General features: G+C 39.0%; 1 protein-coding gene across 1 annotated transcript; it reads left to right on the top strand.

Moving 5' to 3' along the window:
* The first annotated feature begins 23,692 nt into the window (after nt 1–23,692).
* On the top strand, nt 23,693–71,774 carry Smc2 (structural maintenance of chromosomes 2). Its single transcript, XM_048419898.3, has 25 exons — nt 23,693–23,833; nt 24,545–24,770; nt 25,382–25,531; nt 28,334–28,456; nt 29,310–29,348; nt 30,396–30,506; nt 30,683–30,727; nt 32,127–32,360; nt 32,526–32,675; nt 39,641–39,874; nt 41,029–41,188; nt 42,076–42,193; nt 43,012–43,150; nt 43,750–43,869; nt 45,259–45,463; nt 47,955–48,090; nt 49,989–50,113; nt 53,168–53,361; nt 54,173–54,316; nt 57,744–57,938; nt 59,504–59,704; nt 61,072–61,188; nt 65,637–65,797; nt 68,082–68,229; nt 70,002–71,774. The coding sequence occupies exons 2-25, from the start codon at nt 24,603–24,605 to the stop codon at nt 70,158–70,160; spliced, it is 3,576 nt and encodes a 1,191-aa protein (XP_048275855.2). The 5' UTR covers nt 23,693–23,833; nt 24,545–24,602; the 3' UTR covers nt 70,161–71,774.
* The last annotated feature ends 315 nt before the right edge of the window (nt 71,775–72,089 follow it).

The following is a 72,089-nucleotide window of genomic DNA, read 5'->3' as shown; positions in this document are numbered from 1 at the left end:
TCCTGGATGCTATAAGATAGCAGGCTAGGCAAGCCATGAGGAGCAAACCAGTAAGAAGAACTCCTCCATGGCCACTGAGTCAGCCCTGCCTCCATATTCCTGCCCTGTTTGAGTTCCTGTTCTAACTTCCATCAATCATAGACTGGGATGTGGCACTGTAAGCTGAAACAAGCCCTTTAGTCTTCAAATTGCTTTTGATCATGGTGTCTTATCTCAGAAATGGAAACCCTAACCAAGAAAGGGCAGCTCTTTCATATACTTGGTGATTGAGTAGAAATAAAATTAGCTAGCATGAACCTACATATAAGAACCAGGCTGTCAACCACATGGCATCTTATTCAGTCACAGGCCAACACAGGCTTTTGCTTTTTTGTTTTTTACAGAAGCAATTATGCTTTGAGAGTATGCAAGTGGAAGGCGTCTTAGGGTTTTACTGGGACTGGTCTTAATGTCAACTTTCTAGAAATGAATAGGAAGCCTCATGAGAAGAAGTGTCCAGATTGCCCTGATTAATGTAGAAAGACCCAATCCAGTGGTGGGCAGCACCTTGTGGTAGCACCCCAGATAAAAAAGGTACAGCAGTAGGAATACCATCTCACCTTTTGCTCACTTGCCCTTCCTCTTGCCCTGAGTTAATTTGCATGTTGTTGTTGTTGCTGCTGCTGCTGCTTCCTATGATGATAACAGAACTAGCACTTCCAAGCTTTTATCCTGATTGAGGGACCAGCATTTCTCTGAGCTTCAGTCACCGTATTGCCTTGTGGACTGAGCCATTGTCCCCACCCCCAGTGAGAGATACTATTTTGGGACTACTCCAATTTCTGAAGCACCTAGCTTCTAGAGTCTCAGCTCTCAGATGTGATTCTGCCATTACCATTTTACTATTTTAAAGCTGATCAAGTAAATTTGCATTATATATTAATAATATATCAATTATTATTAATTAATAATATTATATTTATATTAATATATATTAATCCCATTGGATCTTTTCCTCTAGGCTACCCTAATAAAGGCTTAAAGTAAATGAATAATAATAATGACAATGATAATAGTCACACTCATACATTCTTTTGGCCAAATACTAATCACAAGGGCAGCTCAGAATCAAGTAGTAAAAAGCAAACATGAATGTCTTACAGCATCAAAATTCTCATAAAGGAATGTATGGTTTTCAAGCTTATTACAAAATTAGGCAGAATATTTGGTTACAAAGACCTTAGCAATGGCTTTGTGTTTAACGCATTCTCAGTATGTACTAAATTTATATCCTTTGTGTGGTTTTGTCACCAAACCCCTGCCTGTAGCTGTTGTCTTATTGGAGTTACTATGGCTATGATGAAACACCATGACAAAAAGCAAGTTAGGGAGGAAAAGGTTTATCTAGCTTTCACTTCATCACTGTTCATCATTGGAGGAAGTCACACAGTCAAGACAGGAACTCAAGAAGGACAGGAACCTGGAGGCAGGAGCTGATGCAGAAGCCATGAAAGAATTCTGCTTAAACTGGCTTGCTCCTCCCTTGCTTGTTCAACCTGCCTTCTTATAGTACTCAGAACCACAGCCTAGCGGTGACTCCACCCACAATGGGCTGGACCCTCCAACCTCAATCACTAACTAAGAAAATGCCCTACAGGGTTATCTACAGATTGACCTTGTGGAGGCATTTCCTCAGTTGAGGCTCCCTCCTCTCTGATGAGTGAAGTTGACATAAAACTAAACAGTATAGCAGGTCTATAAGGAATACTGAATGAATATATTATAATACAAATTTTGAAATGTGTTCTGAAGACAGATTTTAAACATTCTTTGGCATTAATGCATAGCTAATTAAATACAATATTGCCAGAAAAGTATATTTAATTCTTGCCCTGTAAAATATTCATCTAAATAAATACTGATTCTAAAACCTATGGCAACTTAGTTATTTTTTTCAACTATTAAATTTCCTGATTTATATTTTCAGGCACATAAGAAGTGAGTATTTTAAGAGGAGATATCTGATCATACTCAATATGTAATTTGTACAGGACCATTATTTTTGGCAATAGATTTTCTTTAGAGTAGAAAAACAGAGTATATAAATTCTACATCGTGTGCTGGGAGAGAATCAGTGTGACTACATACTTCTCATGCTTCAAGGATTTTTACTATAATAGAAATCTATAGGAACATGACACATTCGAACTTCACTGGCTCAGCGTGTCAGCGACAGACATGGTAAGAATATATTCCCATGGGCTCCACTTGCTGAAAGAAAGCTCGTAGGCTGTGTAATAGCCAAACAAAATATCACTACTTTGTTTATAATTTTAGAAGCTATTTTTCAAAGACCTTTGAAACAATATGTACATTTTAAAAATAGGAATACTTAGGTATGTTTCAACATCAGAGCTGAAATTTGAGACGAGACAATATAATCATCTACAATAACAAAATATGCTACCTTGCCAATTAATCTCCTGCAGGTTGAGATGTTCCTATAGAATGCTGAAATCCCCCTTCAGCTAGGTGCAGCCATGCACACCTGCAAGCCCAGTGCTCTGAAGGTGAAGGCAGACAGACTGCTGTGAGAGCAAGGCCAGCTCAGTCATAAGAGTGTGTCCAGGCCAGTCTGGACCAAAGAGTTTTCACTCAAAAAAAGACAGTCTTTTAACATGTAACACTATACCCAAGTTTGCAGTAGGATGAATAAGAGCAAAGCTTGAGCTTGGGGCCTTCCATGTCATGCCTTTAAAATCACGCAGTTTCAGAAAGTTGAGGAAGATTTTAGAATTGCATAATAAAAATCATGAGCTCAGCTGTGTTTTCATTTTTATATCTTCTTTGTTCTTTTCTTATTCTTATATTTACATATAAAATATCTTATTTTTATACTTATTTAATTTAAGATATAGTTGTCCTTTCTAAAAGCCTTTATGTTTCCACAATCTTTGCTTCTTCTCAAAGGTAATCTACTTTCATTAATCAAATGCTTATCATTTATATTTATGTTTTTAATGTTTAACATCTAGGACTCCACTATGACACTTGCCCACCTAGCTCATCATCACAGTGGGCCATGGTGATACAACAGGAAGAAACCATATCTGCAATGTCCCTTTGTTTCACAGCCAAGAAGGAGTTTATCTTGTGCTAGGTTGATATAAGTAATGTGAGGGTAGACACTTCCCTGTGTCCCCATATGAAGGAAATGTCTGATTAAAGGCTGGCTATATCCAGGTAAGACTTACTCAAATGAGTTTACCGAGGTCCAGAAGTCACAGAGTAAAACTTTATCTTCTTTTGTAGCCTGGAATTATTACTGAAACCTTCTCCCCTCTCGTGTGTGTGTTTGTGTGTGTGTGTGTGTGTGTGTGTGTGAGAGAGAGAGAGAGAGAGAGAGAGAGAGGGAGAGAGACAGAGAGAGAGATAGAGACAGAGAGATAGAGAGAGAATGCACTTGGGTATCATCTATCTTGGTTTTGTTCAGATGGAGTCTTCTTTGGTTTGGTCCAGAACTCTTGGATTAAACTAAGCTCGTTGGCCATCAGCCCTAGTAATCTGCCTGTCTCTTATCTCCCCAGAAATTTGACTACAAACATATGCTAACATGGCCTGTTTGTCATGTTTTTGTTTGTTTGCCATGTGTATACTGTGCATGTGTCTATGCATGTTCAGGTGTGTATGGGTGCACATGTGGGTGCAAGTTCACCTATGTGGAATTCAGATATTGATATTAAGTGTCCTCCTCAGTCAATTCCCTGACTTGAACCCAGAACTCAACAATTTGGCTAGTTTAAGAAGGCAGCTTGATACAAGGTTTCCTTGTCTTTGTCTTCTGCATCTTAGGGTTATAGATCTCCAAATAGCACCCTGGGATCCAAACTGTGGTCCTCAGGTATACATGGAAAGCATTTTACCCATTGGTCCATCTCCTCAGCCCACACATGGTATTTTGTGGCTCAAAATCAGGTCTTCATACTTGTGCAGCGAACAGCTTACCAATTGAGTCATCTCCCAGTCCCTTGTTAAGTAGTTAGCCTTCTACCCTGAATTCTCCTAGAAAGCCTAATTATGGTGAAGATTTTTTTTTATTTTGAGGAAAAAAACACCTTTGATTTTGGCCGTTTTACAATTCAAGATCTAACTCCTCTCCCATGTCCTTCAATCTCCACAAAGTGATGGGTTTATTTGTGTCTACAACTCTGGTGCTGATCTTCCATGGTATCATATTTGTCTCATAAGTAGTATCATCATAACCTCATCACCCTCACCTGATCCATTTATTATAGATGAGGCAAATGAGAATAAAAGAATAAAAGCAATCCCTCAAAACAACTATAAAGTAGTGAAGGTTGGGACATAACTCATTCTTTTTGCTTCTTAGCAAAATGATATTTCTATCACACAATTTATCAAAAATTATTCCCTTTAGTCCTTACAGCTTTTCTCCTGAAATTTTATTGATATTGCTAAACAAATTAGGTTTTGAAATGAATTCTTATTAATGTTATATAAGTATGAACTTTAACCTCAACATTGTATAACACTACAGGCAGTATCCTAGTCAGAAACATCCTTTCAACCTATCAACTCTTACTGCACAGAATTTCTGAGAAGAAACAGAGCCCCATAAAGTTGGTTAAACATTTTTAATTTTCAGGTGAGATAATGTGGACAAATACAGTCTAAAGAGATGCTACTTACTCAGTGTCAAGAAATTTGCAGTTAAGTAGAATGAATAACAAATAGGAAATAAATACTGTAAATTTTAATATTCACACTCAAGATGTGAAAGAAAGGAATTAAAGATGCATGGCTGTACCATGTAATGTAGAGGCATGAGAATTTCACAAGAAGTCAAAATCAGGCATTTGGTTTTAAGCAAAGTTAATTTGGAGATACTGGCAAGATAGTGGAAATAATGATTAGGTAGTTGGGCACAGTAGCCTGATGTCTGGCATAGAGATTGGAGTATAGCAGGGTCTCCACTATAACAAGCATATAATGAGGGGGTGGGTAAATTAATAGAGCATACTGCAATAAATAGGCTAACAGCTAGAGGCTACTTGATGTTGCAAGGAGAGCCAGGTCATGTGTTCATCCCAGCCTCCCAGCTAGCTTAGCCCCAAATAACCACACAGAAACTGTATTAATTAAAACACTGCTTGGCCCATTAGCTCTAGCTTCTTATTGGCTCTTATTTTAATTTAACCCATTTCTATTAATCTATATATCGCCACATGGTAGTGGCTTACCAGGTAAAATTCCCATTGTCTGTCTCTGGGAGATCCATAGCATCTCTCTGACTCTTTCCTTATCCCAGCATTCCATTCTGTCTTCCCTGCCTACCTAAGTTCTGCCCTATCAACAGGCCAAGGCAGTTTCTTTATTCATTAACCAAGAAAAGCAACACACAGAGGGGACTCCCACATCAGCTTGGCTTGACCTGTAGTCTATGTATGTCAACTCATCACTATAGTTGTGTGAAGATAGGCTACATTAATATTTTTTGACTATCTACAGACAAATAGTATTAATGGAAACACTGTGATATAATGAGATGATTCTGGATTTCAAACTAGAACATGATGATTCTCTTCTTTTATAGAAGAGAATATTGTGTAATATTACTTTAACTATGTAAAGATGTGTTATATGTATTCATGTTGCATTTGTTTTACATGTAAAGATGTCTTACTTTTGTTTATGCTGCATTTGTTTAATTATTTAAAAATGAGCTGCTGTTTTACCTTGCCTGCCTAAGGCACCTGATTGGTCTAATAAAAAGCTGAATGGCCAGTAGCTAGGGAGTAGAAGGATAGGCAGAGCTGGCGGGCAGAGAATAAATAAGAGGAGGAAGCCAGGCTTAGGAGCCAGAACGAGAGAGGAGAGAATGAGGTACAAAAAAAGGGAGACACTTATCACCATAGATCCTTCATCCGATAATGGATGGCAATACAGATGGAGACCCACATTGGAGCACCGGACTGAGGCCCCCATGGTCCAAATGAGGAGCAGAAGGAGGAAAACATGAAAAAAAAAAAAACTCAGGACCGCGAGGGGTGCGATCACCCACTGATACAAGGGGACTGATCTAATGAGAGTTCACCAAGGCCAGTTGGACTGGGACTGAACGAGCACGTGATCCAACCAGATTTTCTGAAAGTGGCTGGATTCTCTGAATGTGGCTGGCCCGGAGCCTTTCTGAAAAGCCATTGACAATGACACTGGGACTTGTTTCCTCTGCATATACTGGATTTTTGGGATCCAGTCTGTTTGGATACTCACCTGCCTGGACCTGGAGGGAGGGGGGAGGAACTTGAACTTCCCACAGGGCTGAAAGCCCTGACTGCTCTTAGGGATGGAGAGGAAGGAGGAGGGGAGGGGGAGTGGGAGGGTGTCGGGAGGAGGGGCGGAAATGGAAACTTTCATAATTTAATAAACTTTGAAAAAAAAAAAAGGGAGACACACAGGGCCAGCCAACAAGGCAGCCTCCAGCCCGTCAGACACAGAGGAAGCAGGAACATAGGACATACAAATGAAAGAAAGATAAAAAATCCTAAGACAAAATACAGATGAAGAGACTCAGGTTAGATTAAGTTATATGAGCTAGTGAGATGAGCTAGTGACATAAACATAAAATAAAACCGAGCATTCATACCTAATAATAAGTCTCCATATCATGATGTGGAGGTTGGCAGTCTGATAAAGCCTACTAAAGAATATAGCTTCAATTGATGTGAGTCATGAGTCACATGGGCAGACAGCCTTCTCCTGCCTGCATACTGAAGAACTAACTCAGCTAATAGCTACTATTTTTTAACGACGTATTTATTTAACTTTTAAAACGTGTATGACTGTTTTGCCTACATGTACATATGTGTACCACCATGCCTGTCAAGTTCAGAAGAGGGTGTTGGAGTCCCTGGTACTGAAGTTAGAGATGGTTGTGAAGCACCTTTGTGGGTGCTGGTAATCAAATCCTGATCGGCTACAAGAGCAACAAGGGTTACTAGCCACTATGCATCTCTAGCCCCTATTGTCACATTTCTTAAGGTCATGCTCCTTCCACTAGATCACATTCCATGACTGATTTATGAAAGAATATAAATCCTGGCGTCTTAGCTTTGTCAACTTGGCACATGCTAGAGTCATATGACAAGAAAGCCCCAAATATGGAATTGCCTGGATCAGACTGACCTGTAAGCATGTTTCTCCAAGACTGTCTTGATTGTTAATTGATATAGGATAACCCACCCACTGTAGGCAGCACCATTCCCTAGGCACACGTTACATAAGGAGACTAATCAACATGAGTATGAGTCACCAAGGTTTGTTCCTCCATGGTTTCTGTTGCCAGTTCCAGCTTGAGTCCTTGCCCTAACCTCTCACATTGGTGGACTGTTACCTGGAAGTATAAGCCAAATAGACTTTTTCCTCTCCTAAATTGCTTTTAGTCAGAGGGTTTTTATCACATCAGAAATCAAACTAGATGGCCACCCACCAATGAGCGACACCCACAGGCTTGTGGTGTTTGTAATTATTTTTTAATTTAAAGTTTTACTTATTGTTAAAAAAAAAAGAAATCAAACTAGAGCAAGCACCTAGAACTAGTTCAGTATGGTGCTGTAGAGAACACTGTAGAGTTTATCCTGTTGGAGTTTCCTGTCATTAGGACTTCTTGCAGCCCAGCTTTTCCTTGTGCTCAGTACTGCTACTCTTTCTCTCTTCACAGATGCTGATGTCAAAGGCAGTCTTTAATAAACAGTGCATGGGCCAAAACATATCCTGGTACCTGCTCTCTAGAGTACCCAACTCACAACAACCCATGTTATTTTCAGCTCCACTGTTTACCACATAAATATATTTGTGGTTGGTTGAAAACCCAGTAACCAAGATTTTGATACTATTGCTAAATGGTAGAGTCTCCAGCGCAACCTGCAAAATTAACTGACTTAAGGTTGCTTCAATGAACGTAGGATCATAGTAGGAAAAGCATGAGTGTGATGCATGACTTTGAGACTAGGACATGTGGCTTCTGTTATTTGCTCTCGGGACATTCATTCTGAAAGCCTTTTGATGCCATGTGAGAAATTTAACTTCCAAGTAGCAGTCATGGAAGCATAGCAAGTAATGAGACCTTAAGGAAACCCACATCTGAAAAACTCTATCTGCTCTTAGTCCCTAAATGTTTGCATTTTCCTTGAGCAGTTATTAAATGTGTAAATAAAGTCTTTGAGGTAAACTCAATTCCTGAAGAAGGACACTTAAAAGAAACCCCACACTAGCTCAGAATTGAGTATAATAGAGGGTTATTTATTTAGGGGTAGACTCACAGATCACAATCCTCTGCTGGAACGGGGAACAGCAATCGAATCCTGCATCCGGAAAAGAGGTCTGAGGCATTCTTTACATGGGTATAAATAGTATAAGAGGTCATGCCCAAGTGGGCGGGTAACTTAAAGGCTACTGGCAGTAGGAATTTGTACAACAAATTCCAACCAATATGAAGTTGCAATTGTATAAGTGCCCATACCTAAGGAATGGCAAAGAAATTACCCAACTGGACAACCTATGTCACCAAATAAAACCCACAGTGACAGAAACGGGTTACATTTTTCTGAGATTTTGACCAAAGAGGTTCTATAGACTGTCCCCCAAACCGTACAGGCTGTTGTCAATGACAATGATGACCTTCTTTATCCTGAAAGTCAAGTCACCACTGAGGAGAAAAGTAATCAACAATTTCATTCAGCTGTGGACCCTTCGAATTACAATAGCAATTTGCCTATAAGATATACCCATTAGTGTAATAGGGGCACAAATGTTACAGAAGTATCCAAACACTTTTTAAAATTAGATTCAAGGCTTGTTCTGTGAGACATAATCCATACATGACACAATTAATGAGGCTAAGGGTCATGTCCAGGCCTTAGGGTTCTATCCCTCCTTCTGCTAATTGAACATAACAATAAAAGTGACTCCTAATGACAAATTACTGCACCCAAAAAGCACTGCGTTGTTCAACCATAAACAGAGAAGTTTTTTTTTTTTTGCAGTAAATGATAATTAACATTGAGACCCACAACTGCACAATGTGCATAAGTGAGAGACCCTGGAGCAGTCAGCACTAAATCGAGTGTCTTTATCACACTCTTCCCCTCAAGGCTCAGGGAACAAGTCAGAGGCGAGGTGAGAAGATTGTAAGAGCCAGAGGTGGTGGACAACTCCAGGGAATCAGTAATTTTCAGACAGAACAGAGCTGAGGCACATACGAACTGTGACAGCATGCACAAGACCTTCCCAAGTTCAAGCCAGACAAAATCCCAGCATGGAGAAAAGGAAGTTGGCATAAAGCCCCAGTCCTAGCCAAGAAGCTATTTGAAATTGACAGCTACTAGGGGAGAGAAAATCTGTTTTCTCTAATAGAGTGACACTGGGTTTATCAACCATACCTCAGGGTAGGCTTCATGCTTAGGAGTAGTTGGCCTAACACAAATTAGCTTTCATTTTGGTGTGTGTGTGTGTGTGTGTGTGTGTGTGTGTGTGTGCGCGCGCGCATGCTTTCTTCATTTTGTTTTATTGTATGGTTTTTGATTTGTTTCTTTTGGTTTGCTTGGTTGTTGGTTTTCTGCTGTTGTTTTTTCTTTTAATTATTTATTTTAAAAATTTCCACTTCCTCCCCCCCTTCCAATACCCTCCCACTCCCCCCACTCCCTCTCCCCCTGCCTCTCCAGTCCTAAGAGCAGTCAGAGTTTCCTGCCCTGTGGGAAGTCCAAGGTCCTCCCCGCTCCATCCAGGTCTAGGAAAGTGAGAATCCAAACAGACTAGGATCCCAAAAAGCCAGTACATGCAGTACAATCAAAACTCAGTGCCATTGTCCTTGGCTTCTCAGTCAGCCCCCATTGTCAGTCACATTCAGAGAGTCCACTTTGATCACATGCTCCATCAGTCCCAGTCCAGCTGGCCTTGGTGAGCTCTCATTAGATCAGTCCCATTGTCTCAGTGGGTGGACATAACCCTCGCGATCCTGACTTCCTTGCTCATGTTCTCCCTCCTTCTGCTCTTCATTTGGACCTTGGGAGTTCAGTCCAGTGCTCCAATGTGGGTCTCTGTCTCTATCTCCATCCATTGCCGGATGAAGATTCTATGGTGATACGCAACATATTCATCAATGTGGCTTTAGGAATAGGCCATTTCAGGATCCAGCAATTCCACTCTTAGGAATATACCCAAGAGATGCCCAATCATACTACAAATGCATTTGTTCAACTATGTTCATAACAGCACTATTTGTAATAGCCAAAACCTGGAAACAACCTAGGTGCCCCACAATAGAAGAATGGATAAAGAAGGTGTGGCACATATATACTTTAGAGTTCTACTCAGCGGTAAAAAACAATGATATCTTGAATTTCGCATGCAAATGGATGGAAATAGAAAACACTTTACTGAGTGAGATAACCCAGACCCAAAAAGAGGAATATGGTATGTACTCACTCCTAAGCGGATTCTAGCCATAAACAAAGGACATTGAGCCTATAGTTTGTGATCCTAGAGAAGCTAAATAAAAAAGTGAACCCAAAGAAAAACACATATTTATCCTCTGGGAATGGAAGTTGACAAGATCGTCAGGCAAAAGTTGGGAGCAGGGGGGTGGAGGTGGATTGGGGGACAGGGGAGATGGAGAGAGAGAAGGGAGAAGGGGAGGATTGGGGAGAGCTTGGGGGAATGGGATAATTGAGATGTAGGAAGGGTGGATATGGGAGCAGGGAAGAAGTTATCCTAACCAAAGGAGCTATTTTAGGGTTGGCTAGAGTCTTGGCTCTAGAGGGGTTCCCAGGTGTCTAAGGGGATTTCCCCAACTGGTTCCGTGGGCAGCAGAGGAAAAGGTGCCTGAATTGTTTGTTTGTTTTAAGAGAGAGAAAAGTATCAAGGTAAACGGGAGGACCAGAAGGAGTTGGGGAGGGAGAAAACCTAATCAAAATATATGGTGAAAAAAAAAAAGATTCATTAAGCCAAGGCAAACCTCCAGTGAGCAAAATAAATGAATTATTGTGTTAAGCAATTGTTTTAGGGTAGACTGTTTACAGATACAAAATAGCTGCAACAATAATTTAAAGATATTAATTCTCTCCCTCTCGATTTCTTGATCTATTATATGAGAATATTTTCTAAGCCCCCTGAACTCATCTTACATCTAGCCATATTGAGGAAATAACATTAATAGTATGTGTAAACTTGTTTTATAAGCTATAAGAGGCATTAAAGGAACAATTTATTATAATTATCACCATAAATCCTCATTAGCTAGGAGCTGATTGTACAGAATACCAAAAAAGCAAGTTGCTAACCTCAAGGAGAATGATATTAGCTCTCAATTTACAATTATTTTTCTAATCACAAAAATTTAAATAGAAATTTATTAAATGAAAAAATAGAAAATGAAAAACAAGTGAATTTAAAAACAATAAGGCAATATTTGTCTTTTTAAATCTACTCTTTTTATAGCTCAGATTAAAGGGAACTTTCAAGTATATCTGTGAGACATATAACTTTATGATCTCTAGTTATTCCCACATTTTTCTCACTGAGCAGTGCCCACTACCAATCACTCTTTATTCCCTGCCCTATATATTTTGAATACGCATATCTCCAACTAGATGTAAATGTCTCTAAACAGACAGTGTAGGGATTCTTCAAAGTCATGTTGTGAAAGTATAGCATTTTGTAAATAAAAGGTACATAATACAAATTTATAATACAAATTCAAAAATACAAACAAGATTCAATTGATATGGAAGCATCAGTGGTTATTTATTACTAATCTCCTGTTTACTTAACTAATTCAACTACCTGCTTGCCCTAATTTCGCCTCAGTTTTTCAGTTTTTAGAATTTTCTGTTTTCCAACAATCTGCCAGCACTCCAGCTCTAGTCCCCTCCCATCCGGGCACATGTGGGATTTGGATTTCTGAGCTCCATGTTATGAGCAGGTAGAGTGAATTATAAGTTCAGTAATGTGTGTCACATTGGGTGGAGCATTTAACTTCTGATTCAAAAGCCTCCCACAATTCCCGTTCCCTATGGCAGATGCACAGGATCCTTGGTGGCTAACCCATGAGCCCTGCTTCTTTAGTGTTTAACTGGAAAGGCCTTTGCTCTCCTATGATGTGAAGGAGAATGTAGCATCAAGAGAAAACACATGATTGCTATTACCCTTTAAGCTCTAATGTGCACTCATCTGCATCTCTCCCCCCATCCCTGCCCTGTGCAGCACTTCCTGAAAGAGCCTTGCTGATACACTTAGTGACCACAATTGACTGATGAGTTTGGCAAAGCTTGATAGCAGACAAATCACAGCTAAGGTAAAATTTCTCTCCATTATAATTCTTTATCAGTGGAATCTAAATTGCTTTAGCAATTCAACACAGAAGTTGGGATGCCAATTTGTTACCATAGAGACCATATAACGCTTCTAATGACTGAATCATATGCACTCCTCAGGCTTTCCAAACTTATATTGAATTATGATAAAATTGTCTCCCAAATTACATATGGTGCTGTCTTTGATAATTTCCTCAGAGTAAAGACTTGATAAGAAAATTTTATTCAGAAAGTTTTTTAGGGAAAGCTGTCCAAAACATTTGTGCCCATGTGAAGAAGATACAATTAGTCAGCAGGAGAATTTGACCTGTGGTGCAGTCAGAACAAAGGCCTTACCTGATGGAGATAGGGGCTATTCACAGGATGCTTGAGTATTGCAGTGGGGGAAGCAGGGATTTTCCATGCCTACATCAAATAGTCTTGGATATGGATCCCCACAGAGGAGCAGGTGCAAGTCCCAGCTGGACAGCATCTCTCTGTGAAGGCAGAGACTCAGTAGTCAGCTGTCAGTAGCTGATATATGTTCAATCTGAAGGAACCTGTCCCAGCAGGGTTTCTAAATGCTATACCACAATTTTTATTACATATGTAATATAAAATTATTTTTCTAGTTTATAATTTTTAAAATGTGTATATACATGTATGTATGGGCACATGTGTACACGTGGCGGTGACAAAGATTAACATTGTGCAATATTGTCTATTACCCTGTAAATTATATTATGAGAAAATGTCTCTCAGTCAACTTAGACCTTGCTGTTTCTACTAGACTGGCTGGTCAACAAGCCCCCAGAACACTCTTGACTCCATCCCCTGGCACCAAAGAAACACATACCTCGGAACCTGACCTTTCTCATGGGTCCTGGAGATCTTAGTTCAGGTGTTCACACCTGCACAGCAGACATTCGTCATCTCCCCCACACGATAAATTTCTAATAAAATGATGGGCAGTCAATCCAATACATCATTTCCTATTAAAACTACTACTTCAGTTTTTATCTACCATGATGTTTAAGTTTGACTGCTATTTCTGTCTCCAACTAGAAAAAGTATACCTCTCTTAAAGATATAGCTCACCTCTCACCTAGGAAAACCATCCCAGGAAACTTCCTGTGGACATTCTTGTGCTCTATCCTAATCCCATTTCAGATGTCTGTTTTGTATGAGGAAAGGCTCGATGGTAAAGCTGGCTGCTCCTCAGTTATGAGAAAGAAGCCAGAACAGAAGACAGACAGGAGCAGGGTAATAACTTGAGGAATGAACAGAAACATTCTGTCTTATGTGTTTTCTGGGGTCCTACACAGATAACACTAATCCTGCACATCCCAGATGATTTTCCAACCGATAAAAAGTGTCGTGTACACTAAATTCTCCACTTTCATCCTTTTCTACTAACTGCTCCCCGCTGTTAGTCTCAAAGCTTTAGCCAAGACTTGTTTAGTCTTATTCATTACTCAGTGCCTTAAGCAGGACAGATATTTCATTTCCTTCTCAGTCTTTTAGTCTGCCATCATTGTCTTAATCCCTAGCCATGGCTGCACTGTGGTCAAGCTATCAACTATTGAAAACCTTTACCAGGACGACGGTAACACTAGGCATTAAGTCTGGGCTGCTATGCTTCCTTTTCCTATCCTAAACCCTTCCTATAGAGTCAACCTTGAGTTATTTAAGTTTTAGTATCTAGGGAGGCACTTTTTTACACTTACAATTAAAATTATTTGTACACAAGTTTTACTGCCTCATTAGACCTGAAGTTACTTGAGATAAAAAGTAAATTTGGGGAAATCACCAGAAGCCTTAATTTCCCCATTTGTGGAAAAGAGTGGCTATAATTCTTCCAAGGCCCTTCCATCTGCAGAACTTGCTCATTTTGTGTGAGTCAGCCTGAAATGATAGGACGTCGGGGTCCTAGAAAGGCTAAGAATACCTTATCTGTGGTTTCCACATTAGCTTGCTGCCTACATCATTTTTGCTGCTGTCAGGCGAAATAACTGTTCTGGAAAAATGAAGTAAAACAAGGCACCTTCACAAGAGGCGTCATTAGAAACTCCGGGGCAATTTGACTTAGAGCAGCTGGAAATTTCAAAGGAAAAGCAGCGACCGCAATCTGTTTTCTCATTTGCTTCCTGCTTCCTCTTTAAACAGGCAGGCTGCATCTCCCCAAAGATCTTCCTCTAAACAGCAAACACACTGCACAGCCTGACCTGTAATTTAAATCACAATTAAGCTTCCAGTTAGAATGTATCTTCATCATAAATCTGCTATGGATTCCCAGTGTTCTGCTTCATTCCCTTAGCCTCTTAAGCAGCATGACCCCTGTTTTAGTTTCCCTCGATATAAAATGCTGAATTATAGCTTATTTATGAGTTTCATGAATAAGACTAATTTCATTGCCGTTTGCAGAGAAATTCTCACCAGGTTATTATACTCCTAGATCCCATTAACTCATAAAATATACAAAAATAAAAATTACTCCGAATTAGTCTTCCAAGCAGAATTGTTGACAACATTTCTTGTATAAAAAGATGCCACCAACCAGCACTAATAGGAACAGCTCCTCTTCTCTCCCTTGATCAGCACTGCTACTGATCCTACATTCAATTGGGTTTCTGTAATGATTTGTAAAGCGGTCTGTTAACTTGTTATGGTTTTTATTCTTAATGAACACTGCTTTTACAAAAAGAATTCTACAGTGCTTACAATGATTCCAATTTTATGTTCTTGTCTAAAGCCCGGGCACCAACTATAAAAACATACTAGATTGAAAATATCTGACCAGCTGGTGAACCAAACCAGTTGAGGCTTCAAGGACTTGAGGGCTTTGGGAGTCACATGGGAAGAGCTTCGAGTATTAAAGCTGACAACCATGGCAAGGGTAACCTGATATTACTGTAAGCAACTGTGCTTTAAATCAATGGGAACTGATATCCACTAGGATGTAAGATGTATGTGGCAGACATTGTCAGGGTTCACTGACATTGTAAGATTTCAGGTACTTTGTGAGTAAATGGGTGGACTTTTAGTCTTGGCAGTGCTTTGTGTTCAAAGTCTAGATCAGAGACTTCACTCCCTCATCAATAAAACAGAGATCATAACAATAAAATAGTGCTTCATGAAGTAGTTTAGGGAAAGTGAATGGTAGTGAAGCATAAGTCAAGATTTTAAGCAATAAGTTTGCTATTAATAATAACCTCAAATAATCTAAGTCTAAAAATTATGTTATTTAAATTTCCCAAAGATAGACAAAAAGGGAAAATGTTTTAAAATGGAAACATCATTCTTTATCCTAAAGTGTAAAAATTTTAACTTTCAGCCTAAAAAAGATTTTACTTTTGTAAAAATTAGCTAAACAGGTATTTAATTTCACACCAATTATAGCAGCATTCTGGTTACAAAGCAAGTGATTTACACATGCAGGCAAATAGGTGAATTGCTTTCTTCAAATCATAATGCATTGACTTTTATGTGTACCTAGGTCATACTAGGTCTGTACATTATTACTTATTTTCATTAAAAACTTATTTCCTCCAGGCAATTGCCCAAGGAGGATTAGTAGAGGATGCCTTGAAGTGGCAGAAAGAAGAGACACGATTAACTATTTAAAAGTGATAGAAGAACTAGGAGCTGAATTATATGTGGACTATGTCATATAAATGACAGGCAATATGTTTAAGAAAAAAGAAAACTCTCAGACTCCAAGAAAATGTATTGATGGCATCCAATAATGTTCTGAAGACCGTTAAAGTCCTAAGAGTAAAACCACCCTCTTTATGGATAAGGAGAGTAGAGGTTTAAAGGCAAAAAAAAATTGGAAGAGTAGGGACTCCCAGTCTGGTCATCCACCCACAGCTGGATGGAACTGAAGCAGAAATTTATATTTAGATAAGGTCAACATGAGAAAAAGAGGGGAAGCAGTGATCAACAAGACTTCTAACTTTCCACTTTCATTTTTTAATGAAGTGTGGAGATAATCATTAAGAAATTTAAATATGGGAAGAAAGGAAACCAGCCAACTACTATCTGAAAAATAGGAAGAGGGAATGTGTTATGGAACAATCTTTGTACACTGTAAATATGTATTGGTCTCATTGTTAAAAAGAGCTGACTGGCTGATAGCTAGGCAAGAAGAGATTCGGTGAGACACAGAGAGAATGCTGGCAGGAAGAACGGAAGAGTCAGAGGAGCTGACAGAGAGTAAGCAAGACATGCTGGAGAGGTAAATGCCAAGAGCCTTGGGGCAGCATATAGAGGAACAGAAATGGATTAATTAAAGTTGTATGAGGTGGTTAATAACAAGCCTGAGCTATCGACCGAGAATTTATGTAGTAAAAGGAGCAGAGGTCCTACACCAAATTTATAATTAATACTAAAGACTCTGAGTGGTTATTCGAGAACAGCTGCCAGCACAGGAAAACTGCCTAGAGAAATGGGTGCTCTGTGGCTGGGAAGAATGAGCATCCTTAGGCGTATGTTTATACTGTTACTTACCCACTCAACAGACATTCATCAGCCATAATTCTGAAAGGAAGTGGCTGGATTCTAGATTTCCAGATACTAACAAGGCAAGACCACTGATGACAATGTACTCACAGGTGAACTTCTAGGGATGCCAACGGGGAACTATCTTGATTACTTTCAAAGGAAGTGGGATGACCTGTGGAGGCCCAGAGAAGTGAATCCATTCCACCTTGACTAACGGTCACAGAGTTCAGACCTATTCTGCTCCTTCAAGGTTATATGACAAGATGCTTGTGGTAAGATGTGGCTACAAGAAAGACATCTTGCCTAGAGAAAAGGATATATTGACCTAGGGTGTGGTTACTTGATGCTTTGAGATGTGAGGAGAAAAGTATTTTCTTTGTTCTTTGTGTCGTGGAAAGGAAGTCTTTTGCCTTCCCCCTTTTTGGTTGGGGTATAGGAGACTTTGAGCAATAAACCTAAGGTAAATCACAATATTTACTGGATGCCCTCCCAACTCTATTGTCTCTTGTTTATTTCTGTCTTAATCCTCACCCCTCCCTCCAAGTACGGGACAAATAAGTTGGGCAGGACCCCGAGAATGATCAACCTAGTGTGGGTAACACTCCCTGGTTGTGATCACTGGCTGTACGTGTTCTAGAAAAGATGGAGGGGGAAGGGCCTTGGACTGCCCACAGGGCAGGGTACCCTGCCTTCTCTTAGGACTGGAGGGGGAGAGGAGAAGGTGAGTTGGGGAGCAGGAGGGAAGTGGGAGGAGGGGAGGAAGTGGAGATTTTGAATGGTATTATTTATAAAGTAATAAAATAAATAAATAAATAGGAAAAAAGAAAAGGAGCTGAGAAGCTGATGTACTCATCTATTTCCTGATTGTAGACGGCATGTGACCACCTTCCTCAAGCTCCTGTTGCCTGAACTTTCCTACCATAATTGACCTTATAGCTGTACTCTGAGTTGAAATAAGCCCCTTTATCCTTTGAGTTGATCTTATCCATGCAACTTGTTATCATTCATGACACATGGTAACCCAAGGTCAGTCCCAAGGTATCCACGGGTGGCCTGAAGCCACAGCAGGTGAGAGACAGACATATATATCCTGTGGTGAGAACTTGGGTATAGAGTTTATTTAGTGGGTATTGGGAATTGAAATTAACTGGGGCGAGAAGAAACCACAAAACACTCAACAAATCTGCTTAGGAGTTTATTAGAGGGGCGTGTACAGGCCTGGAAAATCAGTGTGGAGAGAGAGAGGGAGAAGAGAGAGAGAGAGAGAGAGAGAGAGAGAGAGAGAGAGAGAGAGAGAGAAGCTGCTTAGCTAATGCGCACAGGGGGTTGCTGTGGTTGCATCATACGCAGATGACAGGGGCTCACGCATGCGCACAATGGCTTAGCTGAATCATAAGTGGATGTAACCATGCATGTGTGCAAGGGTTTAGCTGAGTCATACATGGATCACGTGGGGGCCCTTTAATATCCCTGGGGGCCATTAGGCACTTCTGCCTGTGGACTTGTCTGTACCTGCATGACCCTCTAGAGCCCGGAAGTATCAGCCTTATGTGGCTGAAATCATTACAGGAATGGTATAAGAGTAAGGAGTTATAGAGGGGAGGGAAGAAGGGGAGAGAGAGAAGGGGGACAGAGAGAGAGGAAAGAGAGAGGAAAGAATGGAGAAGGGGAAGAGGAAGAGAAGCAGTAGTTACCTCTTCACAAGAGGGAGGGAGGGAGAGAGGGAGGATGAGAGGGAGGGAGGGAGGGAGGGAGGGGACTAGAGAGAAGGCAGGAGATCTGCTTGCAAAGGGGGGTGAAGGGGGAATTGGGAGCAGGCAGGGCTTGTCTGTTAAAGGGACAGGGTACCCAGCTGGCAGGCCAGGCCAGCAGATTACAACATAACTTATAAGAAACAACATAAAAATAAACCAAGACAGTGGGGAAATAACCTAGAGGGAAGATTTAGCAGGCGTCTATATACATAATCAAGGGGCACAAAGGAGGTTAGTGATACAGAGACAGCTAATGAGGTAAGCCTTAGATTGCAATTTCTATGGGAGGACCAAGCCCACTGTGGGTGATACCACCCCTGGGATGGTGGTCCTGAGTTCTATAAGAAAGCAGGCAGGACAAGTCACAAGCATACCTTTAAACAGTACTCCTGTCTCCAGATTCCTGCCCTGTTTGAGTTCCTGTCCTGACTGCCTTTGGTGATGAACTAAGATATAGAAATATAAGTGAAATAATTTTTTCCTCCCCAAGTTGCTTTTGGTCATGGTGTTTCAAAATAGCAGAAGAAACTCCAAAAGAAGCCCTACAGCAGAAGCCCCATTATTAAGCTAAACCCCAGCAAACCTGCTGTGGAGGCCTGCCTTCCCTCGCTGACTCCACTCCCTTGGGAATCCACAGATTCTCCTGGGAGACCCAGGACTTCACATGCATCTTCTTGCACACACCCCATTCTAGCCCATCTCTCCTTAGCCTTCCTGTCAGCCCCTCATACCTAAAACCACATTCTACCCTGGACCCCCAGTGGCCACACTTGGCAGTAACTCAGGCAACCCACACCTATCACGCTCTTTTAAGATCCAGATAGGGCTACAGAAATCAAGGAATAGAAAATCCACACAACAAAGGCAAGCCTAGATATCAACACCTAGAATTACAATAATCTCAAACCCAGATGTCCAGACACCAGCATAAAAACACAGTCAATACCCACTAGAACAATGTCTTTACCAGAACCCAGAAACCCTATGACAGAAGGTCCTGAGAAATGCAACCCAGCTGAAGCACGAGACAAGGACCCCAAGTAGCTATTATGAATATGGTCAAAGACGTGAAAGGGGAAATTAATAACTCTATAATGGATTCTATGAAAACACAAGTAGACGGTGAAATGAAAGGAAGAAAACAGTTCCAGATTTGAAAGAAACAGAATCATTAAAAAAAATCCAAACTGAGGGAAATCTGAAATGAAAAGTTTAGAAACTCAAACAGGAACCTCAGAGGCAAGCTTCACAAATACAAGAGATGGATGAGAGAATCTCAGGTATTGAAGATACAATAGAAAAAAAATGAATCACTTGGTCAAAAGAATCTTGGCACAAAACATCCAGAAAATTTTCAACATTATGAAAAGACAAAATCTAAGAATAACAGAAATAGAGAAGGAAAAGAAACACAAGTTGAAAGACCCCCAGATAGACCTGGATGGAGGGGGGAGGAGCTTGGACTTCCCATGGGACAGGGAACTCTGACTGCTCTTAGGACTGGAGAGTCACTGAACCGGCTAACCTAGATTTTTGGCTCTATTCTTCCTGCTAGAGGGTTCTGGATTTATCCGGGTCTTTCAAAGTCAAAGGCACAGAAAATATTTTCAACAAAATCATAGATGAAAATTTCCCTAACATAAAGAAGAAGCCTGTCAAGGTATAAGAAGTATACAAAACACCAAACAGACTGGAGCAGAAAAGAAAGTCCCCCAGGCAGATAATAGTCAAAACACCAAATACAAAGGAAAAAAAATATTAAAAGCTTCAATGAAAAAATACCAAGAAACATACAAAAGCAGATCTATTAAAATTATACTAAACTTCCCAATCTCTAAAAGCTGGAAGTGCCTGAACAGATGTGCTGTAGACTCTAAGAGATCACAAATGCCAGCCCAGACTACTATACCCAACAAAACCTTCATTTCCTACAGATGAAGAAAACAAGGCAGTCCATGATAAAGCCAAATGTAAGCACTATCTACTAGTCCAGCTGACCTGTGTTCACTGCTGCTCTAGTCATAGTAGCCAGGAATTGGACACACCTTAGATGTCCATCAGCTGATAGTGGATATAAACATGTGGTACCTTTACACAATGGAGTATGAATCAGCTATTTTTAAAAAGTGAAATCATGAATTTGGTAGGTAAATGGATGGAGCTAGACAAAATCATCCTGAGTGAGGTAACCCAGACCCCCAAAGACCTATATGGTATGTATTCTCTTATATGTGGATGTTACCTGTTAAGTTCTCAACAAAGTAGCTACAATCCATATAAACCACAGAGGTTAAGTATAGAGTAAGGGGCTATACAAGAGGGAAAGGTTGCTCCTGGAAAGAAAAACAGAACAGATAGTAATGGATGGGGGGGAGTGGAGCACTGGAACAGGAGGGCCAAACAGGGACAAAGCAAGAAGCAAGAAAAAGGGCATAAGGTAGGAATATGGGGTAGGACAGTTAAAACACAGGGCCAGTTGAGGGGTATTGGGAAAACCAATACATTAGAAGTTGCTGCTGCTTCCTGCTCCCCCCCCTTTTTTTGAGACAGGGTTTCTCTGTAGATTTGGAGCCTGTCCTGGAACTTGCTCTGCAGACCAGGCTGGCTTCAAATCACAAAGCTCCTCCCATCTCTGCCTCCCGAATGCTGAGATTAAAGGTTAAAATAAATGCATGTTATTTAAGATATCTAAATTGAAATCACCTAATAATAGGGGAGACAAAGCACCAATCAGACATCTCTCACCGACAAATGAAACCTCTGGTGCTGGGAATGGGTTACACTGAATGGAAGAGTTGGCCAAAGGTACCCTATAAAAATCCCCAAGCCACACAAGACATTGGTTGCGCTCTACAGACTGATGGTAAGATCTAAATACTCAAGACAACACCTACACAATTCAGTAAGCACAGAGAAGTCCAGCTGATGCCTACCTAAAGCCATCAGCCCTGCTGAATAGTATTCATTGTACAGGAAGACACTCTGCATAGTACAAGATCAGAAAGGTAAACACCAACCCAGCTACAAAATTTGCCTCTAAGATAGCTGGTACAGTGGTAGTAGAAGAGTGGTGGGAGTAACCAACCACTATCTGGTTGGAATTAAAGCCCACTCCATGAGATGGAATCCATTCCCGACATTGCCCGGTTGGTCAAGAACCTTAGACTAGACAGGAAATGGATCTAGAAGAAACTCAAATATTACTACTCTGCTAAAGGAATGTAGCAACAAGGCTCCTAATGACGTTCTGCTACTCATAGATGAGCATATTGCTCAGCCACCATCAGAGAAGCATCCTCACGCAGGAGATGGGAACAAATATAGACTCACAAGTGGACCATGTGCACAGGTAAGACCTTGGAACACTCAGTCCTAAATGGAATGTCTCCATCAAATCCCTCTCCTCGGGGCTCAGGGAACTCTGCAGAAGAGAAAGCAGAAAGATCCTACAAGCCAGTGAGGAGGGAAGACACCTTGGAAACAAGACAGAACAGGACTTGTGCACATATGAACGCCTAGAGACTGGAGCAGCATTCACAGGGCTTGCACAGGTCTAAGCCAGATGGGGTCCCAGGGCTGAGAGGTAAAGTAGAAACAACCCCCCCGTTTCTAACACAGAAGCTATCACAGCTGCCTGCAAAGGGCATAGTTTCTTCAGTGAAGTCTCACTGGGTATACAAGTCCCCAGGCCCAGCAATAAATGGCCAATACAAAACAAACTCAGTGGATTAAAGGGGTTCTGTTTCACACCGTTTGTTGGAACATTTTTTAACCTTACAGACCTTTCTTTATATATTATGGTTTCTGCTTCTCTCTCTCCCTCTCTTTCTCTTGCGTGAACGTGTATGTATGTGTGTGTGTGTGTGTGTGTGTGTGTGTGTGTGTGTGTGAATGTGTCCCAGCATATGTATGATTCTGGTGTTTTTCCTTTGGTTCTCTTTTTTTCCTGGTTATTTTATCCTATTCTGGTTTGTTTTCACCATTTTATTGTCACTATCAGCATTATTATTTTAGAATCCTATTTGTATTTTGAGGGAGAAAAGAAAGGGTGTGGGTTTGAGTGAGGGTCTGGGAGGAGTTCGGGAAGGAGAAAACTAGTCATAATATACGGTATGAAAACATGTTTTCAATAAAAATAACAAAGCCAGGCCCTTCCCAATTTAGCATCGATGCTCAGGTATAATTAGCCCTAAAACCCTGCTGCTGTTAAAAACGCTACACACTGCTGACTGGGTAATCTATTACCAGCACTGTAAAATTAGCAATTGTAGATAATGCTTTAGGGGCACATGCTCTGTCATTAGGCTGCCCGGGAAATGTCTTCACTTATAAGTCGTTTAGCCTAGTGACGCAAAGTACTTAACCGTACAAATGAAAACAAACGAGAACACTAGGCTTCCGTGTTTGTGGAGGAAGTTTTGACAGGCTTTGGGACGCAGCTATCCAGTACATAGAACTCTGTAACTTTCCTAAGAAGCTTCAGCAAACTTTCCTGAACCGGCAGGTCAGCCATTGCTTATCATTAAACAGCTTTTTGGCATAAGGAATCATACAGTCATTTGCACCTGCTACAAAACTTCCCGTTGTTGCAGGCAAAAGGTTCCCTCTGGAAATTTGAGACTTGTGTCCCCAAAGCCAGAGCCTTCCTATTCAACTAATTACAGCCTCCACGTTCCAGGACTCTCGGCAATCCGGAGAAAAAGAAGCCGCAGAAGATACAGAAAATCGACCTGGAGGAGGCGGAGCCCGAGGGCAGAAGCCGCTGGCCGGAAAGGACCAGAACGTGGGCGGGGCCAGGGCCGCGCGAGGCCCAGACCAGGAAGAGGTGCTGCCTGGAGCGTGCCTGACGCGGATGTGAGAACGACCCGCCTTCATTTGCACTTTCAATGCCCACAGCATTATAGCCCCTACCCTCCACTGTCGAGAACATTATTTACTATCGCCATGTTGTTTCCGTGTTTTTACTGGGGTCGAAAGAGGAAGCGCATCCGTCAGGCAGATACTGGGCACCAACAGAGGCGAGACGCCTCGGAGGCGGGGTCCTTCGCTCGCGCCGAAATTCAAAGGAACAGTTCCGGCACGGTGGTTGGACTGCGGCGGGCGCTGTGCCGGGGATGCTGGCATTCGCCCGGTAGCACCCCGGTCCGGCTCGGGTGGTCTCGCACTCCGCCTTCGCGCTGTGAGGGAACTGTGCTGGTTTCCCAGGCCCGGGCGGCTCTGTGACGGGTGCGTAGTGCGGCCCTTGGCCCGGCCACAAACCTGGTGTCTCGGCGGGAGACGGGGCGCGGGAAGGGTCAGGTTCAAGGAAGGACCTCAAGCGCTGATTAGATAGAGTTGTTGACTCTTGTTCATCCGTAAGGCGGATCAACAAGTACTTGGGGACGCGAGAAACCACTGAATGTTTTAAAAGAGACTGTAGAACAGATCCACCTCGTCCTTAAGGTCTGCTAACTACCCGGGTCCTGAAAGTCTTATTCAGAGAGAGATTCACGAATGTGTGTAGGCACAGAGCATAGCGGAATTTAGGGTGACTTGGATAGACAGATAAATGCTGTTTAGTGTCATCTTTTACTGCCACGGAGGAAAAAGAAAGGAGCGGCAAAGAGGGGTATCCTTTCCAGGACCAGAAAAGCGCGCTTGTAGCAAGGAGAATTAAATGTGAAATAACCAAAAGTCTTTATTAACTACAGTGTTTAGAGTCAACACAAGCCTGGGAAAGTGGGCAGTATTAATAAAGAGATGGTGACTTCCAGGCTGGATGATTTAACTTCCAAACAGTGGCCAACTACTGGATAATTTTAAATTCAAGGAAGCTGTTTTTAGAATTAAAAGTAGTTTGTATTTTTCCGGTGCTCTACATTCCTGTCATATTTACTGTGATTTGAGTTTTTTTTTTTTTAACGTATACTTGACTGATGTTATTTCTGTTTTATACAGACCTGGCTTGTCGCTTGTTGCCCAACGGAGGCTTACGAGCCCAAGACAGTGTAGAATAATGTATGTCAAATCAATCATTCTCGAAGGATTCAAGTCCTATGCACAAAGGACTGAAGTCAATGGTTTTGACCCCCTCTTCAATGCTATCACTGGTTTAAACGGCAGTGGAAAATCCAATATATTGGACTCCATCTGCTTTCTCCTCGGCATCTCCAACCTGTCTCAGGTACAGTATAATCGTTTTATTTATGTAAACATTTGTCCAAGGGTATCTTTGTTACTCTTTGGAGACTACATTTGCCTGTTTTTTTACTCTTTGGAGTCTTCATTTTCGTGTTTGTGCTTCACGTAAATTATTTTATATTGCATTGCATCCGTTTAAGCAGAGACTTTGATTACTCCATCCTTTAGATGAAAAAATAGAAACTTTGAGACCTTGCCTCAGTTTCCTCCTCTCAAACTGTTGGGAGTAATGCCCCCACCAGCAGTGTTATTTCAGTGTAGTCTCAGTTCAGAGTCTGTACCTGCTCTTCTGCCTTCCAGTGCCTTTTTGGGTGTACTAATGGATGGGGTACCTAGTAAAGTTCATACCTCTCCCTTGAGTTTTTCAAGGTAGCTTTTGCTAAGTTAGTAAAGATCAATTCAGAATAGAATGTGAAGGGTACTGATAATACGTTATTGTCTGTAGTCCTTGTTTTTCTTGCTGATGGATGGATGTGATTGCCTCTCTTTTACTTACCACTACACAGGTGTGTTTTCCAAAGCAGGACATGTATTTTAATGCTGCTGTCTTAGAATATGAAGTTTGGTCAATGAACTTTCCTTCTTTCATTATAGGTGCGGGCTTCTAATTTACAAGATCTAGTTTATAAGAATGGGCAGGCTGGAATTACCAAAGCCTCCGTTTCAATTACTTTTGATAATTCTGACAAAAAGCAAAGTCCTTTAGGATTTGAAGCTCATGATGAAATCACAGTTACCAGACAGGTGAGTAGCTGTCAAGCCTTTGGATACTGTATAAATAGTGTCCCCAGGTAGGGCAACAACAGCAGACCAAAGTATGCATACCACCAAAGTTGAACTTGATGGACCAGTGGTTTATGCCAGGGTTACTCACAGGATCTGAGATAAGACATTACCACTTACAGGAGTAGAAATGACACAGAGACAGTGTGTCATCCAGCGTGGGTGGCAGCTCACAGAACTAGGAACCTGGAGCACAGTGCACAGCCCGAGGGCAGCTCAACAGATTGGAGAGTGTCTTTTCCAGTATCTCATTGGTCTAACCTCTTCCACCTTTGCAATTATTCTCCTCTTAAGAGTCTTCTTTGCACTTTAACTTCCTTCCTTCTGAGTGAGGGACCTAGTGAATCTGGTCAGTTTTAAGGAGTTCCCAAAGCTATCAAGAGTTGTTTAGCTATTTAAAGGGTCCCTGCAGGATGGAACATTTCATTCAGCCTTGGAGGAAGCTGTTACACACTGCACCGTGATAGAACAGTGATTCTTTACCTGGGGCTCAAACGACCCTTTCATAGGCACCACCTAAAAACATTGGAAACACAGATATTTGTATTTGATTCATAAAAGGAGCAAAATCACAGTTATGAAGTAGGGAATAATTTTATGGTCAGGGTTCACAGCATCAGGAAAGCTGAGAAGCGCTGCATTAGAGAGTTCCTCCTTTAGGAGCTCAGCTGATGTGAGCCTCTCTCAGACAGCTGCTGGTCAGCACTTCAGGTCGCTTGTCTTATGTTGAGGGTGTCTCAACAGTACTTCTGGAAGATTGATGGGGCGTAAGGGTGGGCCATGAGTCTGGTCACTTCTAGGGATTTCCTGAAGGTTAAGTTGTTTGTGTTCTGAGTTTTAAGGCGCTTCCCTGCAGTTTGAAATGTTTTATCTCCATTAAGAAAGAACATCCTGGAGCTTCTCACCAAGATAGAATGTTCTCTCTTGGAGGAAATTGCTGTGTAACACTGTGTAAACATTTTAGGTCTAATGTGTTGCTTGACAGTCTGGCTCAGTACAGTAAAAGCTTCCTGGTTAGTGTTGATGAACAAATCTTATGAATACTGACTAGAGTCCTTTAGAATATCTTATAGAGTCCTGAACTGCATAATGGTGCTTCTGTCAATAATGAACTGTATATTTGATAGTGCCCTGTGAGATATATTGTCTGTAAGAGAGTGAAAGATCTTGAGTCTTCCATTCTGTGAGCACTCAGCTCAGCTGTGGTTAGAACTTAAGCTATCATGTCTAAATCTTCCCTGTGAGCTCCTCCAGTTACTTCAGATCTTGCCTTCTATTCTAATTTGTAAAATGGTTATTAAAAACTAATCTGAAATTCAGCAGGAGTTTGCTAACTTAGTTTTATGTATTAATCTTGGTTCTTTTGAGAGTTTGAATATGAAATCTGACTTTGTGTATATTTCAATATGTAAGTTGTCTGCAGGTCTAAATATTTTCTAAATAAAACCCTACAGGGCTTTGAGCTGCTTTTCGGGTCCTTCATTATCTTAAACACATGAAGTATGTAGCAGCCTCTCAGCTGCATACAATTCCATAGAAATTATTAACCCGTGTGGCCTGAGATTTAGTGGCGACAAAAAAAGTTTAATGAGAACAGATATAGACAGAATTAGCATTTTTTTATTTTAGACTCTCCACTGGTTTTCTTGAGTATTCTCTCAGTGTCCACAGCCTGACTTGAAGCTACTCTGAACCTGTTATATGTGTTATTACTTAGATTCATTGCTACCTTTGTGTTTAAAATCGTTAAGGGCCTCCCATTAGTCCTTAATCTTTTTTCTTAGAGTCAATGCTTTCAGCTTCTCAGTTTTGTTTGTAAAATTCTTTTAGTTCTCACTTTCTATTTTAGCATTTTGTTAAAATAGATTTTCTTTGTTTTTAATCAAGCTTCTGGTTTTATTTATTTGGCTAGGGCAGGACAGAATTCAGCTTTTTGTTAGGTTTTTAGTAGCCATAAACAGGTACTTTTGGGGAAATGTCTCTACATTCCTGTTTAGCCTACATAATTTTTTCTGTCTTTATTTGGGTCATGAGATTGTATTCTTACCAATTTTTTTTTTGTATAAAATCCTTGTTTTATTTATGGACACACCTCCCAACCTAATAATACTGTAAAGAAAGTAAACTAACTGTATTCATTATTTATTTATTACTGGTATGTATGTATTGCACTCTTAGTGCAGTGAGGTATATATTATGAGAAGCAAGTCTCTGTTAAAGTCTTTCAGACTTCGTTAAATGCGACTATCATACCCTTAATATAATTTTGGAACTGAAGTATAATCTGAACAAGACAGGATCTAGAGTGTCATGATGAGTCCAAGCTGAAGTACCATTACTCTCTTTCTTCGAAGTTGTCAAATGTCATGTTAATGAACTCTTTGTAGAGGTTTCTGAGAATTTCATTACAGAATCCATGTCTTTAGCTTTTAGTATCTTCCGTTCCCCTTAAAAAGTGGAAAACAGATATTAACTTCTAATTGTGATCAGCTTCAGAACATGATCATGAAAGAAAAATACATTTTATACATATTGGAAAAATAATGCTAGATGTGCATAGTTCACTAGTTAGTGAAAGCTCCTGAGTTGTCCTAACCCAAATCTGCAGTCCTTTTGATTGTGACATACATCTTCCACTATTTACTCAGGATGGGGTGTGCCATTAATTATACAGAATAGTGCAAAGCAATGGATTTTACAATTTATTATTTTGGTACAAAATGTTCCTTTATCTCTAAAGGTTGTTAAACGCGTCTTTTTTAGGTGGTGATTGGTGGCAGAAATAAATATCTAATCAATGGAGTGAATGCCAATAACACCAGAGTCCAGGATCTCTTCTGTTCCGTGGGCCTGAACGTTAATAACCCTCACTTCCTCATCATGCAGGTATCTGGTTGGGATTGTTCTGTATCTTTCATAACAGGTTTACTTTAATTTTCATTTGTTGCGTAAGAGAATTGTGTTTTTTTTAATATCTTTTTTCTGTGTCTATTTTTATTGCATTTTCTGAATTTTTACTGTGATGTGGTGCTTTTTTGCAGTTATTTTATAAGTAAAGCCAATACAAGATAAGTTTAAAAAAGAAGTCATATGTCAGGTTTTTATAGCTCACAGAATGGAACCCCCCAACCTGCCAGAAAAAAGTCAGAGAAAGACTTTTCATCAAGGTTTACAAAGTTTCTTGCCCATTGTTGACTATCTCCATTGCTGTGTGCTTGCGGTGAGGCTGAAATATCACAGCGGAACCGTATGGCAGAGGCAAGCTGTTAACTTACCTCCTGGGGTCCAAGGAGCAAAGGGACGTGTGCCTTAGAACCCCAGTTTCTCAAGTGAGACCTTCACATCCTGTAGTTTCTAACCTTCTAACAGTCCAGTGGTACCTGCATCAGTGGATTAGACCATTGATTAGGTCAGTGTGCTCATGATTCTATCATGTCCCTAAAGCCCACCTCTGAATGTTTCGTTAAGGGTGATGCCGTCAACTCTTAAACCCTGTGGGAGAATACTCAATATCAACACCATAGACTCATTATCTTAATATAAATAACTAGCTTTAAAGCAGTTTAATATTTCAGGGATAAACTGATGTCTTTTTCTATCATTATCCTTTGTATCATTTAGTAACTTGTATCACTCTGAGTGAGTTACAGCAGCATCCACTTGAACGTTATATGGCCTACTTAGGTGACATTTTTTATACCTCATTGTAGTTAAACTAAATTTGCTGTTTTCTTTTCAGGGCAGAATTACAAAAGTATTAAATATGAAACCACCAGAGGTAAGAATACTATCTATAAATAATAAAAATAGTAACTATAAATACTCTATTTTCCAGGCAACCAGATTTTAAGAGTAGTTTCTTACATTAAGATTTTTGGAAGCCTTGTCTGAGAATGATTAGTAAAGTAGCTTAACATTTAGCGCTGTGTCTGTGCTTCAAAGGTCTTGACTGTGTAAAGCAGTGTAGCTAACTAGTGTTCTATGTTGGGATGAATTACTAAGGAAAAAGTGATAGAAAAAAATGTATGTAAAATTAGCTTCTTTTCTAGAATACATTAGGTGGGGCAAAGGACTTGTAACTGCCTTGAAAGTACTTGGTGCAGTGAAATGAGTTTTTTACTTTTGCTGTTGAAAAGAGCTAAAGAGACTGTAATTGATGTTACTACTCTATTTAAATAAAGTCAAGTTTACTTTCACTAAGGTAATGTCTTAGTGGGAATTACTAGTTTAAAACCTGCTGAACATGTACAGATCATAACGAGTTCAGGAAAAAAGTGCTCTTCTAGAGATGGTTCTGAAGATGAATAGGAACTTCCTAAAAGGTGCTGGCTTGCGTTTGCATTAGACACTGGCCTCACTCTGAATAGAGAAGTGGAAGCATAAAGTTGTTTGTCACAACTTGTCACTAATGCGTGTGCCATAACCATTAAGTATGTATGCCGTGCTTAATTCTTGGAAAAAATAGTTGAAGTCCAACTTTATATAGTTTTAAGAGCAAACTTAAAAAAATAGAAGAAGATTACTTTGTTTTTATTGCCTTTTTTGGCTTGTATCAGGAAAATAGGAACAATCAGTAGCTTCAATTTCAGAAGCATTAAACATTGGGAAATTAGTGTCGCAGAAGGCTTGATTTGGGAACAAGAGTGAAGCTACAGATACTTCTCAGTTAAGTGTCAGGGTCAGATAGATGTTTTAATCTGGTTATCTTTTATAGGATGGTATATATTACTTAGTAAAATTCTGTTGAGGTCAATGTAGTGGTATAGTTATTGTTAAATTCCAGTGAGACTCATTGCTTTGAATTCTTAATACAATTGTATTCCAGATATTATCGATGATTGAAGAAGCTGCTGGAACCAGGATGTATGAGTACAAAAAAATAGCTGCCCAGAAAACTATAGAAAAGAAGGAGGCTAAACTGAAAGAAATAAAGACGGTAATTAAATAGACATGAAAGAGTTTTGAAGAAGACTCTTGTATATGCAGTTTATGCTATAAAGTGAGAACGTTGCTCTTCTCGCTTCTGTACCAAGTCTTGAAAAACAAAACACTTAGGTGTTTTTGTATTGGTATTTGACCTACTGAAAGTATTGTCTGCCTTTTGTTTTCCAGATATTGGAAGAAGAGATTACTCCAACTATTCAAAAATTAAAAGAGGTATATGCTATGTGTTTGATAGGGTGTGGTTGGGGTGCTTCTCAAAATCAGATCCTAAGTTATACAAATACTGATGAAGTATCTACCATTTCTTGGGAATTTTTCTGTGGGATAAAATTGGTACTCAATAATTCAGCCTTCTACTTGCAGTGGATATATATTTCCTATCTACTGAGTCAAAATGATATTAGAGAATAGTCTTCATAATCTTAGATATAGCATTTACAGCCCCAGGGATCATAAAACTTGGTGATTTCAGTAATAAGTGAAAAAAAAATTGTTTGTAAAGCACATTGTTTCTAAAGATGTACCCACTTAAGACTTACTAAGTGCTCATTTAATTTAATATTGCTTAACTCCTTACAGTATAGATGATTTAGAAAAACTGAAAAACTTTGGTCCTTTCACTAGTAGCGAACAGTAGATTGGAAAGTTAAATCTTGCTTTCGGACCCCACTTTGGACCCCTATTTGGACACATTCTTTCTAAACCTGGTAGCAGGGAGAGGCAGTGAAGCTGCTGTGAGTTGTTCTCTATCTGCAGCTTATGGAGTTCAGCCGCTCTGTTGCTTCAGTGGGTCCTTACGTGAACCAGCTTCACTAATGTGCGAGCAAGTTGTTGTAGGACTTGAAAGTTCCACAGCGACACGACTGCCAAATGCATGTCACAGCGTGTCCTCGTGGGCAGACCTGCTGTATAGACTTCTACCTGTAGCTGATAAACCAAATGCATGTCACAGCGTGTCCCCGTGGGCAGACCTGCTGTATAGACTTCTACCTGTAGCTGATAAACCAAATGCATGTCACAGCGTGTCCCGTGGGCAGACCTGCTGTATAGACTTCCACCTGTAGCTGATAAACCAAATGCATGTCACAGCGTGTCCCCGTGGGCAGACCTGCTGTATAGACTTCCACCTGTAGCTGATAAACCAAATGCATGTCACAGCGTGTCCCCGTGGGCAGACCTGCTGTATAGACTTCCACCTGTAGCTGATAAACCAAATGCATGTCACAGCGTGTCCCCGTGGGCAGACCTGCTGTATAGACTTCCACCTGTAGCTGATAAACCAAATGCATGTCACAGCGTGTCCCCGTGGGCAGACCTGCTGTATAGACTTCTACCTGTAGCTGATAAACCTTGGAGACACTTTTCCATGGTAATCCCAACTGCTCGATCGTAATTTACAAAATATAAAAATGGCTACATAGAATTCTTTAGAGGTGGAATAATGCTGTCTTAGAAGCCAAAGTTCTGAGGTTAAAGTGACATCAGTAAAGACAAAAAACTATCAGCTCATATAAAAAGAAATTTGATCCATGTTTGCTGTAGCGAGATTCTCCCTAAATTTGGCTTAGAAGTGTGAATTTTCAGTTATTATTTACTGTGATTTTTCTTTCAGGAAAGATCTTCGTACTTGGAGTACCAAAAAGTAATGCGAGAAATAGAGCACCTGAGTCGTTTATATATTGCTTATCAGTTTTTGCTGGCTGAAGATACCAAGGAGCGTTCAGCCGAGGAGCTAAAGGAAATGCAGGATAAAATATTAAAACTTCAAGAAGTACTGTCTGAGAACGAAAAAAAAATAAAGGCTCTCAATTGTGAGATAGAAGAGTTGGAGAAAAGAAGAGATAAGGTCAGAACAAATTAAATAAACATCTTGGAAACTTTACCATAACTAGGATTCATTAGGCAGCGTTCTCTACATTGATATGTTAATCTTAAAACAGTGATATAGCTTGTAGAAAAAACTGTATCGTGAGCCAATTAAGTGATGTGAGCAGTGTGCATCTGATTGTAGGAAACCGGAGGCGTACTCCGCTCTTTAGAGGATGCTTTTGCAGAGGCACAGCGAGTCAATACTAAGACTCAAAGTGCATTTGACCTCAAGAAGAAAAACCTGGCCAGTGAAGAAACCAAACGCAAAGAGCTAGAAAAAAACATGCTTGAGGTAAGCAAATAAGATGTGTTTCCAGTAATGCTCATTTACTATTCTGTTCATATTTAGTGTCTGCTACCACTTTAAGTGTAGTTATTTGAGTCAGAAATACAAAAGTGGAGGAAAATTATTTTAAAAAATCACTGCTTTTGGGTCCAGTTGGGGAAATGATAAGTAAAATATAAAGCTTATTGTGCAGTGATAAGTGATGTGGTAAAAATAAATAAAGAGGGGGAGAAGAATAGGTGTAAGGAAATTTGTGCCAGTGGGTGTCTGAAGGCCAAGTGAGGTCATGGTGTAGAGAATGACAGCAGAAAACTATGGGATTGAGTCTGAATGCTTTCTTTTCCTCTTTTGAGGCAAGGATCTGGCTTTTTAGCACAGACTACTCAAACATCATGTGTTTGTAATACAGGAGGACAGGAGTGCACTGTCATGCCCAGTATGTGGGCCCCATTCCCACTAAGGTAGATATCTACCAACTGATCTGCATTCCTGGCAACTCCTCCCTCGTTTTATTTATTTGTTTGTTAGGCTCTTTGTACTCCATGCTCTTCTGAAATTCCTTGTATACTGAAGACTGGCCTCATTATTCCTGGGATGTGACACATCACACCCAGTGAATAAACTATTCCTCAAATGCATTTCCTTGAAAAGAAGAGGATGGAGGTGCTAACTGACCATTTACATAGGAGAATTTGGAAAGGGGCTTGATTTGACATGGAATAATTAATAAAATTTACAAAATAATTCATAAAATGGACACTGGTACAAATCCAGTTGTTGGATATAGTATACTGCTCAGACTTCTAATCCCAGCACTCAGGAGGCTGAGATACAAACTTGAGATCAGTTTTGGCTTCAATGTCAGACTCTGTCTAAAAAAAACAAAAAAGGGCCGGGGGGGGGGGACTTTTGTGATTTAGAAAGAGTTGGAAGAAGGTGAGAATAGGATGGAAATGGGTAAAATTAGAGGAAGCAGCTTGTGCAAGGGCTGGTAAAGAATAAGTTAGTTACACATATAAGAAGTTGAGTATCTGTATCAATAGGCGATGTTTGTTATAGAGCACATGAGTGTTTGAAGGATGATCCCATTGGATGACTAAAAGTAGACGTCGTTGTTTAAAGTCCAAACTGTTCCTCATACTAACTTTGTCAGATACTGTTATATATAAATGTCATTATAAATACAAGCAATAAGAAAATTGTAAATAAAATAGCAAAGCAGGGTTAGTATAACAGTTCTGTTTATGACACCTACTCCCAGCTACAGAAATTCATTTTTGAAATTTTTTTTTAAATCAGGTTTATTGAGGCTTAAATATGTGTAGTCCTCTGCCTTGATTTTGGCTCATTTCCCCCTTATTTTTGCATGGTTTTTTAGCTTCAACATAGAGTTACTGGTTGTTACTTTTTTTTTTGTCTCCTTTTCTGTATCCTTTATTCTTGATCTATAAATGTTAGCATGCCCCAGGCTAGTGCATAGCCATCTTCTATTTATACTTGCTTCTTAGGAGAGTTCTTTTGCTCCTGTAGCTGTAAATACAGCCCATACTTTCATTCTTTCAAACACAGGCTGGGCTTAACTCCTTCCATGAACTCTGAAACAGTATGATTCTGCACTGGTTGTCTGGTTATCAGCTTGTTTGAAACGTCTAGTAAAACAAAGTACACAGACATAAAAGAATTTGTGAAGCAAGCTCAGATTTATTACTTTAGTTAAAGAAGGTCAACCACATTCAAGAATTTGTGAGCTGATTTCTCAAGTTCAGATAAGTTTCCCCAGGGGAGGTAGATAGACTCTCATCTGCACCACAGCCATAGTTGCCAGACGTCAGAAAGCCATCTGCCCTGGGTTTTATATCCCAAGATTATTTGATGTACACTAGCTAAAGGACGGCCAGTTGCTGGAGGAGGACCAGAATTCCACCAGTCCCAATTCTATAGCCATTCACTGGATCCATAAACCAGGAAGAGGAAATTTCAGTTGGTTCAGGGAAGGCTAGAAAGCTGTTCTGTTCTTTCCTGAGGCCCAGATAAATCCTCTTAGCTGAGCTAGTGCATTTCCTTTGCCTGAGGCCATCCCGGAGTCAGGAGGAGTTTTGTTTCCCTTAGGCTTAACACCTTGAGGTCCAAGGAAGCTACAAAAGAAGTCAAAAGGCAAGTTGGAGGGCTGGCTTCGGCACTTCCTCTGCTTATGTTTCAGCAAGAAGTGTTGGCAGTTGTTGCACTAAAATCCATAGCTCTCATTTTTTTGGTTGGTTGGGTGGGTGTGGTTCCCTATGTGTCGATCTGACTCTGTATATCAGACCGACCTGAAACCCAAGGATCCATCTTTCTCTGACTCTCAGGTGCTGTGGTTAAAGATGTGTGTTGCCCCACCCTGCCACAGCTTTCTTCTTAAAGGGAAGACAAGATAATTTATTCTGGAGGTATTGAGTGACCATGGCCTCGGAACAGATTTAGGTTACCCCAGAATCCATGTCCCAACATGTTTTACAGAACAAAGAGTCATAAATCAAGACAAGTTTAAAATACATTGGGGGGGTACACTGGGAAGCCAGGTATGAGATTGGGGGAGCTGTTCTGCAAACCTAAAATGCTATCTGAAGACACTCTTAGCTCCTGTGTTGGCGGAATCCAGTGTTCTGCTAAGTTAATAGTGTCTAAGGTTTTTAATTATGCTCACAGGTGTAAGTTCAGCTACAGAGTAAGGCAAAGCATGACTGCTCCAGAGGCTAAAACTAGCCCAAGAGAAAGCAATTAGTCTCTGAACCTACAAATTCCGTTCTCTCCACAGCACTGAAATTCCAATCAATCCATCAGTCTCTGCAGACACACCCTCCTTCTAGTGTGTGTGTGTGGTGGGGGTGGTGTTCACAGCTAGACATAGCTTCTTTTCAGGAATTTCTGCTCACACAATCCCGCTTCGCACCTTTCTGTTGGGCTAGCATAAGTTTGCAGCAGCGCTGTTGTCTTAAATGGAGGTTTTGAGGAAATTAGAGGATTCTAATGGGCCACACAAGACCATGACTTCTGGCGGCCATGATCTGCCACAAGTATTTTAGCATTCTTTCAAGAACACTGACTCCATTGTATGATAACAAACTGATTTATACCTCTGGCTAGGTCTCTAGTACACCCAGCATACGGCTCTAGGCTCTCAACCTAGTAGTGCAGCACATTCATAGGGGTCAGACCTAGAGATACCCCAGCATACCCAAGGTACGGACATCTATTATTTGCCAGCTCTCCGGGCATGACATAGGCCACTCCACAGTTCATACAGGCGCCAGTCAGCCTGCATGGAGGTTGAAGACATTTAATTACATTAGGCTTATCAGATTCGCAGGGTTTTAAAAGCAGTGTCCATACCCTAACTTGTTCGGTGCTTCAACGAGCCCTGTTTCCGAACTAGAGCTTTTCTAAGAGGACCAAAACGCTAGATTTATGAATAGTTCCCACCAATGCAAACCTTTTTATTTAGACTGAATATAGTATAGTTCATGGACATTTGCCCTTGTGGTGTTGGCAGTCAGCCTGTAGTGATAGTCCCGTTCCTATGCCGTGAAGGCCTTTCTAACCAAAGCGATTGTTCTGACGTAGCTAAGTATGGCCTTGGACTTTTCCTCTTGCCTTCACTTTCTCAAATGATGCGGTTACAGGTGTGTTTAATATTTTCTGATTTATGTGGTTTTGGGGATCAGTGTATGAGGCTTTCAATTAGCATGGTTATGCCTGTGTGATCATAGTTTTTGTTGAACAACCTGTTGAGCCATGGGAAATTTATGTGGTGTGGAGTGAAGTGATATATCCTCTCAGACTGTGACGGTGTTCTGTTCCATACGCAGCCAAACTGACGATGCAAATGTTATTTATATTCTGCAGTGGGAACCAGGGTCACTGGCACCCAGATTGGCCCAGAGAGCCCCACTCTAAACGAAGAATCACCATGGATCACTATATGCACCTCATGATCTGATGTCATCATAACTCTCTTCCCTAAGAAAGCCCTGAGAAGTGAATTCCTTCCTTTTCGTCTCTCTTCTTGACAGGGATAGCAGTGTCAGTGTCCGGTCTCAGCTTCCTTTCTTACTGTTCTTTCTAGAATATCCTGAAAAAGCGACCTCAAGCAGAAAGGTTTTATTCTGGCTCACAGTTGAGGGAGTTACAGCAGCAGAAGGTTGATTGACTCTCTCGGTCCGGAAGCAGATAGTGCTGAATGCTTGTGCTCATTGCCCTTTTCCCTCTCTGCAGTTCACAATGACAGCTCGGAATAGTGCCACCCTCAGTGGGTGGAGCTTCCCCCTCAGCTAACTCCAGGTACCCACAGTCATGGACAGAGTCTCTCAGGTGACTCTAGATCTCATCAGATTGAGTTGAGATGAGCCATTATCAAACAGATACCATAGCTGGGCTTTGTAGATCTTTCCTCGTCTTTCCCTATCTCTCTTCTAGATAGTCTATTTCTCTGAAGCCTGCACTGTGTTGCTTCCCTCCCACATGGCTCAGGGCCTGACAACCTACTTTGTGAGAATTTTAACCCTTGGGATATGAAGCTCCATATATTTCATGACAATTGGATCTTATGTTGAGCTTCTACATTTGTACCCCTTCCTTCTCCCACATCAGTGTATGTAGCTCATTAACTTCTGGAAAGAGTAGCCTACGTTCAGTTTACTATGTCTTTCTCCCTAAAATATCAGGCCATGTGTCCGTGTCCACAAACTGAGACATGTCTGCTCTGTGCTGCTTGTGAAGGCCTAAAGCCACGTTTGTGTTTTCAGTAAACCAAACTGGATCCCCAGTTTTGTGAAGCATATTCATTCGCTGTGCCCTGGTTTCCAGACTGTCAGTCACACAGCAAGTTATGGTATTCAGACTGATTTCTTACCTATAGGTGGTAATTATGTAGAAGCCTAGATTATACTGTGGGCCTTCCCCACGTGACCCTGGAAAGTTATCATGGGTGCAAGGAGTCTCGTCTGTATATGTCCGTTTGACCTGCAACTGAGGGACCTCAGGAAGCATCCTGATCATGGATTTATACACTGGAGGGATATGAGAGTCTGTGTTAAAGCATTAAAGGATATCATATTCCTAAGGAGGGAAGGGATTAGAACACAGCCTTAGGGTGTCACATTACCAGCACATTCTGTAGTTATTTTTAAGAACTTCAACTAAATGGGAATGGACTGGATCAGTTCAAAGCCATCTGAAGAATTGTCCTTTAATTATATTTTCATTTTTCCAGCTACTCAATATTTTTCTCTTAGTGACTAACAAAGTGTATAAATTTAACCACATCCACAATGGGAGTCGTAATTTTTTTCCTTATCAGTAAGTGGCTGAACCACAGTCCTCGTTATTTAGGCCAGAGAGCCTAGAGTTGGTGGCCCTCTCACATCCATCACTGCAAGTTCATTTTAGCTGTTAGCTCCCATTAGGGCTAATGCAGTACTAGCTGATTGGTTGATCTGCTTTTAATCTAGCCACTCTATAGTTGTCCTTTACAGAAACTAAATGTGAGTTGACTAATATCAAACATTTCAAGGTCATATTGAAAGACCCCCAATATTGGTAGACTCTCACTCAAACCTCGGGATAACGCGACCCCCCCCCACCCCCCAGTAACTCACGAGAGACCGTCCTTGCTGCAATCACACAGGTTTAATGGCAAGACGACAAGATGGGAACCAGTGCACTGGGGCCAAGACTCATAACCCATGCAGGGGAAGAGTTCGACCTCAAGTGACCGGGAGAAGTAGTTTTTATAGGAAGAAACCACACATCCCAGTAATCCGAAAGGGTGACAGGGAGGGTGTCACAGAAAATTCCGAAAATTCCAGTGATGAGTACTACAAGGGGGCAACTCCCTGCCTCTCAAGATCATTCTCAAGGTCATAATCAGCTAGTTCCTATTTAAAAGTACCAATGATAATTACTAGGGGGAATCTCCCTGTTTCTCAAGATTACTCTCAAGATTACAATCTACCTTTATCTTCAGCTAGTTCCTGAAACCCTGAAACTGGCTAATCTTAGATTTCTGATTCTTCTCTTCCTGCTAGATTTTTGGTTCTATTTTCCTGCTAGGGGGATCTGATTTATCCAGGTCTTTCAGTATCTGATTAAATCATCAAAACCTTCAGTGTGCTTCATGCTATGATCCTGGTTCCTTTTATAGTCTCTCTTTGTACTTCAGCCACAGTTACTCAGAGTTCTGTCACCAGATTCGATGCTGAATGTAGTCTTCATTCAGACTTCTGCTCAAATGTCATGCCATGTAGGTTTTCCTGTGTTCCTAACATAGCGGCTTCTACTGCTGTTATCACCTAACCTTGTCTGACTTTACCATGTTTTCTGCCTTAGAATAAGACTCCTTAAACACAGGGTTAAATCTGTGTCTTTCCAGACTATATACTGGAAACAGTATATAGTAAGCACCTAGTAAATATTAGATGAATCACAAATAATCAAGTGACACAAAATATTTGGCCATGTTTATATAACTAAGATCTCTTTTTCCTCAGTTGGTATCTTGTCTACTGTGAGCTATCTAATTAGTGTTACTTAAAGGTGTTAAATATTAGCAGTACTTATTCTTCAATGCTTTAATCTTATGCCACTTCATATAATATTTTTGTATATCTGTTCTTAATCTGAAAACTTTTAAGCTTGATGGGGGTGGCTATTTAATTTTTATAGATTTCAGAACTGATTTTTAGTTCAAGTGATTTCTTTAAATATGTAGTAACATTATCCCATTTTGTCTGGGATAATTTTACTGTCCCATACGGAAAGAAAATACTGTATTATGTAGGTGTCACGTATCCAAAGCAGTCAGTTACAAAGTGAGAATTTAAAGTAATGATGGCTAAATTACTTTTGTTATTATTCCCCTCAAAATGCTATAAACTTTAATAATAAAGTAAGTTGAATTTTTTTTCTATTTTTTCACTTTGACATTCTTCCCAAAGGACTCTAAAACATTAGCTGCAAAGGAAAAAGAAGTTAAGAAGATAGCAGATGGACTGCACAGCCTTCAAGAAGCAAGTCATAAAGATGCTGAAGCTTTGGCCTCTGCACAGCAGCACTTCAATGCTGTTTCTGCTGGTTTGTCCAGTAATGAAGATGGAGCAGAAGCCACTCTGGCCGGTCAGATGATAACCTGTAAAAACGATATAAGTAAAGCTCAGACGGAGGCCAAGCAGGTACATAAAGACACGTGCCTGGGGTGGGGATGACCGCTGTTTGTGATAAGATACTTTTCACATTATGCTCTGGGTTGCTATAGTATCTTGAAAATAAGTAGTTGAATGTCAAGGATTTTTTTTTTAATGTGTATCTGTAATCTCTTATATGGAAAATCTCAATGCTATCATTGCTAAATATTGGTGTCCTTTGATCCTTAAGAGCTGTAATTCAGTAAATGCTTTGCTGTTTATAGCAGTGCTTGGAATTATGCATGCATCCTTTTTTATTAAGTGAAAGAACCACCTTTAAGATATTTACTTGGAAACATTTGTATGTTTTAATTAATATTAATCAGTTTAAAACATTTATATTCACAAATATTTGTGTTTTTCATTTAGAAATGACAGACATAAAGTGTCTAAGAACTCAGTACTATAAAAGTATTAAATTAGTTTTTAATAAACTTACTCTGAAGGAAATGGTAAAAACTAGTCTGTCACCATTCAGTTATAGAGCCTGAGAATATTGTGCCTGAGTATATATTTGGTTATATCTACTGAGACTAAAAGTATGACTTTAGGAAGCAGGGTTTATGTGTATAAATTCAGAAGGCCAAAAGTAGTCACCACTGAGTATCAGACTGCTGGCTTTGAATCTGAGGGAGCTTTCTCTTCTCTGTATTGTCTTGTAAAACATCTTTGCTGTTGTTAGCCAGGAACCACAAAGATATGCAGATGAGGTTAGAACCCTGAGCTGAAAAGGAAGAGAACAAAATAGTGACCTGCAGCTAGCTGTTGGGTGTGTTTTTAAGTAGCTGCTGAGAGTTACTCTCTCATAAAATTTCTCAACTTTATCAATAATGTCATACATTGTGAATATCAAAAACAGACTTTTGTACTAAATTACTCATTTAATTAGTATTTTTAAATTTCTCAACTTTCTTAATGTCATATTTATGAATATTAAAAACATTTTTGTACTAAATTACTCATTTATATTTAATATTTTTAAGTGAAGAATGCAGAGAAATGTAACTTTTTGAGTGTTAACTCAGGAGACCCCACAATTCTGTCTTCCATTCTGATGTCCCCTTGTCTTCAGATCAGTCTGACTCTAGCTGTTGAGTCGCTAGTGCTGTCTGCCTCATAGTCTGTCACCGCTTCTGTCACAGGCGCAGATGAAGTTGAAGCATGCCCAGCAAGAGCTAAAGAATAAGCAGGCAGAGGTTAGGAAGATGGATAGTGGCTACAAGAAGGACCAAGAAGCGTTTGAAGCTGTAAGAAAAGCTAAGGAAAAACTTGAAACTGAAATGAAGAAACTAAATTATGAAGGTTTGTCTTCAGTGTATTTAAGGTCGACTCAGCAGGAGGGTTTTTATGCATAGAAACTAACAAAGGAAATAAGTTTTTTAAAACTTATTTATAGACGTTAGGGAAATATTCACAGATACAGTCAAAATTATCTAAAATAGGTAAATTTTTGATAACTTCTTGCTTGATGACTTGAAAGTTTAAAACTGGCGTTTATCTATTTTCATTTTGTCAGGGTCCGGTGGCAGCCCAGACCCTAAATTAAGTCTCTCAACCCAGACCCATTGGTAGGGAGATTCTCAGCCATCCCTCATGAAGTCCTGGGTTCACATCCTGAAGAATTCCTCTCATTTATTCACCAAACAGCTTTATACCAAAACTTCCTTAAGGGGGAAAATATATTAGCATTCTGTTTCCTAGGTAACCAATTAATGGCTTTCAGTCATGTCCACAACTCTCTGTCTGCTGTGTATGCTAGCTGTCATTTAGGTGTGAATTAGCATCTCTAGTAGGCATCCTCCAAATTACAAAGAAAGGAGCATAACATCCTGACCTTTTGTTAGGTCAGCAACAGCCTGTCTGGCAGGGTTCAGTGACCACCTCAGGTGGGGCCTCTAGCTTTAGAGTCTGGCTGCCACATCATATAAAAATATGGGCCTACACACTTCAGTGGGCATTTAGTTCATATGTTGTTTCTTGGATTGAAAATCATGTGATTCTGATGTTGGAAACAAGTCCATTGGTACTTGATAGTAATTTAATAGTAAGCCTGCCTGCCGTTTATTTGGTGTTAACTAGAATTTGCATTTTGCTCCTGGAGTACTTCAGAAGGAGAGGCTGAGGCCTGTCTTGCTTTAGGTGGTAATGTGTTTCAGACCTGTTTTCAAGCTCCTTGTGATTACTCCTAGAAAACAAAGAGGAGAGGCTTCTGGAAAAGCACAGGCAGCTCTCTCGCGACATCAGTAATCTGAAAGGAAATTACGAAGCTCTCTTGGCCAGATTTCCCAACCTTCGGTTTGCATACAAGTAAGAGATTTAAACCATACATTTTAAAACTGAATAATCAACACACATTTGTACTTACATTGGAAGGCAATCTGGAACATTTTCACAAGATTTTTAAGTTAGATTTCTTTATTTCGTATTTTTTTTCTTAAATATTCATTGAAGTGTGTCAACTGTTGGGTCGGGAGGGGATTCTTGTGACCGTAACACCGACTGGTGTCACTCATCTTAGCCACATGGGTGATTCCATCCCCTCTGCTCAGACTGCCTTCAGTTATTCTGCCACTACTGTTGTTGCATCTTCCCATTTGTTTGACTGCACGGGATTTTTATGACATTCATGTTTCAATTTTTCGTGGCAGTAGTGAGTGTCAGGCATGTGAGGGAAGCAGCCCCTCAGCTCCAGCCTTTGCTGTGGCACTCTTAATCATAATCAAGTAATAGAGATCTCAGACCCTACAGTGGTTTGCATCGCGTTGAAAATTTGCTGGAAGGGACTGGAGAGGAAGCTTATAGCTAAAGGAACACACTGCTTTTCAACTGGGCCCAAGTTCAGTTCCATCCCCCGCATGGCAGGGGTGGAACTGATCTCCAACTCTTGGCAACCCAACCCTCTCTTCTGGCCTCCACAAGAAAACACACTCACATGCATTTATCCCCCCCCCACAGACATGCCCATAATTATAGATTAAAAAAATAAATCTGTTTTTCTTTTCAAAAAGTAGTTGACATTTTTAAACTTTGGTTTTAATAAAACTATACTAATTTGTTTAGAGGTCTTAACTAAGATGCTACAATATTTACCTGAGATTAATTTTTGGTAACTTCTCTATTTTTAGGGATCCTGAGAAGAACTGGAATCGGAATTGTGTGAAGGGACTTGTAGCTTCTCTGATAAATGTAAAAGATAATTCTGCAGCCACAGCTTTGGAATTGGTGGCTGGTGAACGACTCTACAATGTAGTAGTAGACACAGAGGTAAATTAATTTTAATTAAAGAAAATGTAAAATTATTATTTATCCTGAAAATTCCTATACTACTACAAAAATTTGATGTTTTTTATTTTTTTAACTTTTCAAGGCATTTAATCTTTATAAAATGGAATTAATCAGTTAATGATTGTTGTCTTACTACATTTTATTTTTAGCTTTAATTTTTGTTTGTTATGTCTCTGCACATAGGTGGTTACCCACAGAGTCCAGAAGAAGACATCATTTTATCTCTACACTCATTTGACTTTTTCTATTTCAAATATGTGCCCATTTAACTGTTGTCATGTGTTTGCTCCCTTTCCTCACCACTTCTCACCGTCAGTTCTCCTCTATAGCAGTTTTTCCTTTTAGGACTCTATACATACATGACATTGTGTGGTATTTTTTTTATGACTTGAATCGCTTAGCAAAAATACCTTCCAAGCAAGCTGAATTATAATCTATTTTATATACTTTAAAAATCTACTACTTTGATATATACCACAGATATATTGATGATGTATTCCTAAGCTTTTATACATTCCATTTTACTATTTTTAATCATCATTAGTAATTTTTCTTCAAATTTCAAATGCGTGTTTTAGGTTACTGGTAAGAAGCTACTAGAAAAGGGGGAGTTGAAGCGTCGGTACACAATCATTCCTCTGAATAAAATTTCAGCCCGATGTATTGCTCCCGAAACTCTGAAGGTTGCTCAGAATCTTGTAAGTCTCATTGCGTCTTAATTAAATGTTTACTCTTTTAATTTTAGGAAACACTAATTGTAATAGGCATACTTATGTAGAATTCCAATCAACTGGTGAGGAATTTGTAGCCCTATTGTAGTGTTTCTGCAGGTAAGAAAGAAGACACGTACAAGGAAATATGTTTTAAATTTACCATGCATTTTTATTTTTAAAAGATTTTATGCTGGGCAGTGGTGGCACACACCTTTAATCCCAATAAGTTCAAGACCAGTCCTTGTCTACAGAGTAATTTCCAGGATTGCCCTGTCTCAGTCACAAAAACAAAAAAAAACTTTTTTATTGTTACCTGCTTTACTGTGTGTATGACTGTGTGTCATATGCTCGTGCTCTTGGAGGCCAGAAGAGGATGTTGGATCCCTGGAGCTGGGGTTACAAACTTCTGATGTGGGTGCTGAAAACTGAACTGTCCTCTGGAAGAACAGCCAGTTCTTAACAGCTATCTCTCCAGCCCCTTACATGGATGTTGAATGCTGACTAAAAACATGAATCTAATGGCATTTATCAACAAAGTTAGCTTGTTATTGAGCAGTTATTATAAGTGTTTGAGTTGAAAAAGTTAAGTGAAACCCAGAAAGAGCACTTGTAGTTAAAGTACTGAGCAGATAGCCTTTGTATAATTTAGTATTACAGAGAAAATTTTCCAGATGTCCTTGTAGTTGAAAGTGTGTGCTTTAGTTTGTGTCAGTGATGTTCACAAACTTAATTTGCCTGGTTAAACCCCAGTTTAGTGAGCTGGAATTTCACACAGCAGCATGGGCGCTTCGTTAGAGTGTGTAGCCAGGTTTGTTTAGTGGCGTCTGCTGCCTAGGAAGACAAACCTGAGCAGCAGTCTTCGTTGTGCTCTGCTGTTGCCATAGCGATACTTGGTTCATCTAAAAAGGGGAAGTTGGACAGTGTAAACAAAGTTCACATTGAGGACACGGAAGAGGCGGCTTTGACTGGCCTGTTTGTTTTTTCAGTTACTGTTTATTTCTGTAATTCCAAAGTGGCTGCTATAGTACAATTTGAATTAAAAAAGCACTGAAACAGTCAGATTACTAATAATTAAAACACTTTCTGTGACTGTGCTGATAAAGAGAGATCACTGTACTTTAATTAATAGTTTTATTTATATAGTCCACTTAGATGTTCAAATTTGGTATTGCCTTGATAGAAACTGCTAGTGCTTTCTGCTTAAACTACTTGAGTTAGGAATAGATCTTTCAGTGTGTAAAATGATATTCTTAAATACAAAATTAATACTAGGTATATATAATTTAAAGTTATATTGTCACAGACTTTTCTAGTTTATAACCTAATGCTTCTAAGAAAACTGTGTCCTGTGCTCCATCTTTTGTTTTCCTGCAGGTTGGTCCTAACAATGTCCATGTAGCTCTTTCCTTGGTTGAATATAAACCAGAACTGCAGAAAGCAATGGAATTTGTCTTTGGAACAACATTTGTTTGTAACAACATGGATAATGCCAAAAAAGTGGCCTTTGATAAAAGGATAATGACTAGGACTGTAACTCTTGGGGGTGACGTGTTCGATCCTCATGGGACGTTGAGTGGAGGTGTGTTATGTGCAGATGCTTGTGCTAGCAGTGCTGTGGTAAATAGTTTGTCTCTGCAACAGTTTCTCTGTCTATCTCCCAGCTGCTTTTTAAAGTACAGAATAGTGTCAGAGCCCTCCAGTGATTCATGGTAAGCTGTCATGGCTCAATCCAGTAGCTCATTTCTCTAAAGCTTGTCCCTGTTGGTGCTTAGGCTGGTCCAGTCACTGAGGTGGTGATGTTAGTATTATCATGCTTGTGCATAGTTTTTGTGCAATTGCAATCACATAAAGGAAGCTTTTATATTATTATTCTGAAATTTTATAGCCTAACTACCCATTTTCTCAGGAAATGTAATAACTCACATAGTGATTATGTTTTAACGCTGTATCCTAATAATATAATAACAATGAACAATATTTTTTTCTGTACCTGGAAATATCAGAGGCAGTGTTCTCTAGTACTGTAGCCACTAGCCACATGTGACTCTTCACATTTGATAACATGAAAGCAATTTTCTTACTTGAGGTAGCAGCTTTTCAGGGACTCAGTAATCACAGTTAGTTGGAAATTGGATTATACATGTATGGTACATTCTATGAAGACCTATTCGATGGGCCTTAAATACATAATTAATTGTTAAAACAACTTTAAAATATGCATCTCTAATATGCAGTTGCAGAGATTTAAAAAGCACCAGTTAAGTAACCTAGTAATTTGGAAAGTTTGGAGTTGGAATCCTAGCAGTTGGAGCTTGTGTTCGTAATCCAATTTAATACCTTTTTAAATGTTCTTTTGTAAGATTTATTGTTATTTATACAGATGATAATATGTGTGTTGTGTGTACAGTGGCCCTCAGAGGCCAGAAGTGGGCATGAGATCCCCTGGAGCATGTAGGGAGTTGTGAACTGCCGTCCGTGGGTGCTAGGAACTGAACTCTGATCCTCTGGAGGAACAGGAAGCACTGTTAACCACTGAGCCATTTCTCCAGTGGAGACTTAGGTCTTTGTAGGCCAGGTGAACGAATTAAGTGATCAAGTGTCACCCTCTTCAGTACATTATCACATGAGTACTGTCTGCATAGAGGACAAACTAAATAGTTTTAAATTTCTCAAGCTAAAGAAGTTCTTGCGATTTTATTGATTCAGATGTGCTTGGAATTACTGTGTAAGAAGTGGTGTATGTATAATACCATATTTTATTAGTTCCATTGTCATTGTTTTTTTTTTATAAAGTCTGTAATACATATTCAGTTAACGTTCCTCTGAGGCATTCAGGCACTAGGCTTGACAAGTACAGCACGGTTATGTAAGATGCTGCTGGGGAAGCTGCATGAAGAACCTCTCTGCATCATCTTTGCAAATTTCCTGTAGATCTAAAATTACATCAAATAAACAGTTTTTAACATGAAGGCAAGCATTATGCAAAAATCAGACATTTTATTGTATTTTAACATAACTGAATAATTAGGGTTCAATACAACAATGACCTCATACAACTCTCCTGTTTGACATAAAAATACTGTATAGATGAGAAAGTCTCCATGGGACTATAGTCAGAGAAAGCCACGGTTGTATTCAGGGCTTGCACAGCAGAGCTGCAGTCGAGCAGGGGCCTTGACTCTTGGAAAATGTAAAGCTGCCATCTGAGCCACCATTAGCCACCCTTGTTCTTCAGACTTCTCAGCATATCCCTTAATTCCGTGAGGACATGGGTTGGAGTGCCCACTTTGGTGGCACTGACTTCAAAAGAACTGATAATGGAGCCTAAAGGCTTGACTTCTCCCCTAGTAGTGGCCTTTTGACCAGCACAGCCAGGGAACATCTTTTGGCATTGTTAAGTAACCTTAGGCTCCTTCTATCAAACCTACAGAGCTTCCTTGCTAGCTAGTATCTCAAGCTGTCACTGCTAGATGAGTACCGTTACTTGTACAGTATGTGAAAGCAGTTGATTCTGATGGTTTTGCTGCATCTTCAGAGCCAATGACAAGTTAGGAGGTGGTAATATAATAGCTCTGTTAACTAGAACTAGTTTATTTCAGTTATATTGCATTTGCTCCAGGTCAGCTGCTTTGGCTCCCTGTTCTCATACTGTAATACTATAACTTACTCTGAAGAAATCCTCTTTTCAGTATGCTTTTCTTAGTGCAGATGGTGAATTATGCACTAATATTCAAGGGAGTTTGCTTTCCTTTTATTGTCCAGAACAAATCATATGGCTAAGTTCAGTGTCTGGAGTGAAAATTTTGCCTTAGCAAAATAGATCTAATAGGTAGGGCAGTGGTTATTTTGAATATTTTGAATAAATACATTATGACATCTACAAAGATTTCTTTTTTTTTTTTTGTCAGTTTCTTCTTTGTTAAGTCTTGGTTAATGGAATAGATTCCTTATCGTCTTAAGTTCACTGGAGGATTTGCTGTCACATTATTTCTAGTATAATTCTCTTAGAAAAGAATGTTTAATAAATGTAACTTAATATCCAAAGCGTCTTTTAATTTGCTTCTATACAGGTGCCAGGTCCCAGGCGGCTTCTATTTTAACCAAGTTTCAAGAACTCAAAGATGTTCAGGATGAGCTGAGGATCAAGGAGAATGAGCTACACACTCTAGCAGAGGAATTAGCAGGTCTTAAAAATACTGCTGAAAAGTAAGAGTTCTGCTGCACTAATCGACACATGTTCTGCACGATAGAAAATTATTGGAAATTGACTGTGTTTGATTTTATTTTTATTTTAGAATAGACCTTTGAGTAATTTCATGTCTACTTTTTATCTGATTTAAAGGGATATTTTTGTTAAAAGAAGTTAACAGAATCTAATTAAGCAAATAGGAAAAAGAACATCCTCTTTTCTTGAAAGACTGTGGCGTTGGTGTCCAGTTGGGCTTGGTGGGGAACGCTTTGATAGTCTGGAGGGGCTCCAGAGAGGACACTGGAGGTCTTGATTTCTCGTGACATTTTATACTCTAATACATCTTAATTGAGTGCTTTGGGTAGCCTAATACCCTTCAGATGATCTTGACTAAAATATTTCTGCCTTCCTCTGTTTTTATACCTAAGAAAAAACATAAATTGGTAAAATATGTTAAATCTGTAAAGCAAAAGGTAAATATGGAAAGGAACTGGGAACTGTCCAGGAAATAAATAGGAGGTACTGAGATTTTGGTAGGATGCCCATGAACACCTTGCCAAACACAACTACTGAGCAAACACCTTAACTGTGGGAATGGCCCTGTAGTCACCTCAAAGTCTGTGCTTGCTAGCAAGCTTCAGCACTGAGTGCTGCAACTTAGAATCTTTGCTTGAAATGTAATTGTAATTTCCCCCTCTGAAGATGGTAAACAGGAATTGATTAAAGAAAAAAACACTATTTAGAATTTACAATACTGAATAAATGTAAAATATATTTAAATAGCAAAATGATTTGTATAAGTCGGTAGCATTCAATTTTTGAAGTTTAAAATTGCACCGAGACATGAGCTCCTCTGTATATATAGGAGAGATCTTCACATTCCATTAGAGTGGCCCTTCCAATATGAAAATACCCCTTTCCCGCCACATTTTCATTTACCTTACTCAGTTATAGAGCAACTGCATTTTTTTTCTGTGAAAAAGATGCAACCATGTTCTTCTGTGGAAGCTCTGGCAAGGTGCTGATGAGTTTGGAATGCACTGGGCTTTTCAATCTTCATTTTTTTCAGGTGCAGGGATTATTTATTCTTCAGGCGTGTTTATTGACTAATTATAGCACTGAGGTATACGAAACTGATTTTGAAAATTTAGAAATGTAAGGACCAGTCAAAGCTATTCATGTATATTTTATCAGTACATTGATATAGTTTTCTTCAAAATTTCTATGTTCACATTTTTTTTAATGAGTTGAAAGTGCTATTTTATTTACTGTCAAGGAGTTTCAAGTAAGAATACTCAAGACAGTATTTATATTTGGGTTAATCCTCTTCTCCTCAAAGCTCATGAATTTCTAGTGACTAGGGTATGTTGTGAATTTATATGAACTTGAAATTTCATTGCAACTGAGTTAGCTAAATACTTTGCAAAGAGATAAGGAGCCAGAACATGGATAGAAGCATATTGCAAATGCTTAAGGTGAATACATGATTTCTTAAACTCTCAGCTTCACTATAAACTTAGTGGGTAGCATTATTAAAAACATTTGAAAATGGGAACTAATGAGTAGGTGCCAGATTTAAGGGAGTTTTTATGTAATCATCATTAATTTTATTTTTATAGTTATTTGTGGTTGTATATAGGTATATTTATATAATTAAATAAACTTAATTTATTCAAAGATTACTTTTAGTGCTTTCTAAAATTAAAGGTTTTTTGAAAAATGGTTATTTGAGGTCTTGATCATTTACAGTTTACCTTTAGTGATAGCTTCCCATGCTCCCCAGTGGCATGTCATTCTATTTATACTACATGAGTTTATGTTATTTGTATTGCACATGAGTTTATATGAGGTAAGAGCCTCAAGTTTGAATGCATGTTTCAGATGCCGAGGGTATTTATAAACTTGTCTTTTTAAGGTATCGCCAACTGAAACAGCAATGGGAGATGAAGACCGAGGAGGGAGATTTGTTGCAAACCAAACTTCAGCAAAGTTCTTACCATAAACAACAAGAGGAATTAGATGCACTTAAAAAAACCATCGGTAAGATGAAAACCCAGTTTGCCTAATCTCTTTTTTGTACTGCTCTCCTCTCCCTCACACTCAGAAGATTTAAAGATAGAATTCTGAGCACAAGTGGGCGTTTTCTGCAGGACAAGTTCAGGTGTGTGACTTTTGACGGTGTGATCATTGTAACATGAATTCTCACTGGTCTTTATAATAAAAACCCAGAGTCACATATTAGGGGATGAAAGCTAATGGGACAGAGAAGCATAGGAGCAAGCCACTAGAGAGTTCTTACCTCTACATATGCTCAGGCTGAAGGGGAGATCCTGTCCTCAGAGTGTTGCTCTCTACAAAATTTCAGACTGCATCCATCTCCACAAATCCCCAGACTGCAGCTGAGCTTATGTCTCCTCCTACTTATTTTCCTCTCTCCGCCCAGCCTTATCCCTTCCTGACTCCACCTCTCTCGTGCTGGGATTAAAAGTGTGAGCCTACACCACACAGCTCGGTTTCTCCTTTAGACTAGGTCAATCTTGCTTAACCCAGGGTGGTCTTGAACTCACAGAGATCAGTCTGCAACTGTCTCCCAAATGCTGGGAATTAAAGGTATGTGTCACCACTTCCTGGCCGCTCTGACTGCTTAGCTCAACACTCTGATCTTCAATCAAGCTTTATTTGTTAGATTGCAAACAAAATATCACTACAGATCATCTTCCTTTTTATTATGCAACACCAAAGTGTGTCCTTTTACCAATATTTACATTAGTATGGGAAAATCTTTATTTCTTTATGTCCTCATTTCTGTAAATTATTTTATAGACATTTCATAGTTCTCTAATCTTAAAATTGTGAGCAGGTGGCAATGAACATTTAAGCTAGGATTTAATTTGCATTTCACTCATCATTAAGGTTTGGGATATTTTTTGTATGTTTATTGGATCTTTGTGTTTCTATTTCTGTAAACTTTCTATTTGCCCATTTTTCCTATAGGTAGCTTCTTTTCTCCTATTGCTTACATACACAAGTTGTTTTTTTTTAATTGATACTTATTGAGCTCTACATTTTTCTCTGCTCCCCTCCCTGCCTCTCCCCTACTCCCTTCAATCCTCCTCCAGGGTCCCCATTCTCTCAATTTACTCAGGAGACCTTGTCTTTTTCTACTTTCTACTTCCCATGTAGATTATGTAGATTATATCTATGTAAGTCTCTCTTAGTGTCTGCATTGTTGTCTAAATTCTCTGGGATTGTGGTTTGTAGACTGGCTTTCTTTGCTTAATGTTTTCTAGCTCCATCCATTTTCCTACAAAATTCAAGCTGTCGTTATTTTTTTCTGCTGTGTAGTATTCCATTCTGTAAATGTACCACATTTTTCTTATCCATTCTTCGATTGAGGGGCATTTAGGTTGTTTTCAGGTTCTGGCTATGACAAACAAAGCCACTATGAACATAGTTGAGCACATGTCCTTGTGGTACAATTGAACATCCTTTGGATATATACCCAAACGTGGTATTACTGGGTCTTGAGGAAGGTTGCTTCCTAATTTTCTGAGAAATCGCCACACTGGCATCCAAAGGGGTTGTACCAGCTTGCATTCCCACCAGCAATGCAGAAGTGTTCCCTTTGCCCCACAAAGCTGTCATCAGTGATTTTGATCTTGGCCATTCTGACAGGTGTAAGATGGAATCTCAGAGTTGTTTTGATTTCCATTTCTCTGATGGCTAAGGATGTTGAACATTTCCTTAAATGTCTTTCAGCCATTTTAGATTCCTCTGTTGAGAGTTTTCTGTTTAGGTCTGTAGTCCATTTTTTTTATTGGATTATGTGATCTTTTGGTGTCCAATTTCTTGAGTTGTTTGTATATTTTGGAGATCAGACCTCTGTCTGATGTGAGGTTAGTGAATACAAAAGTTTTTAATGTTCAGTCCAATGTTGTTTATAGCTACTTTCCTGTTGCCGCTCAATTTGGAGGTGTGAGCCTATGAGAGGCTGGGAGAGTGATCCTAAAAGTGAGGTCAACTAAAGTCTCTGCAATAGTCAGCTTTATTCAGAGCATCAGACAGTTTATATTCTGAGGTTATTCTTGAGGGTTAAGCAAGGTCATGTGAGCAAAAGTCACAAGTTTGGGCTGTATTCACTCATGAGGGCGAGATCACTTTAGTTTAAGCTGTATATAGTCAGGAGACAACTCATGCTCGGAAACAGGTAAGAAGATGGTGGGTAATCTAAAGTAAAGCTCACTCCTATTGTTATTCCTGGGAGGGCCACGAAAGCACGTTCCAAGAACAACCCATGTTATGGAGGAACAGAAATTAAAAGACTGTTCTTACTTACTCAGAGCTTTCTCATAAGGTCTCAGAAATCTCACACAGCCTCATGATGGACATGTTCCGACACTTTCCTTTACAAATTCCTGAAGGGTTTTTTTTTTTTTTAAAAAAAAAAAAAAAGCTTTTTTTCCCTCTTTTCATTATAATTTGTATATAGCAATTTGTTTTGTTTTTGTCATTCATTATGACAAAAATCTGCACAAGCATTTTGCTACTGGTGTTTTACTCTGCACTAAAAAGTCATGGGAAAATATCCAGTGTTATCTTTTGAAATTATATTTGCATGATGGGTCCTAGCTCTGACTGATGTCACACATGAGAGGAGCATATCCACTTTTTCTTGTTTGCTTATCACGGAAGGCTGCTTGGTGGCCATAAATAGACAGGATCACTGTAAGCTTGTGCTAGCTGTAAAATCAATTAAAATAGTATGGCACCAGTATTGATTTGAGTTTTAAGATAGGAGGCGTAATTCAGTAGTGCATCCTGTGCTTTATATATGCAAGGCTTAAAAACAAAAGCACTTTCCCACACAGAAATACAAAATGTGATCTTTCAGTAGAACCGAAATATTTCACAGGTCTCAAATCAGTCTTTTAGTAGGATTTCTGTTTCATTATTCCATTTCCAAAACAGCCACAATGCTTTAAAAATTTCAAGCTCTCGCTCCTAGTTTTCCCAAAACATTGCTTAAATTAATTTAATTTATAAGCGTTTATCTGTGTTACTAAATTATCCATGCTTAACTACCTTGTGGTGCAGAGGAAAGTGAGGAAACATTAAAAAACACCAAAGAAATCCAAAAGAAAGCTGAAGAAAAGTATGAGGCATTGGAGAATAAAATGAAAAATGCAGAAGCTGAAAGAGAGAAAGAGCTAAAGGATGCTCAGAAAAAGCTGGATTGTGCCAAAACAAAGGCAGACGCATCTAGCAAGAAAACGAAAGAAAAACAACAGGTAAGAACCTCCCTTCAAATGGTGGCAATCCTTTTAAATCGGCATAGAGTAGGTGAGGAAATGTCATTGGCTGTCCTTACTCGTCAGTAGTGATTCTAAAATCTAAGCACCTTGTGTAAATTTTATATTATGCTTCTTATAAGCCAAACACTGTTCTCTGTAACCCCTGCATTTGCAGCTCAGGAGCAAATCATGTGATGTGGCTTGTGTCTTAACAGGTTATGTTCTTATTTATCACTACCTTCGTGGATGTGCACTGTCAGAAACTGAAGAGCAAGCATACTATATTTACAAGGAGTCTTAGGATTGTAGACTTATTCTTAGTATCTTTTGAATGCTGCCAGAGCTGGTATTTGAACTTTTTTTGTCTTCAAAGACTGCACCCTACACTCTAAACTTTACCTCTTTACCCAGCTTAAAATTCTTTTAATAAATAGTTTCACAATAATTTTTCAGTGAACTAAAAGTCTATTTTGGAAAACAAAATCAAGAAACAAGTTTTTGCATATTGAAATATTTTGTCAATAAATAAAGCTCACTAGTGCATAGATTATGTAGAATTTTATTACTTTGCTTTAGTATAATTAAAGATAAAGAAAATAATTTATGCAATATTCTAATCTTAAAATTTATGCATTTTTAAAGGGAAATAAGCTTCTGTTTTCTTTTTTTCTGAAGAAATAACTTGGTTTGTTGGTAGTTTAATACTAAATAGTTACCCTTAGTTAAATGAAAATACTGTTAATTTTTAATCCCTGTATGAACCTAAATTATTTGCCAGAAAGTAACCTTAAAAGCAATGTTTTTGTAGGAAGTTGAAGCTATCACTCTGGAGCTGGAAGAACTCAAAAGAGAACATGCTTCTAATAAACAGCAGCTTGATGCTGTGAATGAAGCCATCAAAGCCTATGAAGGTCAGATTGAAATGATGGCAGCTGAGGTTGCTAAAAATAAGGTAAGGATTATTGGTCAAATTAGAGAAATAAAAAAAAAAACACCCAGAAAGGTTTTGGGTTCAAAGAGCACACTGAAGCAGATTGTCCTTTGGGGTTAGAGATTTATTAACACCGCAGAAGACTGCATGCTGAGGGATCTGAGAGGCCAGGCCCCAAGGCTAGATGCATACTATGGTAGAGGGCTCCCAGGAGAGCTCTGGGCCTTCCACAGAAAGGGAGAGTTCCTTGCCAAGTGGATGCTGAGTAATTCACAGCAATGTAATTCTCAATAAGGTGAGCTGCGGTTCTCAGGCTGGCTAGGCTTGGGCAGGCGTGGTGCTTGCAGTGTGAGGAAGAAAGGAAAGATGTCGATATGGGACTTACATGTGGGGGATAGAGAGAGAAGGAGCATGCCTAGTTAGGGTGTGCCCATTATCAGAGTGAAGGGTGTGTCAAGGTCGCCCTCTGTCTCTTAGAATCTTATTACGTGAGCCTGTAAGTTTCTTAAGAAAGTGAGAATTATGTCCCCTATTATTTTCCTGAAATTGGTCGTCTGGGGAGTCTGTTAGAGTCTGTTAGTTTCTTGTGGGGGGGGATGCTGCATAGCACCTTTGTGAAGGGGCTGTTGTGGATGAGTGTGGCGTAGTTAGCTCCTAGCCTGAAACTTAACACTCATCTACTTAGAAAACGTTGAACTGCGGTGGCCTACTTGGTACTTTAGGTCTTTCCACTTACAATCAGAGCATGAGGGGACATGGGGATTCCAGAAAGTTATGAAATGACATCAGGGCTTCAGCCTGAGTCTCCTCAACCAAATCCATACAAGTAAATGAACCGAGTTTAAAGGAAAAAAAAAATAACTGTTTGCAAGTAAGGGTTGATCCCTAGGGATTAAGAATTTTAAGGCATAAAGAACAATAGAAAGAAATAGGTGTTATCTCAGGGACTGAGGTGATGATCCTTAGATAATAGCAGATCTTCCTTGGAGCCCCACTCCACCCACAGGGCTGAGGACTAGGTAGATCGAACTGCAGAATGTGATTGACTTGGTAAAGATTTAGGTTTCCCAGAAAAAAAAAAAAAAAAAAAACTATGCACAGAAAGGTTATATATGTGTGGTGCCTGCTGGGAAATAAATTCCTATGAACACCAGCCATTGGATGGTATTCAGACTGGAACTAAGTAAAACCCCTTGCTCAGATGCCAGGTACTGTCCCCTCTTCGTCGTAAGCCTACCTGTGAGACAAGCACACTGACCAGCAAGTACAGTCCCTTCTGCCTACAGCATCTATGTAATGCAAAAATATTGTTGAAACTAATGAGGAAGAAATGACCAGTTCTCAGAAGCACGACTGTGAAAGTTAGGATTCAGAATCTTAGGAATTTTCCATACTCATACCTATTTTTAATTATCTGAAATTCTTTTGTAGTATTTCTACCACTTCTGTAATAACAACCTTCATTTCTCTAGTATTTGAGTTGTTAGCTGAGATGCTGTTCTTATTTCTGGCATGAGTTTCGTGTTAATTAAATACACACTATATTAGTAGCAGAATAGCAATTTTTAACTACTCCTTTTTCTGACTAAGAATTTATAATTTGTCTCAGCTTTATGTTTTGTGTTGATGGGATAATTTTCAGTTTCTGTTCAATTTTTTTTCTTCCAAGGTAAATTTCACTTTTGTTGTTCTGATATCCCTTAATTTGATCATATATTTTTTTCCTCTTAATTCCTTCTTCTGTCTTCTACTGTGCTCTATCAATACCATGTTGTTTTCTTCTAATAGGAAGTTATAAGATCGATGACTTGATCTTTGAAGGTTGTTCAATCAGACTTTAATAATGAAATGATTCCCTTTGCTGATAGAGCAGATAAGCATGCTTGCTGAGAGCTAAGGAAGAAGTGAACCCCCTGTTGACTAATTTGCTTGAGATAAACAAGATTAAAGCTCCGTTTTTGCTCAGTCTGAAGTGACAGAGCACGTGTGTGTGTGTCTTCTACCAGTGCAGAAAAGACTGCCAGTCACACCTGCAGTGCACGTACATCTTGGTACGAGATTCTTTATAAGCATGCTCTGTCGGACATAGTTAAGGCTGAGAAGACTGTGTGTGGTATTTCCTCTTTAAGGTAGCAGAATTTTACTTATTTCATTCTTTTCTTCAAAGGGTTTTAAAAGTTAAAATAGCTTCAGATATTTACGATGACGCTTGAATGTTCTTCCTCCTGCAGAAAACGATTAATAAACCCAGCTAGGCACTGAAAGGAGATTAGGTCGCTCTGAGCACATCTAACTTTCTGAGGTAGAACACTGTTGTTCAGAATTACATTGTTTCCCTAATTGTTCCCCCATCTAAATTATCATTGGGTTGTGATTACTTAAGGAGATCATTTCTTACAGTCCATCTTAGTGATTCTACTGCTGTGAAGAGACACCATGACTGAGGCAACCCTTGTAAAGGAAAAACATTTAGTCAGGTGGCCTACATTTTCAGAGGTTTAGTTAGTCACCTTGGTGCGACAGTATGGTGTGCAGGCAGAAATAGTGCTACAGCATGGTGCGCAGGCAGATGTGGTACTGGAGATGTAGCCGAATGTCTAACATCTTGGCTTTGGGGCAGTAGGAAGTCTTTTGGCAGATTAACTTCACTTGGTTTAGTCTTGATTTTTTTCCCCCTAATGTAAATATAAGTTGAATATAAGTTTTATTGTTGTTGTTGCATGTAATCATGCTTAATGAGCCTGTGATCGGATCTTTACCAAAAGGACATTTAAAAACTAGGGTGAAGCTAAGGGGTTTGAGAGAGTTAGCAGACTAAAACAATGCTATCATTAGTACTTGAGAAGTTAGGTAGTGTCCACCCTAGGAAGCAGGTGGTAGTGAAAGTCGGGGTGAGAAAATTTTCTTTTCTACAGGTCTTAAAACAAAAGAGTTCTCTTGGTTTCTGGTTTGACCACTATATTCAAATGAAGAGCTGTGCCATTTCTCAACACTGTTCATCTCCATCTCCTTACATCTGCGAGGGGGGAGTCATATATCAGCCTTACATGTCTCGCGCCCTCACCCTTGTCCTTCCTAGATAAATGTTCTTTGGGATCTGTCAACTTGTCGTCTTGTTAACTATTTCGAGCCTCACTTTTTAATCTAGAGACATAGCAGGTCAACTTTGTCCCAGGCATTTCATTCTACCTGCGTTGCATACAGCTAAAGCTTGTTTCCAGCGTGAATGATGTACCAGCCTGGTTCATTAAGGGGTAGGCCAAGGTTTATCATGTGTTTGGATCCATGACTCACTTTATGAGGGTGTAAAATGGGAAGTGTTAGACAACCCTTTACCTGTAGTCACGCTGACATGTTTTCCAGAAGTCTGTCAGACAAACTTGGAACAGAACTAAAATCTTGACGTATTAGCTTAACTTTGTGTTTTTCATTTTTGTTGTTGTTTTAGGAATCAGTAAATAAAGCTCAAGAAGAGCTGACAAAGCAAAAAGAAATAATAACGGCCCAAGACAATATAATTAAAGAAAAACGTACAGAAGTGGCTAAACACAATTTACAGAACAATGATTCTCAACTTAAGATTAAGGAGTTAGATCACAGCATCAGCAAACATAAGCGTGAAGCCGACGATGCTGCTGCAAAGGTAAGTAAGGTTCTGTTCAGTTCTGCAACCTGGGTGATCGAGTTGTTACCTCTGAGCTCTTGAAAAATTCTAGCAGCTCTTCAACAGGAAACTTAGTACAAATGGCAGAGCCATAGCCTAAAGTCTATTTGAGTTTACAGATTATTAACTGTTCTAACAGTCATTTTCAGTAAACGACCCAAATGGTTTGTTTTTAAATTTAATTGTAACATTTATTCCTCTTTATGAGCTATATTTCTATATAATTGATATCTAGTAAGATTGATATTTTAATCCATACTCATTGACAAAACTTATTAGTAATGATAATATGCACTCTTTATCTTATTACAAGTTGAATTTGAAGAACTCACAAAATTATGTATATATAGGTCTCATTTTAAGAGACTTTAGTTTTCGGGTTTCCTTATATTCAGGTGTCAATGCTATCCATACAGCATTATTGCAAATACAATGTGCAATGCAGTTATTTTAAAGTTATTCCACATTTTAATTGGATTTGAAGTCTTCCTTTGCTGTGGCACAGTACCTTGAGTATATGGTTGCCTATGTAAAATTTCTTATATCAGACACTATGCTGAAGATGCAAAGATAAGTAGCGTGTCCACATATACCATCAGAGATCTAACAGATCATCTCAGAAACTAGATACAATTGAAAGAGGTCCCATTGCAGTGGAAGTGGTGAGGGTAAATAGATTGACAAGTATTACATTCCACTGATCAGAATGAATCTCACCCAGTTGTAGAGAAAAAACGTTAAGGTTTATAATTTCAAGTTTGAAGTGGTTGTATTATATGAAAAGGTTACATTTTACCTTGTTAGAAGGGGTGGAAGTAGGGATAGTCAATATTTGAAATATTTTTTCTATGATTATAATTCTGAGATAATTATTAGGTAGTCACAATTAGGTTTCCATGATTTCATCAAATAAATGACTATTTCTAAGGAAGTTTAACTACACACCAATTAATTTTTGCTGTAATAGATTGGATTTAGTAAAATCTGAATGAGCTCATCTGACTTACATTTTAATAGAGATGTTTTGAATACAGAAATGAAACATCTTCAATCTAGAAATCCTAAGTGCTCCATAATTTAAAACATGTTGTATGTCAACATGTCATAAGGAGAAAATTCAACACCTGGCCTCATACTAGGTCAAAATGAAAGTAAAGAAGCAGTAAAAACGTCGTGTAAAATTGTCTTCAGGTCCTGTGTGAATTCAGATACTGTGGGAAGCACTTCTGGGCCAGACTGTTGGAACAAAGGACCCTGCACTTTGTAAACTTTCTCTTTCACTCGTCCTGCTGCTGGGTGGTGGGAAGATCCTGGTCTGTGCAGTCTGTGTTTGGGTCTGCGATCCCCTGCACAGGGCCCGTCCTTACTGCTGTAGATGAGCTACCCTAGCCTTTTTTTGTCTATGTCATTGTGATTCCTTTTTTTCTTTTCTTTCTTCTTCCTTCCAAATATTTGATTTCAAAGTAGTAAACATTTAGGAAACTGGTTTGAAAATGTTTGGTTCAAATACAGTTATAGTTCTTTCTTTTTCCATATGTGGCCAGGTATCCAAAATGTTGAATGATTATGACTGGATTAATGCTGAGAAGCACCTCTTTGGTCAACCTAACAGCGCCTATGATTTCAATACAAATAACCCGAAAGAAGCTGGTCAGAGACTTCAGAAGTTACAAGAAGTAAAAGAGAAACTAGGAAGAAATGTCAATATGAGAGCTATGAATGTCCTGACAGAAGCCGAGGAGCGGGTGAGTCTGCTCCTATCACTGTTCAGCCATATAGAACAGCGTAGGGCTGTGATGGAAGCTGGCCTCTAGGATGGTGTTGTTAGATCAGACCTTGGCCTCATGTAGTAGGTGCCTGTGTTTAAGATGCATAGTGTGGTAGGACTTGTTTATTTTTATTAGATCAGGATACCTGAACTTTAATACCTTTTTTTTTTTTTAAAGAATGTTGAAAGAAAAATGTTTAAAGAATTAGAAGAAGGTTGTCCTGGTTTGGGTTACTCCTGCTATGATAAACTCCGTGACAAAAAGCCATTTGGGAAGGACAGGGTTTATTTGCCTTACATATAGGCCCTGGGTACACTCTGTCATTGAGGAAAGCCAGTGCAGCAACTGGAGGAGCCTGGAGGCAGAAGCTAAAGTAGAGACCACAGAGAAGTGCTGTTCACTGGCTTGCTCAGCCTGCTTTCTTATAGAACCCAGGATAATATGCCCAAAGGTGGCCACTGCTCACAATGGAGTAGGCTTTCTTACTTAATCGTTAATCAGAGTGCCCCACAGACTTCCTTATAGACGACAGTGCTCAAGACATTTTCTCAATTCTAGTTCCTCTTCCTGGATGACTTGGACAGGTTGACAAAAAACCTGAAGAAGCACCAAGGTTCTCTATTGATGAAGAGTTGACCTCTCCCCTCATGTTTTGTGTCTGTTTATATAAGAACTGAACTTACAGAATAAATAAGATGTTACTGTAAAGGTTGCAGGACTGACTCAAGCCCCCTTGAGCTGTGGAACTTAGGAGGAGTGGGTTAGGACGGGTGTTAGCGAGTTCCGTGATGTCAGTCGTGAGGCCTCCCCGCTGCAGCCCTCAGAGAGCGCATCCCAGGAATGCGGAGCAGTGCAGGAACATAGAACATGGATGGGTTTATTATGTTCAAAGGACTGAAAGAGACCCAAACTGCAGATCCTGAGGAAGACTTGATTCTATAGTCAGAGAAGTAAGGGCCAATTACTGTGTTACACAGGACATGCATGTCACTGTGAAGAAGTAAAAGTTTGTTCATGGCACTGCTGAAAGTGACCACTTGTACTTTAGTTTTCTAGTTTTCGTGTTATTCCTGGTCGCTAGGCAGGAAAGGACTATTAGTATGTCTAAATATTTTTAGAACTTAAAAATTCTTGGTTCTGGTAGTTGGATTTTCCTATATATTGTTAATATGTTTACTTTTCTCATCATTTGGTTTGCATTACAGTTCTGGTACATTGTATCTTTCTAGGAAATAGGATTGTGTTATGTTTAAAAATAATGAAATTTTTTTATGGCTCAGTACATCCCAGAATGTGAAAGAAATTTTGTATTTTACAAATAAATTATCCCATTTTCCCTACAGTATAATGACTTGATGAAGAAGAAAAGAATTGTAGAAAATGACAAATCCAAAATTCTTGCCACTATTGAAGATCTTGATCAGAAGAAAAACCAAGCCCTAAATATTGCTTGGCAAAAGGTACTTGTTTCCCAAAATGTAATCCCAAGTCAAGGATAGAGGATCACATGAGTGGGTTTACACTGAGAGCAGCTCAGTGTGACTTGAGTGAGGCCTGTGCTCACACCTGAGCTGAAGCCTCCGCCACTTCTCAAATGTGCCTTTGTCTTGACGCAAAGAAACACCTTTATGTCACATCCTCATTTATCATGACTGTTACTTTCAAAGGAAACACTTTATTCTCCCTCCTCTGTGAGAGTGCTGTTTCTTCTATTGGAAGAAAACCTCAGTGCTCTCCAGCGTCTGCTCCCCACACAGCTGCTTCACCCTGAGAGCATCACTCCCCACTTGACAGCTAGCTAGAAACAAGGGCCTTCCAAGAATGCAGTTTCTCTATCTTTTGTTTCACTTACCATTTCAGTACATTCCTATACCCCAGATCTGTACAACTCAATAAACTCCAATGCCAAAATACAGACTTGGAGTATGTTTGGTGTTGGTACAATTATGATGATTTGCAAGTTCTGTAAATTGAAGTTTAAAAAGATATAGTAAAACTTTTAAAATAAAATACCGTTGTAATTGCCATGTAGTTACTGTTCATGTTTAAAGGGTATGCTGTGACATTTCATGATATGCAATATGTAATAATAAGACAGGCACTCAACATACTCGCTTCCAACATTTAATACTTCTTTCTACTAAGAACATCAAAATCTGGGTTGGTTTGTTGGGTTTTTTGTTGCGTTTTTGGTTTTTTTGGAACTATTTTGAATTTTCCATTAATTGCAGTCAGCAGTAGCTATCATCCTGTGATATAAAACAGGGAAATTCATTCCTCTTAATCTGAAGGCATGCCTGCGCCGGTTAACATCGCTCTTCTCCGCTCTTCTCTCCATTCTTCCGGGTTCATAATGCCTCTTTCCTTCTAATGCTTACATTTCATTCAGGTGTTAGTTAACATTTCTCATTGCTTGACAGAAGGAAGGGCTATGTTGACTCACATCTTGTGACTATACTTTGCGTCCTGAGGCAGTGGCCGGTGACTGATCACATTGTACCCACAATCAGGAAGCAGAGAGGCATAGCTGTGGGGTGGTCTCCTCACTCTTTAATTCAGTCTAGGACTCTAACCCTGAGCTACATATAAGATAAGCCTTCTTGTTTCAGTTAAACCTCTCCAGAAATGCCCTTACAGATGTGACCAGGGAGTTGTCTCCTGGGTGATTGCAAATCCTGTCAAGTGTCAGTGAAGATAAAATGTTCTCTATGTTTATCAACCATATCCCATTTTCATTGTGTATTTATCAGTAGGCCTTAGGTTGGTTTCATGTTGTGACTCTGCATCTTTGCTGGAAGAAACTGGTCTTTCTTTATGTTGATCATTTTAACTTGAATGAGTAAATTCAATTTAACTTGAATTGTGGTTTTGATTTATGTTAATGATGTTGAACATTTTTCCTTTCCTTGTTGGCCTTTTGTGTAGCTACTTTGAAGAAATTTCTCTTTGGGTCATTCATCCATTTTTAAATCAAGTTTTGTTCTTAAGTTTAAGTTATGTGTATATTCAACATAGTAATGCTTTGTAAATTTATAGATGTTTCCCCCACTTCTTCATTCTTTAACTCTTGCTTCTTAGTTTTAGTTTTTGAGGTCATATTCTAAATATCTTGATCTCTTCATAGTTTTTTATTTAATGTTTATTAATCTTTTCATTTTCATTCTTTGTGTGTGTGTGTGTGTGTGTGTGTGTGTATGTTGCTGGTAAACTTAGTTTCCTCTGTGCATTGGTTCACTGTATCTAACTTTTGTTTTTATCCATCACTTAGTCTTTATTCTTAAAGAAATATAACCCCTTTGCCTTGAAAGATATTAATGGTAAAGATGTACTACCTCATTTCATTAACTTTTCCTGTTTCATATCTTTTTCATTTCTTTGTTCATCTTTGTTGTTTAGTGATTTTTGTAGAATTTGGTAGAATTTTATTTTCTTTTTTGTATCTTTTCTATTGTGTTATAAACTTTTGTGTTTGTTTTATGTGATTATATTCAGCATTTCTTCTAGTGTAGAACTCTAAAGTGGGACCAGTTGGGTGGTGATAAATTCCCTTAGTTTGTTTTACCTCAGAAAGTCTTTCTTTTTTCTGGTGGAAGCTTTGCAGGCTAGCTTTGTCTTGATTGCCTATTTTCTTTTGTTTTCATGAATTTGAATATCATTCCATATTTAGCAAAAAATAATTTCTTGTATTTTATCTGAATAGACAATAAAATAAAAGTATTGAAGTAGCAAGAGAAACTACAGAATATATACAAATTTGGAAAGACTAAGTACCCAGCTACTGAATCAGAAATGGGTTATTGAAAAACTTTTAAGTTTTGAGGCAGGATTTCTTTGTGTAGTCCTGACTGTTCTGAAACTTGCTCAATAGACCAGGCTGGCCTCAAGATCTACCTACCTCTTCCTCCCATGTGCTAGGATTAAAAACATGTGTTACCCAGCTAAAGAAACTTTTTAAATCTAGAGTTGAATGAGAAACAACATACAATAATATAAGAAACATAATAAAAACAGTGCAATGATGAAGATTTTGGCCTTAAAAAAAAGTAAACGTACATTTGAAAAAGAGTGATTATATAAATAACTTACTGATGTAACTTGGGGCCTTAGAAAAACAAGAGAAAGCAAAAGGCCAAATCAGTAGATGCAATGTCATTGTTAGAACATAAATTAATGAACTATTTAGAAATGAAAAGGAAAATACAACAATCAGGGAGGTACACAGTCATTAAAACAGATACCAGTGTAACTCAGAAAATTATCATATTTTACTAAATTAGAAAATGTAAAAGAATTGAGCTTCCGGACTCATCCTACTGCTTTAGTTACTGTTCTGATATGAAAAAACACCACGACCAAGGAAGGCTTTAATTGGGGGCTCTCAGTTTCAGAGGGTCCATGATCATCATGATCGGAAGCTAGTGGCACACAGGCAGGCATGGCAGTGGAGAAGTAGCTGAAAACTTATATCCTGATCTGCAGGCAGGAGGCAGAGACACTGCCTGGGCTTTTGAAACCTAAAAACCCACCCCTGTGATATACCTCCCTAACAAGACCACACCTCCTAACTCCTCCCAAATAGTTCCAACTGGGGACCAAATGTATGAACTTGTGGGGGTTGTTCTCATTCAGACCACCACACCTACCAAAGTTCAACCACAGTGGGATTAACAGCCAGACATATAGCAAGCAGTAGAATTGGAGAAGGAATGCTCAGTAGCTCACCAGTGCAGCTTTGAAAATTCAGCATCCAAGTCAATCTTTCTTCTCTTTCTCAGTGTTCAATGGTGACCTGCTATGGTAGAAGCTATTTATATTGGTATATTTAGCTTTTTGCCTGAGATAATATACGTTCTTTAGTTAGGTCCATATTCAGGAATACTGCTAGTCTTAAGCTGCATGTTTAAGTTATATAATAGGGAAACAGTTAATTATATAATTTGTAGAACAATTCAATGCCTAGATAAAATCACTGCTGAATCCCATTAAACCTTTAAAGAACTAATACCAGTGCTCCTGAAATGATTCTATAAAATCAAAATGGATGGCATGCTACCAAACCATTTTTATCAAGTCACTATTGGTCATATCAAATCCTGTGAAAGACACACATACACACACACGCACATACTGAAGAAAGCAAAAAGAAAATTATAGATCAATCTCCTTGCGTGCAGAAACTTCACACCCAAGAGTTTTTACAGTACACATAGAGCTAATAATGGTTCCTAGAAGACACCTCTCAGTGAGTCCCAAAGTTAGTACAATTGAGAATATTTTGTAAATTGATTTTGCTCTTTTCTAATTCCCAAGACTCTTGCGATGCAAATGATGTCTGTTGACTATTCAGTATGTGAGTCATCATTCCTCATTTTCTCAATTTTCAACAATAACCTAATACAGTAGAAGTTATTAATATTGGCATATGTACTACTTTTGGCTGAGGTACCATGTGTTAGGGTTAGGTTCATATCCAGGAATACTGCTTGCCTCTAGATTTCCTAAGTATATTTACTTGTGTATCTTGGATGCCTACTGCTGAATCGGAAGATTTCCCTAGAGAACATGTCTATGAAATCCTGGAGGACATGCATTTGATAAGGGGCAGTACTGGTTTCCCTGTGGTATTTTCACATTTGTCTTCTGAACTCTAAAGTTATTGGTCATATTTGTAAGACAGATGGCTAAATGCTGATCAATGCAAGTATATGCACTGAATTATCCAGTATGCCATGAATTTGGGCCTAATCTGTGTAGTCACCTGCTTCAGCAAAGCAATTCAGATAGGACCGTTTCCCCAGACCTTTTCTTTCTGACAGCCACAGCTGGCCTACTGAGTTGCATGTATATGTACTAACAATTGGAAAGTGTTCTGAAGATTAATATGGCTTTTTTAATCTATTTAATCTAGGTAAACAAAGACTTTGGCTCTATTTTTTCTACCCTTTTGCCTGGTGCCACTGCTATGCTTGCACCACCAGAAGGGCAGACAGTTTTAGATGGTCTGGAGTTCAAGGTTGCCTTAGGAAATACATGGAAAGAAAACCTAACTGAGCTTAGTGGTGGTCAGAGGTAAGTAATCCCTTTGTAATTTATAATTTCTCGTAGTTATTTTATTATAATTCATCATTTCTTTATTCTAATTCTGTTTCAGTTTTGATTTGATTGGCTGCCTTTGTAAAACTGGAAAAGCCTAATATATGAAACTACAAATTTGGTATTACCATTTGTTTAAATTAGACGGTAACAACTAGAGCTAAGTATATATAGCTCAGTGGTGGATGTAACTCAGGGTTGGAGTACCTGCCTAGCATATGCAGGGCTCTGAGTTTGCTCCCTAGCACTGAAAGAATAAACAACAAGTATAGGAGAAACAACTTGTTAGACATTTTATCATGAGCAAGTCATGTAGGGGTATCTGAACACCCGAAAGGAAAAATGAAAATACCAGTCCTGTGATTACCCAGCTTCCTCCCTAGTAATAATTGCTGTCATCAGAATCAGGGAGGGAAAGCCAACTAGCATTTAACAGTATATGCCAGACATTTAGACTCTAGTTTGAGGTTTGAGGAAGCTGCAGAGAACTAAGCATTGGGTCCGCATGTTCCTAAGGAGAACACTGCTTTAGACAAATCTAGAAAACTGAATAGTAGACCCTGACATCAATTTTATCACACACACACACACACAACGGTGCTCTTTAAAAAGGGTAGCAAAGGAAATACTAAACCTAATGTCCAACATTTAGTAAGAATTACAAGATATCAGGTGTTATCCTCACATCTGTATTGGAGAATGCCAAAAGCAGAGGAAAAAAAGATTGCCAAAATTGTGAGATCGTCTTGGTCTGGAACAGAGCTAGCTCAACCTGGGCTACACAGCAAAAGCCTGTATTTAAAATAATATAATAATAATAATATAATGTCAGTAAACTTGCAAAAGAAAACTCAGTGTGCTAACCTAGAAAAGAATAATTCTTTAAAAAAAAACAGACCTAGAAATATGAGACTTCGAGTGGATGCAAAATTAAAGTAATTGTTTTCACAATTAGAGATATAACATAGAGAGATAAAACCTGTTAAAAATAATCATGTGAAAGTGTAGAGGTAAAATATAACTGAAATGTAAATGTCATGAGATTAATGAATTAGATACTATAAAATGAAGAGCTAACTTGATGGAGCAGTCAGATCTACTTAACCTAAACTCAGGAGGAAAAAAAAAACGGTAACAACTCAAAGTCAGCTTGGTGTTCTGTGGAAGCTGCCTGACACACATGAAATTAATATTTCAAAAATAGAGGAAAACAGGAAACAGAAATATTTAAAGAAATAATGACCCCAGATCTCCCAGATATCATGAATTCTGTAAAGACCACCATTTGAGCTAGTCTAAGATAAATACTTAGATATATTGATATACTGACGCATATACAAAATTAAGAAACCTGTATAGTTATAAAATTTAAAGGCAGCCAGCAAAAAAATAAATATCATGGAGGTAAGGATGATTTGATACTTTAGACCTCTTACCCTATACTGCCAGTTGGAAGTGTTCAGAGCATTAAAAAGTGCCAAAAGAAAACGGGTCAGCCTAGAAGTGTGTTTAAGGGGAACATTCGTATTGGAGCCAATAAACTTTTTCAGACAAAACCAGAAGACTTTTATAATTCAGAAAATTATTTTAAAAATTGAGACCTCTTGTTTTTCCTTTTGAAGCTCTTTGTTATGTTTCATGTAGAAATATAATCTATACATACAGTTTGTGTGTGAGTGCATTTGTGTAGGTACATGTATAATTAAAATTTCAAAGGGTCACTAAGTCTTTATTGCTTCCTTAATAAATATATAGCCATTCTCTTACCTGTTATCTAGGCTCTAAATAAACAGTTGGGGTAGGGATAAATGTCATTTGTTAGAAAGGAACAAGATCCAGGGCTGCAAAGATATCCCATAGGTGTTAGCATTGGCTGCTCTTCTAGAGGACATGGGTTTAGTTACCAGCACCCGTGTGGCAACTCAACCATTTGTGACTCCAGTCGCACCAGTTATGACATCCTCTTCTGGCCTGTGAGGATACCATGCATGTAGTGCACAAAATATATGCAGGCAAGAACCCAATACATATAAAGAATTTGTTTTTAAAAATAACATGATCTTCAGTAAGTATAAATGCCAAGTGTAATGAGAATATTAAAATTGTGTCATGAAAATCATATGCTTGTGAAGAGAGCTTTGAAACCTAGAATCTTTATGACTGTGCTGATTATCATATAAAGGACCTCGCAAAATTGCTCTAGTGTTTTGATAGAATGTCTGTAAATGTTTATGGCTTTACTTCCTCCACCTTTTCTCAGGTCTCTAGTGGCTCTGTCACTAATATTGTCCATGCTCCTCTTCAAACCTGCTCCAATTTATATCTTGGATGAGGTAGATGCGGCCTTGGATCTTTCTCACACACAGAACATTGGGCAGATGCTGCGGACGCACTTCACACATTCTCAGGTAGGCCACTCCAGAGAATGGCTCTTTTACAAAGCCATCACTGTTAAGTTAGATATTTGAAATTTTTTTGGACTGTAGCTCAATGCTGGAGTCCTTGCCTACCATGCAAATTATCAAAAGGAGGGTCAGTCTCCCTTGAAGGAAAGAAGCAGGCATTAAGACTGTTGATTTAAACATGATGAAGAATACAACTTAGAATAGATTTAGTGATAATATAAACGTTTTATGTAGCTCTTTGTCACAAGGATGCCAGTCAAATAAAACTACTTCAAGAATATATTTAAGATATCAGAAATATGTGGCACATAATGGGGGAACTTCAGTTTCTCTGGGCTAAAATAGAAATTCCTTAAAGCTAAAAAGGAGCTTTTTTTCCTCTTTTTTTTTTAATGTATTGTTGTTAAAGGAGCTATAGCTGCCAAGCATGGTTGAATAAACCTACATGTAGTACACTTCTGGGGTCATGACTTGTAGTCATTCAAGAAAATGTATTATGGCAGTTTTGGGGCACCTGCAATTAAGTGGTACCTTTTCCTAAGTATTTGAAGGTGGTGTTTGGACTCAGGTAGAACTGCAAGAATTTGCAGTCTTCTTTGGTATTATTAAATTCATCACATAAAAAAAATATTCCACTCAGTGGTTCACAGCACTGGCTGCTCTTCTAGAGGACCTGAGTTCAATTCCTAGCAACCACATGGTGGCTCACAAACATCTGTAATGTGATCTCGTGCCCTCTTCTGGCCTGCTAGCATGCATGTAGACAAAACACTGTATACATGACATGATAAAAATCTATTTTTATTTTGTTGTTGTTGTTGTTGTTTTTCAAGACAGGGTTTCTGTGTAAGCTTTGGAACCTGTCCTGGAACTAGCTCTTGTAAACCAGGCTGGCCTCAAACTCACAGATATCCCCCTGCCTCTGCCTCCCGAGTGCTAGGATTAAAGGTGTGCACCACCACTGCCCGGCTTAAATAAATAAATCTTAAGAAAAAAAGAAAATTATTTCACTTAGTGACTAGAGCTAATTATAAAATAGGGAGTGCCATCCACAAAAGTCAGCTACTGGGAAGTAGTGTCCTTATATAATCAACACTGAAGGTAAAATGAAGAAACTTCTAAGTTTCTTCTACTTCTACTGTTCATTTGGTATTTGAGAATGTGCATTTTCTTGATGTTGAGTGTTTAAGGAAAGAACAGAGTGACCTCCATATAATTCTCTTTTTAAATTCAAATATATTTATATCATTTTCTTCCTTTTACTCCACCCTTCCCTCCCATGTAACTCCCCCCCATGCTTCCTAATTGATAGCCTCTTTAATTGTTACACACCACAAACGTGTGTGTGTGTGTGTGTGTGTGTGTGTGTGTGTGTGTGTGTGTATAAAACCTACTTAGTCCAATTGCGGAAACTCTTTCTTGGTTCTTTGTCTGCTATGGGTCCCCAAGACATTGCCCTCTTCTATCCATGTGTCTAATGTCAGTGTGTTAGTCATTAGCTCTTAGGAGAGGGGAGCATTGTCAGCCCAGATGGGAAATTTTCATTGTATGTGTGTTTGTGTGTGTGTATGTGTACAGTATTGAACTTGGTTTGAACTCCCTCCCTAATAAAGCCTTCCACCACTCACAGTTTACTTTTACTCTGCTGTTTTTTCTATCCTCCTATGACCCCCCCCACCCATGTTCTGTTTTGACTTTTGTGGTCTCTGTTTAAATGCTCTTATTTAAGAGAGTGAACTTCCTTAATGTTTTTGCTTTCTTTCTCTTCCCTTAAGTTCATTGTGGTGTCCCTCAAAGAAGGTATGTTCAACAATGCAAACGTCCTCTTCAAAACTAAGTTTGTGGATGGTGTTTCTACAGTAGCTAGGTTCACTCAGAGTCAAAATGGGAAGATTCCAAAGGAAGCAAAGTCCAAGGGAAAAGAGCCCAAATGAACACGTGCTGGAAGTTCAGAGAACAGACTTCTTACCTTGGCCTGCTTTTACAAATGAACGCTCAAGAATTTGGATCTAAGTTGTTTCTATAATAACATCATCATTATTTTACTTGTCTTTTTTATCACTTGTAAAAGAACAGATTCCTCTTTTCTTACCTAGTGTGATTATGGTCCAATTATTGTAGCTGTGATTACATGAATATCATCAACCTTTTTTTTTACTTACAAAAATCTTTTTATGTATTAAGGAACCTGAGATATGCCTCGCTGTTAAATTCTGGTGCAAAAGCCAAAATATAAAGAAACAGATGAAGTTATAGGAAAACTATAGCTGACAGCATATAACTAGTTTAATTTCTAAGGGCAATATTAATGAATTTTCTTTTGCTTATAAAATCTTTTGCATATAGAATATTTATAAAGCATGCCTCTGAGCCAATAAAGGGAACACAGCAATGATGGATGCACTGAGCTGAGGCCAGTCCTGTGGGAATACCATGCCAGATTCTCAGATGGGAAATGGAGATTGAGAAAATGTTTCACTTTAATGGTGTTGGGCTATCATGTTTGTATATGTGTGATAATTGATTGGTCTTTGGGAATTTTAATAGAAGCTTGGGGAGAAATGTGCTGTACCATATTATACTTGTTTCCCTTAGTGTTACTCTATTTAAAGTCCTCTAATATTATTTTAAGGTTTTCGGCAGATTTTTTATAATCCACTCAATAACCTTTTGGTGAATATAGGAACTAGCAGATTAAGTGAAAAATAATTAATTAAGTGAAAAAGTGAATCTGATAAACCTAAATAAATCTGTCTTTTCTACCAAAATAGCCCAAAGACTTGGTGATTGATGTAATTCTTAGTGCCTTCTGCCTGTACTGATCAAATGGTGAGACTCCTTTGGGAAAGCAGGAGGCGGAGCTAATGCTCACCTGAGATCCTCACCTGCAGTTCTTAGTCTCTCATGACACAATTCCACATCAGCACCTCCACACTTGGAATCCTCAGAACTCTGATGTGATCTAATCTGATTTTACATATTTTGGTCCCGTATTTCTTCCTGATATACAAGCCTTATTTGCTTGATGTTCTGCTTTTTCTGATACATTATACAAACCCTGAGTTAAACATTTCTCAAACTTCATTTGCCATACTTATCTGTGATGCCTTTAGGTAATTGTACCCTGGGATATATTAGAAATGATTTCGTTTGGAGTAGTTCTGTCTCCTTTGGGAGAGAAGAGACTAAGCTGTAAATACTGACAGTATTGATCACAGATAATGAACATTTCCCCAAGGTGTTATAAACTGTTAGTCAAAACAGTTGTGTCTAGTCACAGTGTCAGTGATACAGTATTCTAATTTGATCACAATCTAATCAATGCGAGCTGTTAATATTTTAGATTACACAGTTACAAAATAGCATTGAATTGCTGTTTTAGCCAACATTTTTAAAATGACTTATAAGGTTGACCGTTTTGTATGATTTCCTTTCTTTGGCTATAAATTATTTCCTCGTATGCCTTCCTGGTTTCTTTTTTTGTATTATGTATAATTTTGCTCTTTGAAAATTCTTGTGCATATAATAAATTTCTGTAAGACATTAAATTTTTGTAGTTTTTTTCAATGTAAGGAAGTTGTGGTATTTTATGTATATCCATAAGAAGGCAAGTTATCATTAATAACTTAAGCCAGACGCTTTTTATTTATATGTATTTTCTTATTTAGGCCTCACATAACTCTACGAGGTAATCTTTATCAGCATTGTATGACTGAGGAATCACTGAACAGAGAGGTTCAAACACTTAAAGGATGGCTGACTCTAGAAGCACTGGACACTTAGGATGATCATGCCTAATCAAAAAATGCTTGGTGTCAGAAGTGTAGCATATTGGGAGGTGCCTAACTTGTTTTTCTAATGCT

The sequence above is a fragment of the Myodes glareolus genome, chromosome 16 (genome assembly GCF_982192425.1).
Source record: "Myodes glareolus chromosome 16, mMyoGla1.1, whole genome shotgun sequence".
NCBI classification, from domain to species: Eukaryota; Metazoa; Chordata; class Mammalia; order Rodentia; family Cricetidae; genus Myodes; species Myodes glareolus.
Note: the sequence above shows the minus strand (reverse complement) of the source record. Positions and strands in the feature narration are given on the sequence as shown.

What these genes read in the sequence shown, in the direction of transcription:
- Smc2 (XM_048419898.3), top strand. Translation starts at nt 24,603, where the DNA reads ATGTATGTCAAATCAATCATTCTCGAAGGATTCAAGTCCTATGCACAA. An exon ending in TGAAGGTTGCTCAGAATCTT is followed by an intron (nt 43,870 to 45,258) that starts GTAAGTCTCATT and finishes GTTTTCCTGCAG; the next exon opens with GTTGGTCCTAACAATGTCCA. An exon ending in TCATGGGACGTTGAGTGGAG is followed by an intron (nt 45,464 to 47,954) that starts GTGTGTTATGTG and finishes GCTTCTATACAG; the next exon opens with GTGCCAGGTCCCAGGCGGCT.